At 42.5% G+C, this 70,317-nt stretch overlaps 2 protein-coding genes across 4 annotated transcripts; one reads left to right on the forward strand and one right to left on the reverse strand.

Moving 5' to 3' along the window:
- Positions 1-7,607: 7,607 nt before the first annotated feature.
- Positions 7,608-21,464, forward strand: myl6b (Myosin light polypeptide 6B). 3 transcript variants are annotated; one of them, NM_001141490.1, is given in 6 exon segments: positions 7,608-7,825; positions 11,497-11,524; positions 13,517-13,660; positions 15,238-15,411; positions 16,922-16,999; positions 20,709-21,454. In NM_001141490.1, coding segments are annotated over 6 exon segments (636 nt in total). In that variant the 5' UTR covers positions 7,608-7,642; the 3' UTR covers positions 20,738-21,454.
- A 5,444-nt stretch (positions 21,465-26,908) lies between these two features.
- Positions 26,909-56,725, reverse strand: LOC106572577 (complement C1q-like protein 4). The gene is made up of 2 exons (XM_045696337.2): positions 55,078-56,725; positions 26,909-29,514 (listed from the first exon to the last, which is right to left on the reverse strand). Exons 1-2 carry the CDS (start codon positions 55,636-55,638, stop codon positions 29,335-29,337), a joined length of 741 nt encoding a protein of 246 aa, XP_045552293.1. The 5' UTR covers positions 55,639-56,725; the 3' UTR covers positions 26,909-29,334.
- Between the last annotated feature and the right edge of the window lie 13,592 nt (positions 56,726-70,317).

Genomic DNA, 70,317 nt, shown 5'->3' on the forward strand with positions numbered 1-70,317 from the left:
AGGACTTTGTGAGGGACGAAGAGTTATCTATCCAAAATGGAGATGTATGGGTAAACCACTTCTCCAATGTTTTTGGGCCCTATAACAAAGAATTAACAACAAAACATATACATGATCAAAATCTTACAATCAATTATTAAAGACTATCAGAACCCACTGAATTTTCCAATTACATTGAATGAACTACAGGACAAAATACAAACCCTCCAACCCAAAAGGCCTGTGGTGTTGATGGCATCCTTAATGAAATGATAAAATATACAGACCACAAATTCAAATCGGCTATACTTAAACTCTTTAACATCATCCTTAGCTCTGGCATCTTCCCCAATGTTTGGAACCAAGGACTGATCACCCCAATTCACAAAAGTGGAGACAAATTTGACCCCAATAACTACCATGGGATATGCGTCAACAGCAACCTTGGGAAAATCCTCTATGTTGTCATTAACAGCAGACTCGTACATTTCCTCAGTGAAAACAATGTACTGAGAAAATGTCGAATTGCCATTTTACCAAATTCCCGTACAACAGACCACGTATTCACCCTGCAGACCCTAGTTGACAAACAAACCAAAACAAAGGCAAAGTCTTCTCATGCTGTGTTGATTTCAAAAAAAGCTTTGGACTCAATTTGGCATGAGGGTCTGCTATATAAATTGATGGAAAGTGGTGTTGGGGGAAAACATACAACATTATAAAATCCATGTACACAAACAACAAGTGTCCGGTTAAAATTGGAATAAAACACTAATATTTCTTCCCACAGGGCCGTGGGGTGAGACAGGGATGCAGCTTAAGCCCCATCCTCTTCAACATAATTAGCAACGAATTGACGAGGGCACCAGAACAGTCTGCAGCACCCGGCCTCACCTTACTAGAATCTGAAGTCAAATGTCTACTGTTTGCTGATGATCTGGTGCTCCTGTCACCAACCAAGGAGGGCCTACAGCAGTACCTAGATCTTCTGCGCAGATTCTGTCAGACCTGGGCCCTGACAGTAAATCTCAGCAAGACCAAAATAATGGTGTTCTAAAAAAGGTCCAGTTGCCAGGACCACAAACACAAATTCCATCTAGACACCATTACCCTAGAGCAGTGGTTCCCAAACTTTAACAGTCCCGTACCCCTTCAAACAATCAACCTCCAGCTGCGTAGCACCAGGGTCAGCGCACTCTCAAATGTTGTTTTTTGCCATCTTTGTAAGCCTGCCACACACACACTATACAATACATTTATTAAACATAAAAATTAGTTTTTGTCACAACCCGGCTCGTGGGAAGTGACAAAGAGCTCTTATAGGACCAGGGCACAAATAATAATATTATAATAATCAATCATTTTGCTCTTTATTTAGCCATCTTACATATAAACCTTATTTGTTCATCAAAAATGGTGAATAACTCAGCACAGGTTAATGAGAAGGGTGTGCTTGAAAGGATGCACATAACTCTGCAATGTTGAGTTGTATTGGAGAGAGTCTCAGTCTTAAATCATTTTCCACATACAGTCTGTGCCTGTATTCAGTTTTCATGCTATTGAGGGCTGAGAATCCACTCTTATATAGATACGTACTTGCAAAGGGCATCAGTGTCTTAACAGCGCAATTTGCCAAGGCAGGATACTCTGAGCACAGCCCTATCCAGAAATCTGGCAGTGGCTTCTGATTCAATTGAATCCCACACATGAATGGTCTCAGGATGCTTTACAGTTGGCATGACACAGGACTGATGGTAGCGCTCACCTTGTCTTCTCCGGATAAGCTTTTTTCCGGATGCCCCAAACAATCGGAAAGAGGATTCATCAGAGAAAATTACTTTACCCCAGTCCTCAGCAGTCCAATCCGTGTACCTTTTGCAGAATATCAGACTGTCCCTGATGTTTTTCCTGGAGAAAAGTGGCTTCTTTGCTGCCCTTCTTGACACCAATCCATCCTCCAAAAGTCTTCGCCTTACTGTGCGTGGAGATGCACTCACACCTGCCTGCTGCCATTCCTGAGCAAGCTCTGTACTGGTGGTGCCCCAATCCCACAGTTGAATCAACTTTAGGAGACGGTCCTGGCGCTTGCTGGACTTTCTTGGGCACCATGAAGCCTTCTTCACAACAATTGAACCGCTCTCCTTGAAGTTCTTGATGATCCGATAAATGGTTGATTTAGATTTAATCTTACTGGCAGCAATATCCTTGCCTGTGAAGCCCTTTTTGTGCAAAGCAATGATGACGGCAAGTGTTTCCTTGCAGGTAACCATGATTGACAGAGGAAGAACAATGATTCCAAGCACCACCCTCCTTTTGAAGCTTCCAGTCTGTTATTTGAACTGAATCAGCTTGACAGAGTGATCTCCAGCCTTGTCCTCATCAACACTCACACCTATGTTAACGAGAGAATCCCTGACATGATGTCAGCTGGTCCTTTTGTGGCAGGGCTGAAATGCAGTGGAAATGTTTTTGGGGGATTCAGTTCATTTGCATGGCAAAGAGGAACTTTGCAATTAATTGCAATTCATCTGATCACTCTTCATAACATTCTGGAGTATATGTAAATTGCCATCATACGAACTGAGGCAGCAGACTTTGTGAAAAGTAATATTTGTGTCATTCTCAAAACTTTGGGCTACGACTGTAGTCCCGGAGAGTCCCTGTAATCCTGGATTCAGATCATTCAGGCGAGAAAAAACATCACCCAGATACGCCAGCTGTGTGAGAAACTCATCATCATGCAAGCGGTCAGACAAGTGACTATTATGGTCATCAAAGAAAACTTTAAGCTTGTCTCTCAATTTTTTTTAAACGTGTCAATACTTTGCCCCTTGATAACCAGCGTATGTTGTAAAAGCATTACATGGTCACTGCCCATATCATTGCATAATGCAGAAATACACGAGAGTTCAGGGGCCTTGCTTTAACAAAGTAAAAAACATTCACTGTAGTGTCCAAAACATCTTTCAAGCTGTCAAGCATTTCCTTGACAGCAAGAGCCTCTCGGTAGATGCTGCAGTGTACCCAAGTGGCATCGGGAGCAACTACTTGCACGCCTGTTATGGCTTTTGCGCCATCAGTACAAATGCCAACCAAAGTTCATTTGATGTCATGATGTCACAAAGCTGTCCAGTACTTTAAAAATATCCTCCCCTGTTGTCCTGGTTTCCAGTGGTTTCCAGAAGAGAAGGTCTTCCTTAACTGAGCCCCCGTAAACGTAACGGTCATATACCAGGAGCTGTGCCAGGCCCGCCACGTCTGTTGACTCATCCAGCTGTAACGCATATAATTCACTGGCTTGTATGCTTAACAGTCATTGTTTCAAAACATATCCGGCCATGTCACTGATGCGTTGTGAAACAGTGTTGTTTGATGAAGACATTGTCTGTATAGTTTTTTGGGCCTTTTCCCCCAGCATTGTCCCTGCCATATCCGCGGCAGCAGGAAGAATTAAGTCCTCCACAATAGTATGGGGCTTGCCTGTCCTAGCCACTAGGTAGCTCACCATATAAGACACTTCTAGCCACTTCTTATTAATGTTATCTGTTGCTTTTATACATGTCTTACTACTCGAAGGTTGTCTTAATTCTCACTGAAATCATTTTTGGCAGTGAAACGAGGCTACTCAGGCTGGAAAAAAACATCACCCAAATGTATAGTTCCGTTGGAAAATCTAAATGGACTGTTTGAAAATGTGAATCACATTTTGATTTGGCATACCGCCGACGGCATTGCGCATACCCCAGTTAGGGAATAGCCACTTTAACTGATCATGCCATAGAGGAATTACAAATGAAATTACAGAGGGAAACAGTCAGAAGAAGTACTTAGCATTTTAACATGTTATTATTACAGGATGAAGAATTTGAGAGATCACTTGGAGAGGACTTTTTTTTTTAAATCTAAAGAGAATATGGTCTCTACTGAAACATTGGGTATGGTATGGGAAACCTCAAAAGCCTTTGTAAGGAGGAGGATGATCACCATTCCCTCTAAAGCAAAGAGGGAAAGTATGGGTAAAGCTGATACACTAGCTAGAGCACACAAAAAACGATACATACCTCGGCCTAAACATCAGCCCGACAGGTAACTTCCGCAAAGCTGTGAACGATCTGAGAGACAAGGCAAGAAGGGCCTGCTATGCCATTAAAACAGAACATAAAATTTGACATACCAATTAGGATCTGGCATGAAATACTTGAGTCAGTTATAAAACCCATTGCCCTTTATGGTTGTGAGGTCTAGGGTCCGCTCACCAACCAAGAATTTACAAAATGGGGCAAACACCAGATTGAGACTGCATGCAGAATTCTGCAAGAATATCCTCTGTGTACAACGTAAAACACCAAATAATGCATGTAGAGCAGAAATAAACCGATACCCGCTAATGATCAAAATCCAGAAAAGAGCCGTTAAATTCAACAACGACCTAAATGGAAGCGATTCCCAAACCTTCCATAGCAAAGCCATCACCTACAGAGAGATGAACCTAGAGTCCCCTAAGCAAGCTGGTCCTGGGGCTCTGTTCACAAACACAAACAGACCCCACAGAGCCCCAGTACACCAACACAATTAGACCCAACCAAATCATGAAAAAAGTAAAAGATAATTACTTGACACATTGGAAAGAATTTACCAAGCAAACTAGAATGCTATTTGGCCCTAAATAGAGAGTACACAGTGGCAGAATACCTGACCGCTGTGACTGACCCAAATTTAAGGAAAGCTTTGACTAAGTACAGACTCAGTGAGCATAGCCTTGCTATTGATCAAGGCCGCTGTAGGCAGACCTGTCTCTCAAGAGAAGACAGGTTATGTGCCCACTGCCCACAAAATGAGGTGACAATTGAGCTGCACTTTCCAACCTCCTGCCAAATGTATGACCATATTAGAGACACATATTTCCCTCAGATTACACAGGCCCACAAAGAATTTGAAAACAAATTTGGATAAACTCCCATATCTATTGGGTGAAATATCACAGTGTGCCATCACAGCAGCAAGATTTGTGACCTGTTGCCACAAGAAAAGGACAACCAGTGAAGAACAAACACCATTTAAAATACAACCCATATTTATGTTTATTTATTTTCCCTTTTGTACTTTAACTATTTGCACATAATGTGACATTTGAAATGTATTTATTCGTTTGGAACTTTTGTGAGTGTAATGTTTACTATACATTTTTATTGTTTATTTCACTTTTTATTATCTACTTCACCTGCTTTGACAATGTTAATATATGTTTCCCATGTCAATAAAGCCCTTAAACTGAAATTGAAATTGGTGGGAGTGATTGAGAGAGTGACGGAGGAGGAGAATAGGACAGGCAGGGGAGGGCAGAGGGAGGGATGGGGCACAGGAGCAACAGATGGGGTCTATTTTGGGAGTTCAGCTCAGGTTGTAAACTTCCTGTTGATAACATCTGTCCGTCTGTCCATCTGCCACTTTCACAACACTGTTTACATACAGGAGAACACTAGTTAGTTTAGCAGATCCTCGTCAATTAGAGCGGAAACCCCAATAGTGATAAATTTAGAACTACAGAAGAAGCCAATAGTGGACATTTTTAACAATGTTATATAAACTAGAGATCATATAATAACTGATTAAACTGTTGTGGAAGGTGCTTTGCTGTTCATATTATTTGAAAATGTCATTCATGTCGCATTTTGTGAGGATTTATGCTTATACATTTTATAACTGAATATAGCTAAATGATAAATAGTTTCCTTGAACCTCTCCCCGGTTACATTGACTCTGTACCGGTACACCCTGTATATAGCCTCGCTTGTTATTTTACTGCTGCTGTTCAATTATTTGTTACTTTTATTTTCTATTTTCTATTTTTTACTTATCTATGTTTTACTTAACACTTATTTTTGTTTTTTTTCTTAAAACTTCTTAAAGCATTGTTGGTTAAGGTCTTGTAAGTAAGCATTTCACTGTAAGGTCTACACCTGTTGTATTCAGTGCATGTGACAAATAAAATTTGATTTGATTTGATTTACAGTGGACTTGATCTGAGCTCTCAGCGATAAGCTCACATCAGTGCAACAGATCACAATGGTCATCATCGCACTTTAATTAATTACTGGATTGGTTTAATAACTGGAAGGTTTAAGCCTTCCAGTTAAGGTTACATTAGCCATAACTGTAAACTAATGATATATGATTTCTATGATCTATGCATTCATCTAAATACCTAACTCTTCTCTCCTATTTAACAGGGTCCATGAGTGCTGCCTGAGCAATACTGACATCTAGTAGTATGTGCAGGTAACTGCATTGTGTGCAATGGGTCAAATGAAGAAGCAGATAAAGAGCCATTACATATCCTCACAATCTACAGGATTGCAGTCGACTTCATCTGTCATAGAAGCTACTTCCACATGTCATATAAAATAAATGTTTTGTAAATTAACATATCAGAATCCTATAAATACTTTTTGTCAAATTACTTTAAATAAGAGTCACATCAAAAGTGAAATGTTCAATTTATATTACATTATTTAGTGGCCTGAACACCTTGCTGAAGCCAAAATGATTGATTAGTACCATATTCATGTTTGATAAATGATCTGCTTAACCTATGGAATAATACACAGGCAGTTTCAGGATGAATCATCGACACAGGGGTGAACTTCCACTTCCACTGAGCACAGGGTTTCTGAGAGTATCTCAATCTCACACAAATCTATGGTCGATTTCACACAATGCCCTTTCCATGGAATACTGTACTGTAGCTGGAGAGAGAGAAAGAGACACACACACACACACACACACACACACACACACACACACACACACACACACACACACACACACACACACACACACACACACACACAGAAACAGAGAAAGAGGAACACACAGGGAGACAGAGAGAGAAAGACCTCAGTGTATTCGCATGGCATCGGTGTCAAATTTTAGAATCACTACAGAAACGACAGGAAGGAAGCACGAGGGGCGAAAAAACCTGGCAACAACTAAATAGAACATATATTGTTCAAGATTACAAAATAGAACATTCTGTTATTAGCTTTCTGGCTGTATCAAGTCTTATTTTATACACAAAGAGACACACACAACAGATACAAATCCTTTAAAAATATAATTAGTGGCAGGTGTATTGGTGATAAAATACCTGCCACTTATGTGTATAGTAATGTGTATAGTAATACTTGAATATTAACCTCACTTATACAAACAAGCATACTCACTGACTCACCCACATATGCGCCTGGCTTTCTAACCCATATAAAAGCATGTGCTTGGAGTCATACAGCTTGGCTTTCTCTCTCTAGCTGCAACCCCTCCTCATTCTACTCTCCCTCTCATCTCCACTCCTACGCTTCAGCTTCAGCCTCACTCACATGTTCTTCTCTTCTATACAACCAGGATCTCTCCATATTTCTCTCTTTCCATCACTCTCTCTCACACTCTTGCTCTCTCTCTATAGCTCTCTTTCTCTCTCTGTCTCCATCTCTCTCGACTGTCTCCCTATCTCTATTGAACTCTCTCTCCCTCTCTCTCTTTCTCTCTCTCTCTCTCTCTCTCTCTCTCTCTCTGTGCATCCACTCTTCTCAGCATCCACATTAGTAACCACCAGAGTAAAAAATAGAGAGAGGAAGATAGATAAGAACTGTTCCGGACTCCAGCAATGGCCCCTAAAAGAGAACCGTCCATTAAGAAGTCTCCATCGCCTGTGGCCCAGCAGCCCAGACTGGGGCCTCCTTTCCCCTGCCTGCCCTCAGCTAACCCTGCCCAGCCAAGGTCAGCTCCAGAGCAGAGACCCAGGATGCTGCGACCCTCTGACTCTCCATTTGACCCCAGCACCATGGAGGTGAGTGGAGCTGCCACAGCACCCAGCTCTCTCTCTGTGTGTGTGTGTGTGTGTGTGTGTGTGTGTGTGTGTGTGTGTGTGTGTGTGTGTGTGTGTGTGTGTGTGTGTGTGTGTGTGTGTGTGTGTGTGTGTGTGTGTGTGTGTGTGTGTGTGTGTGTGTGTGTGTGTGTGCGTGTGTGTGCACAGCATTGTCAGGGCTAATGTGGGACGTAGGCTTAAAAATACAATGATGACTAATATCGCTATAATAGACTGAATAATTCCATTTTATAATAGACTGAAATATAGGCAGAGTGATAGTCTGTCTATATCTTGAGAAAATGTTGAATTTTTTTTATTTATTACTATTGTTTTGTCATAGGAAATGTTATAGCTACAAAGCATCGCAAATGATGTTTCTCAATATCATGATGTGCTTACAAAACAGATGACACAAATCCTCTTTCAAATCCTCTTCCAATTGTTTAATCAGAGACTAATAGGAACCAAACTACCAGTATCATTGTAGGATAAAGATGTGTTGAAAACTAGAGCAGTGCTATAGAAGCTGTCTTCTATTGGGAGGGAATGCGCTCATTTCTCTCCAGGAGAGATATAACCTTGAACCTTCCGCATTTTCATATGTACAGTACCAGTCAAGAGTTTGGACGCACCTACTCATTCAAGGGTTTTTCTTTATTTGTTACTATTTTTCTACATTGTAGAATATTTGAGAAGACATGAAAACTATGATATAACACATATGGAATCATCTAGTATGCAAAAAAGTGTTCAACAAATCAAAATGTATTTTAGATTTGAGATACTTCAAAGTAGCCACCCTTTGCCTTGATGACAGCTTTGCACACTCTTGGCATTCTGTCAAACAGTTTCATGAGGAATGCTATTCCAACAGCCTTGAAGGAGTTACCACATATGCTGAGCACTTGTTGGCTGCTTTTCCTTCACTCTGCAGTCCAACTCATCCAAAACCATCTCAATTGGGTTGAGGTCAGGTGATTGTGGAGGCCAGGTCATCTGATGCAGCACTCCATCACTCACCTTCTTGGTCAAATTGTCCTTACACACCCTGGAGGTGTTTTTTGGGTCATAGTCCCACTGAGCGCAAACCAGATGGGATGGTGTATTCGTGCAGAATGCTGTCGTAGCCATGCTGGTTAAGTGTGCCTTGAATTAAAAATAAATAATAGTCAGTGTCACCAGCAAAGCACCCCCACACATCACACCTCCTCCTCCATGCTTCACGGCGGGAACCATACATGTGGAGATCATCTGTTCACCTACTCTGCGTTTCACAAAGACACGGCGGTTGGAACCAAAAATCTCAAATTTGGACTCATCAGACCAAAGGACAGATTTCCACCGGTCTAATGTCCATTGCTCGTGTTTCTTGGCCCAAGCAAGTCTCTTCTTCTTATCGGTGTCCTTTAGTAGTGGTTTCTTTGCAGCAAAATTTTACCATGAAGGCCTGATTCATGAAGTCTCCTCTGAACAGTTGATGTTGAGATGTGTCTGTTCCTTGAACTCTGTGAAGCATTTATTTGGGCTGCAATCTGAGGTGCAGAGGTAACTCTCGGTCTTTCTTTCCTATGGCAGTCCTCATGAGAGTCAGTTTCATCATATCGCTTGATGGTTGTTGCAACTTCACTTGAAGAAACGTTCAAAGTTCTTTAAATGTTCCAGATTGACCGACCTTCATGTCTTAAAGTAATGATTGACTGTTGTTTCTCTTTGCTTATTTGAGCTATTCTTGCCATAATTTGGACTTGGTCTTTTACCAAATAGTGCTATCTTCTGTATACTATCCCTACCACGTCACAACACAACTGATTAGCTCAAATGCATAAAGAAGTATAGGAATTCCACAAATTAACTTTTAACAAGGCATATCTGTTAATTGAAATGAATTCCAGGTGACTACCTCATGAAGCTGGTTGAGAGAATGCCAAGAGTGTGCAAAACTGTCATCAAGGCAAAGGGTGGCTACTTTGAAGAATCTAAAATCTAAAATATATTTTGATTTGTTTAACACTTTTTTGGTTACTACATGATTCCATATGTGTTATTTCATAGTTTGATGTCTTCACTATTATTCTACACTGTAGAACATTTTTTAAATAAAGAAAAACTCTGGAATTAGTAGTTGTGTCCAAACTTTTGACTGGTACTGTACATCCTGAGATGAAGATTATAAAAAGGGTTGGTTAGAAATGTAAAATCACAGAGACAATCACAATTGGTAGGGCTATATTCAGTCACCCACAATAGCACTATCACTCTGTTGTGAAACGTGCATAGCTTCGCTCTCATCAATGCTACTTACTTTGCTATAGAATTAGTCAGTGCTTGACTTGGACTGATACAGGTGCCAGTACTCATTTTGGGTGCCGGTGCTGTTTATATTAAGGTGCAGGAGCTCCACTACTTTTGAGCCAATATTCAGTTATAGGAACAGAAGCTCAAGCAGCAGAAAATGTGAGGTTTTGGTTCTCAGCTCCGGTGAGATTCTGCCCAAGTCAATCACTGGAATTAGTGCTCTGCAGCATGTGTCTGTGTTGCAAGAGTTTATAAAGGGGTCAACAAACCCCTAGACTGTATACACCCCGTGGCACTTCATCCACACTGATCAGAGAATTAGACAGGTTGTGGCCCACATACCTGGCTGACTAGGTATGCAGCTCAATGAGCTAATTGATGGACCTAAGGAATCCAACACCATTTTTGTCACAGACCAAAATTTAACACAACAGTAGTCTAGCTAGGCCTATAACAGTTTCTAAAAGTGTTACCATGGACAGGCCACTCCAACGCTGCGCTGTCCATGGTTATGCGCACAGCACAGATGCGGCACAGAATTTTGAAGCGCAAATCAACTCTGCTGGGGCTGTGCTAGTGCTATGGTGCTTTCAAGACTGGGAACTCGGATAAATAAGAGGTAAAATCAATACGTCAGTGCTCTTCAGGACGGAAAGTGGGAGTGCTAGAAAGAGGGATTCCGAGTTGGTGTACCGTTCCAAAATATTTTTCCAAGTCGAAGATCGTTTGTTTCCGAGTTCCCAGTTGTCTTGAATACACTGATGTCGGAAGTCGGAGACCTTCGAGTTCCGAGTTCCCAGTGGTTTTGAACGCGGCATTAGTTGATCTTTCCCTCCGCTCCGACCTGTCACGGTCCTCCACCTCCCGACATCTTCGACACACTCGAACATCTACAGATATGGTTGGTTCTTCAATAACCTGGATTAAATAGTTAGCTATCTAGTTAGCTACTCGAAATGGTATTCTTATTTCGGAATTGTGTATCGAACTAGATAACAAGTTGCTAACTTTATTTGCTAGCTAGCCAGTTTGATTGAGCAGAGGTAGCAAGTTAGCGTTATCGTAGCTAGCCAAGGTTAGCTACTTAGCTACTTGCCATTACTGTATAGTAGTAACCCTAGCTCGTTGATATACATTGTCATACCAGTAACTGTAATTGACACTGTCTCCAAATGTCCCATAGATGTTAGTATTTTTCTTACTGACTAGTAGCTAGTTCCTAACTAGGTAAGGGTGTGATAGAAAGTTGTCTGTCAAGTTAGCTAACTTTAGTTAACTGGGCTAACTAGCCAACCACTGGTCCTTGCCCACAGGGTTGAGCAACATCATAGCTAACTTAATCTTTCTTTGAACAGTCCGACTTCTCAGAAGATCAAATCATGGGTGAGTTACAAACTAGTTCACTAGATTAGCTAGCAAATTTCCCAAAACTTTAACTATACCAACTCTTGCATGCTGCCATCCTCAACTCAGACAGATGCCACTTTAATTTTCTTCCTTGCTCGTCTGACTTTTTCATATGCTTTATGCCTCTGTCATTCCTCTATTGTAGCAAAGTTACCACTATTTCCTTTCTGTCCTCGGTGTTTTCTCAAACTCCATATGCAACTGATTGTTCTTTCCAGATTGAGTTTAACCTGGATCAAATACACGGTGAGTCATTGGTGAAGGACCCTAACATTTGGCCCTTAAGTCTGGGACCTTAATCTAACAGTGTTGAAAGGCATGTTGTTGGTCTGGTACAGTTTCTGAAGGTTGTGGTAGGCACACCATGGATGTTAGCCTACAAGTACAGTGTCACTGGTATATTTCAAGACACTCAGTGAGCTTAGCCTGTTGTGGCATGTCTATTTCCTGTTTTTTTTCCCCCTTGTCAATAGTTGGGAATAAACTAGCTATAAGCAGACTTTCTATCTATGTTAGTAAGCTCAGGTCTAGTATGTGAGGTAGTAATCGGCGCCTCGTGTGTGTTGGTGCTTATCTAGACAGAGAATCTACCTTTTGCATACCATAAACTAGTTAGTAGTGTGTTTGCATCAAACTGCATGCATTCCCAGTTGTACCATTCCCATGTACCACAAACATTTCCATGCTATCTAAACTAGCTTGTCATCTCCCCTGGAGTGTTACCTTTCCTTTTTTGAAGTTAGAAACAGACTAGTAGATTGGTCTTCTCTCTCCTCCCTGGCTTGTTTAATCATTGTTGGCATAATACAGCTCTCCCTTCCACTCTCCTCCACTACCTTTATATGGTGTTGGGAAATGGAACTCAGCGGGCCAGGAGTGAAGAGGCTGGCACATTCCTGAGAACAGGAAAAAGTTCCACAACATACCACTGTTGTCTGCCTCCTAGGGTTCTGAAGGGATATTCTATAGACCTACCCTGAAGGGATATTCCATAGACCTACCCTGAAGGGATATTCCATAGACCTACCCTGAAGGGATATTCCATAGACCTACCCTGAAGGGATATTCCATAGACCTACCCTGAAGGGATATTCCATAGACCTACCCTGAAGGGATATTCCATAGACCTACCCTGAAGGGATATCCCATAGACCTACCCTGAGGGGATATCCCATAGACCTACCCTGAGGGGATATCCCATAGACCTACCCTGAGGGGATATCCCATAGACCTACCCTGAAGGGATATCCCATAGACCTACCCTGAAGGGATATCCCATAGACCTACCCTGAGGGGATATCCCATAGACCTACCCTGAGGGGATATCCCATAGACCTACCCTGAAGGGATATCCCATAGACCTACCCTGAAGGGATATCCCAAAGACCTACCCTGAAGGGATATCCCATAGACCTACTCCGAAGGGTTGCGGTCAATTCCATTTAAATTCAGTTCATTTGGGAAGTAGGCTATATTGAAGTGTATAATTTTTTTTTTTAATGGAATGCCATTTGAGATGGTGCCCCCCCCCCCCTACCCATCTATGTCCCTGAACTCAATTAACCTTAACAATAGACCCAATTATCCTGGGTAGACACATTTACATTCATGTAAAGTGACATGCCTGGTGAACAAAGGTGTGTGTGTGCTAGCTAACCAGTTATTTTAGCTAAAACAATGTGAAGAGATACACATTATCAGTTGTTGGGCTATAGATTGAATGGTACAAAAGACAATCTCTCATACTTTAGCAGTTTCCAACGTGTTTGCTGTTTTCCCCCTCTTAGTCATTTTAACATCTTTTATACACTCACTCATTTCTTTTCCCCTCCAATCCTCACCTCTCTCTCATTAGAGAAGATGATCCAATGACCCTCCATTGGCCTTCCTCCAATGAGCTTTGAGGGGGAGGTGAGGCATTGAGGAAAAGGGATGGTCATACAGACAGACTTTCTGTCCCTCCTCCAGAGTTTAAGGAGGCCTTCCTCCTCTTCGATAGAACCGGTGATGGAAAGATCAGCTACAGTCAGTGTGGTGATGTCATGAGGGCGTTGGGACAGAATCCTGTCAACTCTGAGGTCCTCAAGGTCCTGGGCAACCCCAAGGCTGAAGGTGAGGGTGAGATACAATTAAGCTTGGGTGGTATACCGTGTACCGTTGAAACAATTTATTTGAAGTTTTTCAAAACATTTAACTATTTGTAGCTACTTTTTAAGTAAATACCTGTAGTTAGGAGATGAAGCAGACTGCGTTCTCCATTTCCCCCGTCACATTATTTTACATTATGAAGCTCACCGTAGTTCCCCAGAACAGTTGAGCCAGTCACGTGTTGGTAAATGGCACAACGGGAGAAAGCGGGTAGCAGGTGAGTCCAGTTGTGTATTGACAAGGGTCGCTTTTATATTGAAAGTCAAGTGTTTTTTTTTTGCTTCAATAGAGTGATCAGGGACGTATAACTATAGTTTTCCTTCACAGAAGATACATTAGTGCAACACATTTGGCAGAAAATAGCTTCATTGTCATCAGATTACAACAAAGTGTAGCGCTATTCGGCTAGCAGCCACACACGTAAATGAGCTTACAATGATAAAGCAAGGTATTTTTTTGGCAAAAACTATGCGTTGCCATCATATTTCTAATGTTAATCTTAAACTACAACTACATTTATTGTTTTTCCTTAAAGTTCATCTTGCATTTTACTGGAGAAAAGTCGACTGGCTACACAGAGAAAAGTAGACTGCCCTTTGGTAAATTCTCATCCGATTGAAGAAGTGCAACTGAAGCACAAAATTTGTCTGATGCCGAACAGAAATTGCAATAAGCATTTTTATATCTGCGTTTTAAAAACACAGCAAGATATTTCTTATGCGTCTTATCTTTTTTCTGTGTGAAAAACTACGAATTTTGCGTTAAACTTGCGTTAACTTGCTTGTTCAACCGGTTGTCAGGCCGGTTGAACGTACTGCCAAATTCTCTAAAATGACGTTGGAGGCGGCTTATGGTAGAGAAATTAACATTAAATTCTCTGGCAACAGATCTAGTGGACATTCTTGCAGTCAGCATGCCAATTGCACGCTCCCCCCTTTGAGACATCTGTAGTCTTTTATTGTCCCCAGCACAAGGTGCACATGTGTAATGATCATGCTGTTTAATCAGCTTCTTAATCCATTCACCTGACAAGTGTGGCATATCTTGGCAAAGGAGAAATGCTCACTAACAGGGATGTAAACCAATTTGAGCACAATAAGCTTTTTGTGCATATGAAACATTTCTGGCATTTTTATTTCAGCTCATGAAACATGGGACCAAGACTTTTTACATGTTGCGTTTTATATTTTTGTTAAGTATATTTTATTCTGTATCCTACTGATTGCACCGATGCATCCCTGAGAATCTCAAATCATATAATTTGCTTTTACAAGAATGAGAAACAGGAAGTGTTTTTAGGTTGTGCTTTCTAAGACGTCTACATGAGTTAGTTTATACAGCCATCCTTTACCGGCCCCTATATGTCTACCAGAACTTATTTGGGTTCTTCCAATTTTCACAAGCAAGGTCCTTATAAGGTGCCAAAATCCACTGACCACCTTTGTCCAGCGATGACTCATGGGTTAAAAGGGTTGTGAGGTGTATACCCGTGTTCATTCATGTCATCAATTCATCCATTTCCTCCATTTAAACTTTTCCAGAGATGAACCACAAGATGCTTGACTTTGAGCAGTTCCTGCCTATGCTGCAGGCCATCGCTAAGAATAAGGACCAGGGCTCCTTTGAGGATTTCGTTGAGGGACTGCGTGTCTTCGATAAGGAGGGCAACGGAACTGTAATGGGGGCAGAGTTACGGCACGTCCTCACCACACTAGGTTAGTTACATTCTTTTACTCTTTCAGATCTGAGGGAAAGATATTTTAAGAATGTGTGTTTTTATCCACAAGATTTAAATCACTGATCAAAATAATCTAATTTGGAAGTTGACTCTAAATATAAAAATGATTGCCAAAATATACTGCAAGGTATATATATTTTCAAACCGAAAACCACTAAACATGAGGCTCTTGAACAGTGTCTTCTGTGCCATGATAGTGGGTTTGATTCCCTGCACCACCCATACGTAAAAAATGTATGCGCTCATAACTGCAAGTCCTTTTGGATAAAATCGGCTGCTAAATGTCATATACACTATATATACAAAAGTATGGACACCCCTTCAAATTAGTAGATTTGGCTATTTCAGCCACACCTGTTGCTGACAGGTGTATAAAATTGAGCACACTGCCATGCAATCTCCATAGACAAACATTGGCAGTAGAATGGCCTGACTGTAGAGCTCAGTTGACATTCAACGTGGCACCGTTATAGGATGCCACCTTTCCAACAACTCACATTTCTGCCCTGCTAGAACTGCCACAGTCAACTGTAAGTGCTGTTATTTTGAAGTGAAAACGTCTAGGAGCAACAACGGCTCAGCCGCGAAGTGGTAGGTCACACAAGCTCACAGAATGGGACCGCTGAAGCACGTGGCGCGTAAAAAATCCTCTGTACTCGGTTACAACACTCACTACCCAGTTCCAAACTGCCTCTGGAAGCAACATCAGCACAATAACTGTTCGTCGGGAGCTTCATGAAATGGGTTTCCATGGCCAAGCAGCCACACACAAGCTTAAGATCACCATGCGCAATGCCAAGCGTCGACTGGAGTGGCGTAAAGCTTGTCGCCATTGGACTCTGGATCAGTGGAAACGGGTTCTCTGGAGTGATGAATCACTCTTCACCATCTGGCAGTCTGACAGACTAATTCTTGTTTGGCGGATGCCAGGAAACCGCTACCTGCCCAAATGCATGTTGCCAACTGTGAAGTTTGGTGGAGTAGGAATAATGGTCTGGGGCTGTTTTTCATGGTTCGGGCTAGGCCCCTTAGTTCCAGTGAAGGGAAATCTTAACGCTACAGCATACAATGACATTCTAGACAATTCTGTGCTTCCAACTTTGTGGGAACAATTTAGGAAAGGCCCTTTTCCTGTTTCAGCATGACAATGCCCCCATGCACAAAGCGTGATCCATACATAAATAGTTGACTGGCCAGCACAGAGCCCAGACCTCAACCTCATCGAACACCTTTGGGATGAATTGGAACGCTGACTGCGAGCCAGGCCTCATTGCCCAACGTCAGTGTCCGACCTCACTAATGCTCTTGTGACTGAATGGAAGCAAGTCCTCTCAGCAATGTTCCAACATCTAGTGGAAAGCCTTCCCAGAAGAGTGAAGGCAGCAAAGGGTTACCAACTCCATATTAATGCCTGTGATTTTGGAATGAGATGTTTGTCGAGCAGGTGTCCACATATTTTCCCTGCTTTTTATAACTCTGTCTTTCAGGAGAGAAGATGACGGAGGAGGAGGTAGAGACACTTCTTACTGGACACGAGGACGCTAATGGCTGTATCAACTATGAAGGTGAGAGGGAAAGAGTAAAAACAGAATGATGGATGGAGATGGGAGACAACAGGATGGTCTATAACTGGACTAGGTTCATGTGATGTAATGATCCCACCACCCTAAACCCTTACACCACCACCACTACTACACCTCTTCAGTAAGTAACACCTAAGTGCAACCCAGGGAGCTAGCACATCTGGTTATGCAACGCTGCCCTTGCATGACAGTGCATGTTTCCTTGCTGTGTGTGGATAGGTAATATAGAGTACTATAGAAGCTGTCAGGGGGAGCTTGCTGGGCTACAGTGTGTACCAGAATGAAGATGCCGACATAGCTGTTTTAGAGCCTGCTTAAATGCACAACTATGGAAATGTCTGCATTAACGGTTGAGTAGTCAAATACTGGTATTGTGTACTGATGAAACAGTCGGCTGAAGACCTGGACTGAGGTGGTGATAGTACTATAATACAACACAATGTCTTGTTGGTTGATCGGACCAGAATGTGAATACAAAGAGTTTGTAACATGCTGTGTAACTTTCTCCACAGCCTTTGTTCGTCACATCATATCAGGCTGAGAGCCGGTACGGGTCAGGCTGCAGAGGGTATACCAGTGCTCTACCCAGGCTGTCCTGCTTAGCCTGCTAAACTACCCGCTAGAACATAGAACACACTGCTAAACTACCCGCTAGAACATAGAACACACTGCTAAACTACCCGCTAGAACATAGAACACACTGCTAAACTACCCGCTAGAACATAGAACACACTGCTAAACAACCGGCTAGAACATAGAACACACTGCTAAACTACCCGCTAGAACACACTGCTAAACTACCCGCTAGAACACACTGCTAAACTACCCGCTAGAACACACTGCTAAACTACCCGCTAGAACACACTGCTAAACTACCCGCTAGAACACACTGCTAAACTACCCGCTAGAACACACTGCTAAACTACCCGCTAGAACATAGAACACACTGCTAAACTACCCGCTAGAACATAGAACACACTGCTAAACTACCCGCTAGAACATAGAACACACTGCTAAACAACCCGCTAGAACATAGAACACACTGCTAAACTACCCGCTAGAACACACTGCTAAACTACCCGCTAGAACATAGAACACACTGCTAAACTACCCGCTAGAACATAGAACACACTGCTAAACAACCCGCTAGAACATAGAACACACTGCTAAACTACCCGCTAGAACACACTGCTAAACTACCCGCTAGAACACACTGCTAAACTACCCGCTAGAACACACTGCTAAACTACCCGCTAGAACATAGAACACACTGCTAAACAACCCGCTAGAACATAGAACACACTGCTAAACAACCCGCTAGAACATAGAACACACTGCTAAACTACCCGCTAGAACACACTACTAAACTACCCGCTAGAACATAGAACACACTGCTAAACAACCCGCTAGAACATAGAACACACTGCTAAACTACCCGCTAGAACATAGAACACACTGCTAAACAACCCGCTAGAACATAGAACACACTGCTAAACTACCCGCTAGAACATAGAACGCACTAGCTCTTAGAAGACAGTAACCAAACGTCAGTTCTGGGTGTAAATTGTTACATGATGACCAGACCGGACACGTCGCGTGCGCGAGCATTGCAAAATAAATTTTGAAATCCATGTCATTCAATTATTGCACCCACACTGCTCGCGCACACGCCAACGAGTGTCTACGATGCCAAGAGTTAAAATAGAACTCCTTTCTATTTCTGACGCAGATCACACTGAAAGTCCTGCCTCTCCCATCTCCTCATTGGTTTATAGAAGCAGGTACCCACGTGCCATCTCCTCATTGGTTATACCCACGTGGGTGATTGAAAGACGAAATGTTTTGCCGGTAGTCATGGTAAAAGTGTAGATGCCAATCACCATATAAGTTGAAAGATGAAAAAGCCAGGAAGGAGGAGAGATGACTAGAAACGATTCGGCTGACCGTTTTATGTGTGGATTAATTGGTGGAGTAGAGGACCTTGTGCATTTCAGGTAAAATAACAACTCAATGTTTATATCCCAGGACAAATTAGCTAGCAACAGCAAGCTAGCTAAATAGGACAAATTAGCCAGCAAGTGCAAGCTAACTAGCTAAATTGCCATACATGTTTAATGCTTTTCGACCTGTCCCCAAATTAATGTCATTGGTTCAGAGTTTGTTTTGATATTTTAACCTGCGTGTTGTGATCGCGTTTGGTGTAGGGGGACAAAATAAATGTATGCACGATCGCGCACAATGCCGTATGCGCACAGCCGGTTTGGGTTCCGTGTTAGTGTCACAGATCGTCCTTGCATTACTGTACCAAAGTAAGAATTTCTCTCCTGATCTAGGGTCCCTTTTGGTAGTATCAAGCTATTCAAGTTTTTTAGCCAAATAAGGAAAGCTCTTGCAGTGGGAAAGCCTGGTGAGAGCGATGTTGTGTGGTCTGAACTGGAGGTTTTCACTCATGGTGGACTGAGACTCTCTGCCCCTGGCTGCTGAGGCATGCTCATCTCTGCATGTGTATGGGCAGCCCCTCTGTCTACAGAGCTAGGGGGTCTCAAGTGTGTGTCCTTGATTCCTCGCTTCCGCTCTCCTTGGACCTTCTCTTCCAATGTGTTTTGAGAATACGAGGAGAGCAGAATCAAGGAAATACAATTGAGATTCCCCCTTTTTAGAGGGATAGTTTATACAGTTGAAGTCGGAAGTTTACATACACCTTAGCCAAATACATTTCAACTCAGTTTTTCACAATTCCTGACATTTAATCCTAGTAAAAATTCCCTGTCTTAGGTCAGTTAGGATCACCACTTTATTTTAAGAATGTGAAATGTCAGAATAATAGTAGAGTGATTTTATTTCTGCTTTTATTTCTTTCATCACATTCCCATTGGGTCAGAAGTTTACATACACTCAATTAGTATTTGGTAGCATTGCCTTTAAATTGTTTAACTTGGGTCAAATGTTTCGGGTAGCCTTCCACAAGCTTCCCACAATATGTTGGGTGAATATTGGCCTATTCCTCCTGACAGAGCTGGTGTAACTGAGTCAGGTTTGTAGGCCTCCTTGCTCGCACACACTTTTTCAGTTCTGCCCACAAATTTTCTATGGGATTGAGGTCAGGGCTTTGAGATGGCCACTCCAATACCTTGACTTTGTTAATTTGTTTGTTAACAAGAAATTTGTGGAGTGGTTGAAAAACGAGTTTTAATGACTCCAACCTAAGTGTATGTAAACTTCCGACTTCAACTGTACATGCTGAGCAGGAGTGTTTGTTTTACTCGGTGTTCAGAGCTTGCTGGATAATGGTAATGTGATTTGACCAAAATAGGACTTGGTTTGCCGTGGAGTTTTTATGTGAAAGCCCCATTTCATACTTTACACATTATGTAGTTACACAATTTTTTTAAATAATTTTGATCATTTGGACCATGTTTCCCATAGTAGACCAGTCACTCCTGTTAACCACAGAATTACAGTGAAGCTGTAGCTAAGATCTCCCTGTACTTTAGCTCCCCCAATCAGTCTACCCCTGATCTGTGTCTTGCTTGACGACTCATCCATAATTTAATTCTGCTGCTCTATCAATCGCTCCACACATTGTCTGAAACTGTCATCCTAGAAGTTTTGTGCTGATGTCAAAATGAGGGCTGTCATATTTTTCCCTCTCTTGGGCTCTCCCTCTCATCTCTTTCCCTCTCTGCCACAGAACTCGTCCGGATGGTCATGAGCGGTTGAAGATCAAGAAGAAACATTCCTTCCTTTGTTAGTTTATTTCACCCTGTTTATTTCTGTTACATATTCAACTAGCTTCCATCCCTCTCCTCCTGCCTGCTCCCTTTGTTATCGTATTATGTCTTCACTTGTCCTTTACAGTCCCACGTTCAGACCATGATGACCCAAGCTATGTTAATGGCCTGGCTCTTTCAATTAAGAATAAGACCAACTTGCATGTAACTAGACGCTTGTGTGCTGCTGGCGTGACCTGCAATAACATTCCCAGATACAAACAATTCAATCTGGTTCCAGATCTGTTTGATGTCTTGGGACCAGGTTATTTAATACCTATCCTTGGACAATGATTATTGTAATGCAATACATGGCTTGGCTGAGTCAGTGGGAAGGGACTGTGTTGTGGTGGTGGGTGACCAATTACCTATTATTGTCTAAGACTTAGCCTGGGTCCCAGACCTGTATGTGCTGTCTTGCCAACTCTGTCATTGGCATGACATTGACAGCAATGTAGTTGGCAGGACAGCACAAAGTGATCTGAGACCAGGCTAGCGAAGACTTGCGTTGGCTGGGAATGTCTTCCTTCTATTGCTGTGCAGTTTGTTAGCCAATATGTATATGAAGCCATACATTATGCCTATGTACAAATGCAATGAACAGTTCAGTGGATTTTTGTTTTATTCTCCCTTTATTTGTTGCAGCATTCAAATAAAATATTTTTGGAAAACTGAAAGTAGTTTTTTCTAACAAACTTTAAACTTCTAAGAGAACATGATTTGACTGGGTGAACTTAATCAGCTATGGATATTTGTGGTCAAATAATTTTACTTCCACAAATATCTGTTTTAAAATACATTTGTCACTGAACTAGTGTTTTGTGCTCAGAAATGTGTTGCATTATATGAGGTGGACACAAGAGGGCAGTGATGTGTCTATTTTAGCAAAAAGCCACTTCATACTTGGCACACCCTGGCAACTTGTACTGTGTGTTTTAATGATGGGCGGTAACCATACCAAAACAACTCCTTTTATTGACCAGTTCTAAGTCTGCTTTTGATTGAATAGTGGCTTAATGACTGTTCATTGTAGATGTTGGCATACTCTAACTCAGTGGGACTAGTGTTCACTTCATGGAACACTTTTTTTCTATAGTTACACAGTTGTCTTATGACCAGTGTTAGAATAATTATATAACACTCTTTAAGAGATTTCATAATGTATTTTACAACCACTTCAACATTTCTTGACACTGATTCTTATATTGAACTTGTACAGTCCTTAATTGGCAGTCTGTGTATGATCCTGTATGACAGTGTTCTAGACTGGAACATGGAACTGTATGACAGTGTTCTAGACTGGAACATGGAACTGTATGACAGTGGTCTAGATTGGAACATGGAACTGTATGACCGTGTTCTAGATTGGAACATGGAACTGTATGACAGTGGTCTAGACTGGAACATGGAACTGTATGACAGTGGTCTAGATTGGAACATGGAACTGTATGACAGTGTTCTAGACTGGAACATGGAACTGTATGACAGTGGTCTAGATTGGAACATGGAACTGTATGACAGTGGTCTAGACTGGAACATGGAACTGTATGACAGTGTTCTAGACTGGAACATGGAACTGTATGACAGTGTTCTAGATTGGAACATGGAACTGTATGAAAGGGGTCTAGATTGGAACATGGAACTGTATGAAAGGGGTCTAGATTGGAACATGGAACTGTATGAAAGGGGTCTAGATTGGAACATGGAACTGTATGAAAGGGGTCTAGATTGGAACATGGAACTGTATGACCGTGTTCTAGATTGGAACATGGAACTGTATGACCGTGTTCTAGATTGGAACATGGAACTGTATGACAGTGGTCTAGATTGGAACATGGAACTGTATGAAAGGGGTCTAGACTGGAACATGGAACTGTATGACAGTGGTCTAGATTGGAACATGGAACTGTATGACCGTGTTCTAGATTGGAACATGGAACTGTATGAAAGGGGTCTAGATTGGAACATGGAACTGTATGACAGTGTTCTAGACTGGAACATGGAACTGTATGACCGTGTTCTAGACTGGAACATGGAACTGTATGACAGTGGTCTAGACTGGAACATGGAACTGTATGACAGTGGTCTAGATTGGAACATGGAACTGTATGACAGTGGTCTAGACTGGAACATGGAACTGTATGACAGTGGTCTAGACTGGAACATGGAACTGTATGACAGTGGTCTAGATTGGAACATGGAACTGTATGACAGTGTTCTAGATTGGAACATGGAACTGTATGACCGTGTTCTAGATTGGAACATGGAACTGTATGACAGTGGTCTAGACTGGAACATGGAACTGTATGACAGTGGTCTAGATTGGAACATGGAACTGTATGAAAGGGGTCTAGATTGGAACATGGAACTGTATGAAAGGGGTCTAGACTGGAACATGGAACTGTATGAAAGGGGTCTAGATTGGAACATGGAACTGTATGACCGTGTTCTAGATTGGAACATGGAACTGTATGACCGTGGTCTAGACTGGAACATGGAACTGTATGACAGTGGTCTAGATTGGAACATGGAACTGTATGAAAGGGGTCTAGACTGGAACATGGAACTGTATGACAGTGGTCTAGATTGGAACATGGAACTGTATGAAAGGGGTCTAGATTGGAACATGGAACTGTATGACCGTGTTCTAGATTGGAACATGGAACTGTATGAAAGGGGTCTAGATTGGAACATGGAACTGTATGAAAGGGGTCTAGATTGGAACATGGAACTGTATGAAAGGGGTCTAGATTGGAACATGGAACTGTATGACCGTGTTCTAGATTGGAACATGGAACTGTATGACAGTGGTCTAGACTGGAACATGGAACTGTATGACAGTGGTCTAGATTGGAACATGGAACTGTATGACAGTGTTCTAGATTGGAACATGGAACTGTATGACCGTGTTCTAGATTGGAACATGGAACTGTATGACAGTGGTCTAGACTGGAACATGGAACTGTATGACAGTGGTCTAGATTGGAACATGGAACTGTATGAAAGGGGTCTAGATTGGAACATGGAACTGTATGACAGTGGTCTAGATTGGAACATGGGACTGCCAAGTAGAATCCTGTATGTTATGTTGCTCAGTGTGCCGAGACAGATTCCACTCCACGCTTCCTGACCTTTTCCTAATTCCCCTCACAACCAGTCACTTCTTACTCTCATTAGGTACCACCAGAGCTATCGGAGTGTGTGTGAAATGTAAGGTATCATAGCCAAGTGGTGAATAGGTTGTCCTCTAATTACTGAGTGTGTGTTTACGTGCACGCGTGTGTGTGTTGGATGGAAGTGAAGTGTATTGATTATTTGAATCCTGCTATTTGTGGGTGTGTGTGTGATCCTCTGCATTCGACAGGGGAATCTCTAATGGCCTCAGTGCAACCTGCCTCATACCCTCCTCCACCAATTAACTTTACACTGGAATCTATCTGCCAGGACTACTGAAGAGACTAAGCAAGGGGGCTGGGCACACACACACACGTGATCTTGGATACACACACGTTCAGATTTTTTGACATTGTGAAGCTACAAATTCAAGATTTCAATTAAATTAAACAACATTTAGACACTAACAATTAAAGTTTGTAAATCCTCCATACATATAATTCATGTAAATGGTCATTCCCCTTCATTATGAGGCTTAGGTATTGATTTAAAGTGACAAAATGATGCATGGGGCTGACTATTGATACAATTCCAGTTCAATAAACTGCTTATAATGGTGTACATTTCAACTCTTAACTAGTCACGTTTTTGACATTCACTTGTTATTCAAACCGAAATAAAGATCACTTCTGAGATAATGTATTGGCATGCTGTTTGTTTTGATGAACCATGTTTCCAAAGGGTCTCCGTCCAACAATGTCAACAAGTGAATAGTAACCACCATTAGGGTACACTTTATGGCTATTCAGTACAGTCAGGAAAGATATTGCCACATTTTGAAATGTACATATCTTTTATTTTTTTTTGAGCTAGGTGTATGATCTATGACACAGATCAATATATTCTTACCTTGTAAGGCAGTGTCTTAACTAGACATATTGGAAATCCATGGAGAAACAGTCGGTCTGAAGCAGGGGCCAACCGATATGGGTTAGGTTTAAACCCTCAGCCTCTAGGTCCACACTCACAGGCCATGCTGAATCCCAAATTACACCCTATTCCCTATATAGTGCACTACTTTTGACCAGAGCCAAAACTAGTGCACTATATAGGGCCATTTGGGGCACAAATCATATTCTCAATTTGACACAAATAGCCAAGACTAAGAGACAAATGGCTAGTCACGCCAATTGAATGTCAAATGAATTGAACAAGGAGTGTTCTCTCAGTGGTGGGTGTGTGCACACATACTGTGTATATACACTGAGTTTGCTCTCTTAGTTTTTTTAATTAGGAAGGTGTTTCTAATGTTTTGTACGCTCAATGTATGTTATTTATCCTGTTAAAACAGTAGAAGGCAGAGCATCCGATCCTTTAGCTAGAGAATGTCACCCCAATGATGTACAAAAAAGTAAAGTGAAAAAAACTTGTCTTAGCTCCAAAAGCTAATTCCACAGGCTTTAGCTCAGTTGGCTAACATGATCTTGCATCACACAATAACAACTTTGTGACTCTCAGAATGTTGAATGGGTAGGAATGAGGATTGTGGTTGTACTGTAGGTACAGTTCACAATGTAAGTAGAAGAGACTTGGGATATGTGGTATGTTTCAATGTACCAGAGTTAAAGTTTTACTGCACCTATAATGTACATGTTCTGATATCCTTTCTTGCACACACTCTGACATGTCAACACACACGAGGGGTTAAGAAATGCACTTGGTCATGACTGGCTCAGTAACACTCAACTCTCCACACACACATCTATAGAAACTCAGTCCACGTCCTTTCACTTTGTTGCCCTTTCAGTGTGTGTACTGTATGTTTGTGTGCGTGTGTGTCTGTTTTTGTGTGTGTTGTATTCCCCTCTGCCCCGTGGTGTGATGGTGTTCTCCCTCAGCCCCATGGTGTGATGGTGTCCTCCCTCAGCCTCGTGGTGTGATGGTGTCCTCCCTCAGCCCCGTGGTGTGATGGTGTACTCCCTCAGCCCCGTGGTGTGATGGTGTCCTCCCTCAGCCTCATGGTGTGATGGTGTCCTCCCTCAGCCTCATGGTGTGATGGTGTTCTCCCTCAGCCTCATGGTGTGATGGTGTCCTCCCTCAGCCTCATGGTGTGATGGTGTCCTTCCTCAGCCTCATGGTGTGATGGTGTCCTCCCTCAGCCTCATGGTGTGATGGTGTCCTCCCTCAGCCTCATGGTGTGATGGTGTCCTCCCTCAGCCTCATGGTGTGATGGTGTCCTCCCTCAGCCTCATGGTGTGATGGTGTCCTCCCTCAGCCTCATGGTGTGATGGTGTCCTCCCTCAGCCTCATGGTGTGATGGTGTCCTCCCTCAGCCTCATGGTGTGATGGTGTCCTCCCTCAGCCTCATGGTGTGATGGTGTCCTCCCTCAGCCTCATGGTGTGATGGTGTCCTCCCTCAGCCTCATGGTGTGATGGTGTCCTCCCTCAGCCTCATGGTGTGATGGTGTCCTCCCTCAGCCTCATGGTGTGATGGTGTCCTTCCTCAGCCTCATGGTGTGATGGTGTCCTCCCTCAGCCTCATGGTGTGATGGTGTCCTTCCTCAGCCTCATGGTGTGATGGTGTACTCCCTCAGCCTCATGGTGTCTTCCCTCAGCCTCATGGTGTGATGGTGTCCTCCCTCAGCCTCATGGTGTGATGGTGTCCTCCCTCAGCCTCATGGTGTGATGGTGTCCTCCCTCAGCCTCATGGTGTGATGGTGTCCTCCCTCAGCCTCATGGTGTGATGGTGTCCTCCCTCAGCCTCATGGTGTGATGGTTAAAGAAGGTCAACCATCTGTGACCAGATGTGATTTACTTTGAATACTGTCTTCATTTTATTTAGTTATCTGTGTTTGAATTTTTTTTTTATGTCCTTGTTTTTTTTATAGCTGAAAATCAAGAAACAATTGATCATAAAATACAAAACTGTCTCCATGTAGTAGAGTAAGACTGTTCTGGCCTAGATTATGAACAACAGGGATATTTTATTTTGAAAAAGCAGGGGACTTTTATTTTGAAACAGTTGGATGATGTTATTGGGACATATCACAGTGACTTAACAGTGTGAACTACTGAACTGTCGACTGGGTCAGAGGGGGGCGAAGTGTAGCGGAAATTGAACTCTGGAAATTTGTGTTGGCTCCCAGAGCTAATGCCTTGGCTTTAACTCAGTAGGCTAACCCAGTCTTGATTCACACATTCACAACCTTTGGTCACACTCAGAATGCTCAATGGGTAGGACTGATTCTCTTAGTTAAACTGTATGTACAACAATGTACATTTACATTTTAGTCATTTAGCAGACGCTCTTATCCAGAGCGACTTACAGTAGTGAACATTTCATTAAAAAAAAATCCGTACTGGTCCCCTGTGGGAATTGAACCCACAACCCTGGCGTTGCAAACACTATGCTCTACCAACTGAGCCACACGGGACCAAGTAAGTAGACGTGACATTGAATATGCTGTATATTTTAATGCAACCTTTTGCACACCTATTCTGTACATGTTCTGAGGTCCATATTTCAACACACATGAGGGGTCAGTAAATGCACTTGGTCATAATTGTCTCAATAACACTCAACACACAAATGAAACACTTCTTCATTTGAAAAACTCCACTCAGTCAGTCCATGTCCTTTCAGTGTGCTGTCATTTCGTGTGTGTGTGTGTGTGTGTGTGTGTGTGTGTGTGTGTGTGTGTGTGTGTGTGAAAGAGAGAAGTTGTACGAGAGAGTGTGTTAAGTATGCGTATGCATGTACTGCATGAATGTATCTACATACAGTACCAATCAAAAGTTTGGACACACCTACACATTCAATTTTTCTTTATTTTCTATATTGTAGAATAATAGTGAAGACATAACTATCAAACAACACATATGGAATCATGTAGTAACCAAAAAAAGTGTTAAATCAAAATATATTTTATATTTGAGATTCTTCAAAGTAGCCACCCTTTGCCTTGATGACAGCTTTGCACACTCTTGGCATTCTCTCAACCAGCTTCATTAGGTAGTCACCTGGTAGGCATTTCAATTAACAGGTGTCCATCATTACAACAGTCCATCATTACTTTAAGACATGAAGGTCAGTCAATCCGGAACATTTAAAAAACTTTGAAAGTTTCTTCAATTGCAGTCACAAAAACCATCAAGCACTATGATGAAACTGTCTCTCATGAGAACCGCCATAGGAAAGGAAGACCGAGTTTCCTCTGCTGCAGAGGTTAAGTGCATTAGAGTTTTCAGCCTCAGAAATTGCAGCCCAAATAAATGCTTCACATAGTTCAAATAACAGACACATCTCAACATCAACTGTTCAGAGGAGACTGTGTGAATCAGGCCTTCATGGTCGAATTTCTGCAAAGAAACTACTACTAAAGGACACCAATAAGAAGAAGAGACTTGCTTGGGCTAAGAAACACGAGCAATGGACATTAGAACAGTGGAAATCTGTCCTTTGGTCTAATGAGTCCAAATTTGCGATTTTTGGTTCCAAACGCCGTGTCTTTGTGAGATGCAGAGTAGGTGAACGGATGATCTCTGCAAGTGTGGTTCCCACCGTGAAGCATGGAGGAGGAGGTGTGATGGTGTGGGGGTGCTTTGCTGGTGACACTGATTGTGATTTATTTAGAATTCAAGGCACACTTAACCAGCATAGCTACCACAGTATTCTGCAGCGATACGCCATCCCATCTGGTTTGCATTTAGTGGGACTATCATTTGTTTTTCAACAGGACAATGACCCAACACACCTCTAGGCTGTGTAAAGGCTATTTGTCCAAGAAGGAGAGTAATGGAGTGCTGCATCAGATGACCTGGCCTCCACAATCACCTGACCTCAACCGAATTGAGATGGTTTTGGATGAGTTGGACCGCAGAGTGACGGAAAAGCAGCCAACAAGTGCTCAGCATATGTGGGAGCTCCTTCAAGACTGTTAGAAAAGCATTCCAGGTGAAGCTGGTTGAGAGAATTCCAAGAGTGTGCAAAGCTGTCATCAAGGGAAAAGGTGGCTACTTTGAAGAATTTCAAATATAAAATATATTTGCATTTGTTTAACACCTTTTTGGTTACTACATGATTCCATATGTGTTATGTCAGTTTTGATGTCTCACTATTATTCTACAATGTAGAAAATAGTAAAAATAAAGAATAACCCTTGAATGAGTAGGTGTGTCCAAACTTTTGACTGGTACTGTATGTATGCACGTTTTTTATGTATGTTTGTGTGTACTGTTTGTGTGTGTATGTGTGTGTGTGTGTATATGAGAGTATGTGTGTTTGTGTGTATGTGTGTGTGTTTGTTTGTATGTGTGTGTGTGTATGTGTGTTTGCCTTCAGCTCCTCCAGTCTGCCCACAGCCTCCCTTGTCTTTTTAAAGTTGTGAAGGTCAGTCAGGTTGGTCAATTCAGTCACTCAGTCAGGTCAGTCAATCAGTCAGGGTAGATGAGGAACCCAGAGAAGGTGCTGTATTTGTTGGTGTTTCCTCCATGGACCTTCCCCCCGTCCAGCTGTACACACACCTCGTCCCCCACGTCTAGATGCAGGATCACACTGTTAGACGCATAGTCGTAGTTCTGGTCCGCATCCTGGGCGATGGCACTGGCCCTCACCTGTCACACACACACACCACACACACACACACACACACACACACACACACACACACACACACACACACACACACACACACACACACACACACACACACACACACACACACACACACACACACACACACACAGCGACAGACAGACAGACAGACAGACAGACAGACAGACAGACAGACAGACAGACGCACAGAGCAAATGTCATGTGTTGAAACCATCAATGTTACAGCTTTACAATAGGCAAACACCCCCCCCCCCCCGCGCTTTGTAATAGTAACTTAATTAATGCATTTGTGTCTCCATGTCCACACGAGTAAACCCAATTAAATGTGTTAAGAAACAAGTAAAGATCCACTGCCTGCGGGTCAATACAGACTGAGCTCCCCACCAGCATGCAAATGGAAGGAGGCTCAGACTGGGCCGGACACAGTGGATGCATCCCAAATATCTCCCTATTAGTGCACTATAGGTCCTGGTCAAAATAAAGGAAATAGGGTGCCATTTGGGACGCAGAGAGACACTCAATACCATGCATATTGAGCTCTGCTATTAGCGCTAGGGCGTTTACATCATAAGCAGCAGGTCAATAGCTGCTGGGGGAAGATACTGTTGCTGTTTCTGGACCTGACTGCCTGACTTCCTGACTTCCATCCCTGTAGACCAGTGGTCACCAACCGGTCGATCGCGATCGACTGGTTGATCTTCAAGGCATTCCAGATCGATCGCCAAACATTTCATTAGTTTGATACTAGCCTACGTGAGATTTAATAACTTGTAAAATCATGACCTGAGAGAGACTGTTTTGAGTGAGTTCATGTCTAAGTTTTTATTCAGCACTGTCAAAACGGTTTTTATTCAACAGTATTACAAAATATAAAACGCGCTTCTCCCTACTTCCACTCGCGCTGCAGCTACAATGAATGAGTAGCCAGGTGTAGGCTATTAATAGCCCTGCGTTTTTATTATTATTAGCATTTCGTCATGTACAGTTGAAATCGGAAGTTTACATACACCTTAGCCAAATATACTGCTCAAAAAAATAAATGGAACACTTAAACAACACATCCTAGATCTGAATGAAAGAAATAATCTTATTAAATACTTTTTTCTTTACATAGTTGAATGTGCTGACAACAAAATCACACAAAAATAATCAATGGAAATCCAATTTATCAACCCGTGGAGGTCTGGATTTGGAGTCACACTCAAAATTAAAGTGGAAAACCACACTACAGGCTGATCCAACTTTGATGTAATGTCATTAAAACAAGTCAAAATGAGGCTCAGTAGTGTGTGTAGCCTCCACGTGCCTGTATGACCTCCCTACAACGCCTGGGCATGCTCCTGATGAGGTGGCGGATGGTCTCCAGAGGGATCTCCTCCCAGACCTGGACTAAAGCATCCGCCAACTCCTGGACAGTCTGTGGCGCAACGTGGCGTTGGTGGATGGAGCGAGACATGATGTCCCAGATGTGCTCAATTGGATTCAGGTCTGGGGAACGGGCGGGCCAGTCCATAGCATCAATGCCTTCCTCTTGCAGGAACTGCTGACACACTCCAGCCACATGAGGTCTAGCATTGTCTTGCATTAGGAGGAACCCAGGGCCAACCGCACCAGCATATGGTCTCACAAGGGGTCTGAGGATCTCATCTCGGTACCTAATGGCAGTCAGGCTACCTCTGGCAAGCACATGGAGGGCTGTGCGGCCCCCCAAAGAAATGCCACCCCACACCATGACTGACCCACCGCCAAACCGGTCATGCTGGAGGATGTTGCAGGCAGCAGAACGTTCTCCACAGTGTCTCCAGACTCTGTCACGTCTGTCACGTGCTCAGTGTGAACCTGCTTTCATCTGTGAAGAGCACAGGGCGCCAGTGGCGAATTTGCCAATCTTGGTGTTCTCTGGCAAATGCCAAACGTCCTGCACGGTGTTGGGCTGTAAGCACAACCCCCACCTGTGGACGTCGGGCCCTCATACCACCCTCATGGAGTCTGTTTCTGACCGTTTGAGCAGACACATGCACATTTGTGGCCTGCTGGAGGTCATTTTGCAGGGCTCTGGCAGTGCTTCTCCTGCTCCTTCTTGCACAAAGGCGGAGGTAGCGGTCCTGCCGCTGGGTTGCTGCCCTCCTACGGCCTCTTCCACGTCTCCTGATGTACTGGCCTGTCTCCTGGTAGCGCCTCCATGCTCTGGACACTACGCTGACAGACACAGCAAACCTTCTTGCCACAGCTCGCATTGATGTGCCATCCTGGATGAGCTGCACTACCTGAGCCACTTGTGTGGGTTGTAGACTCTGTCTCATGCTACCACTAGAGTGAAAGCACCTCCAGCATTCAAAAGTGACCAAAACATCAGCCAGAAGGATAGGAACTGAGAAGTGGTCTGTGGTCCCTACCTGCAGAACCAGTCCTTTATTGGGGGTGTCTTGCTAATTGCCTATAATTTCCACCTGTTGTCTATTCCATTTGCACAACAGCATGTGAAATTTATTGTCAATCAGTGTTGCTTCCTAAGTGGACAGTTTGATTTCACAAAAGTGTGATTGACTTGGAGTTACATTGTGTTGTTTAAGTGTTCCCTTTATTTTTTTGAGCAGTGTACATTTAAACTCAGTTTTTCACAATTTCTGACATTTAACCCAAGTAAAAATTCCCTGTCTTACGTCAGTTAGGATCACCACTTTATTTTAAGAATGTGAAATGTCAGAATAATAGTAGAGAGAATGATTTATTTCAGCTTTTATTTCTTTCATCACATTCCCAGTGGGTCAGAAGTTAACATACACTCAAGTAGTATTTGGTAGCATTGCCTTTAAATTGTTTAACTTGGATCAAACGTTTCAGGTAGCCTTCCACAAGCTTCCCACAATAAGTTGGGTGAATTTTGACCCATTCCTCCTGACAGAGCTGGTGTAACTGAGTCAGGTTTGTAGGCCTCCTTGCTTGCACATGCTTTTTCAGTTCTGCCCACAAATTTTCTATGGGATTGAGGTCAGGGCTTTGTGATGGCCACTCCAATACCCTGACTTTATTGTCCTTAAGCCATTTTGCCACAACTTTGGATGTATGCTTGGGGACATTGTCCATTTGGAAGACCCATTTGCGACTAAGCTTTAACTTCCTGACTGATGTCTTGAGATGTTGCTTCAATATATCCACATAATTTTCCTCCCTCATGATACCATCTATTTTGTGAAGTGCACCAGACCCTCCTGCAGCAAAGCACCCCCACAACATGATGCTGCCACCCCCGTGCTTCACGGTTGGGATGGTGTTCTTCGGCATGCAAGCCTCCCCCTTTTTCCTCCAAACATAACAATGGTCATTATTGCCAAACAGTTCTATTTATTTCATCAGACCAGAGGACATTTCTCCAAAAACTACGATCTTTGTCTCCATGTGCAGTTGCAAACTGTATTCTGGCTTTTTTATGGCGGTTTTGGAGCAGTGGCTTCTTCCTTGCTGAGCGGCCTTTCAGGTTATGTTGATATAGGACTCGTTTTACTGTGGATATAGATACTTTTGTATCTGTTTCCTCCAGCATCTTCACAAGGTCCTTGCTGTTGTTCTGGGATTGATTTGCACTTTTCGCACCAAAGTACGTTGATCTCTAGGAGACAGAACGCGTCTCCTTCCTGAGCAGTATGATGATTGCGTGATCCCATGGTGTTTATACTTGCGTACTATTGTTTGTACAGATGAACATGGTACCTTCAGGTGTTTGGAAATTGCTCCCAAGGATGAACCAGACTAGTGGAGGTCTACAATATTTTTTCTGAGGTCAGGCTGATTTCTTTTGATTTTCCCATGATGTCATGCAAAGAGGCACTGAGTTTGAAGGTAGGCCTTGAAATACATCCACAGGTACACCTCCAATTGACTCAAATGATGTCAGTTAGCCTATCAGATTCTAAAGCCATGACATCATTTTCTGGAATTTTCCAAGCTGTTTAAAGGCAGTCAACTTAGTGTATGTAAACTTCTGACCCACTGGATTTGTGATACAGTGAATTATAAGTGAAATAATCTGTCTGTAAACAATTGTTGGAAAAATTACTTGTGTCATGCACAAAGTAGATGTCCTAACCGACTTGCCAAAACTATAGTTTGTTAACAAGAAATTTGTGGAGTGTTTGATAAACGAGTATTATTAATGACTCCAACCAAAGTGTATGTAAACTTCTGACTTCAACTGTATATTTTAATATTGAGGAATATTTCACTTTCTCTGGTCATAGGAACAACATGAATTTGTGTATGAGGATGATGCCGTGCGACTTGAGTTTTGCCATCAGGTGGAAGGGTGTCCCCTCTCTCTGGCCAGTCTCACCGGAGGAAAGGAAGGAGATAGCAGGGACCGTGAGAGGTGAACCCTCTGCTGCTCTCTCTCTACCTATGCTCAAAACATGTTCAAAACAACTTTGAACTCAATAATCTCCGACTTCAGTGCGTTCAAGACAACTGGGAACAAGATCCGGCTTGTTCAAATCTTTTTAAAGGTCATCCAACTTGGAATACCAAGTTGGAAACTCTGGCATCTTTCTAGAGCTCTGACTTTCTGACCTGAAGATCACTGACGTCCCAATTTGACCTAGTTTATTTTCTTCAAGTTCCCAGTTGTCTTGAAAGCACCATGACCATCCGATGCAGGTAGCATCAGTCCAGTAAAATAAGAATGCAAATTATTTAGATTTATGCTCAGCTGTGCCTCACAAGTGCTACACCAAATGATCTATTTTGGTATCAAAGCTCGAGTTTTTTAATCTAATATGGTCTGAGAAGAACAATATTGGCAGGCCATGCATATAGCCAATATGCTGTGATAATGTATTAGGTCTACTCCACAAACTTCCTACAGAACCGTTTTTATTAGGTTAATGTTACATTTTAAGTAATGTTTAAATTCTAAGCGGTAGATCTCAGCTTGCTTTTTGACTGCGAAAGTGATCTTCACTCAGAAAAGGATGGTGACCACTGCTGTAGACTACCCATTGTCCCATGTGAACACCTCTTTCTTATCTATTCTACACTAGCCAATCAGCCTTCTGCTTCATTACACAGGTCCGAAAGCCCCATCCACAGATACAGCAGCTCTCTGATGACCAATAACAGGGTGTGTGATCAGCTCTGCGTCCTCTGATGACCAATAACAGAGTGTGTGATCAGCTCTGCATCCTCTGATGACCAATAACAGAGTGTGTGATCAGCTCTGCGTCCTCTGATGACCAATAACAGAGTGTGTGATCAGCTCTGCGTCCTCTGATGACCAATAACAGAGTGTGTGATCAGCTCTGCGTCCTCTGATGACCAATAACAGAGTGTGTGATCAGCTCTGCGTCCTCTGATGACCAATAACAGAGTGTGTGATCAGCTCCGCGTCCTCTGATGACCAATAACAGAGTGTGTGATCAGCTCTGTGTCCTCTGCTGACCAATAACAGACAATATGGTTGTGATCGAGGAAGAGGTCAGAGGTTAGAGCCCAATCCGTCTGTTTATCCAGTGCAGTCTGTAGAAGGACCTGTCAGATAGTCGGCCAGCACGAACCAACCAGGTGATGTCATACTCTGACGGAAAGCTACACAATTACAGTCTTAAAAAAGAGGAGTGAGTATGTAAGATTTATATATCAACTCCATAGACATACTGTCTGTCTGGCGTCAGTGGCCTAACTGACCTTGTATCTATCTATCAGGCTTCATGTCTAGGCAGCAACGGTGTGAGTGCTAAGCATAGACCACTCAATCTCTGTCAGCCCCCCAGACGACCGACGCATATCTCCAAGACACGGCACGACAGGCACAGAGTATGATCTGCAGCTCAACTAACGTCATGTCACTCAATCACGCTACTTTACTGTGCCATTGGTAACACTTTACATAAATCTAAGTATAATAATAATAATAATAATGCTTTATAAGCATGTATGAGCCCTTATGTCCTTCTCTCCAACAAGGTGCATTCTGATATATATATATATATATATTTGGTATGACTCAACACGGGATTGAACCCCCAACCTTCCAATTTCAAGGCGGGCACTCTAACAAAAGAACACTGATTCCTGAACACTGGTCCCACATTCTGTGTAAGTCACACTCAACAGACCATGTCATCGTATTAACAGGCTTGTTGAGAGGGGTTGTTGTGTAAGTTTGAAAGGGTTTTTGTCCACCCTTTATAACACTGTGTTGCTCTGTGGGCAGTCAGAGGGATAGATAGAGGGATATAATAAAGGAAAGATAGTCAGTCATACAGTGAGCCAGGGGAATGGAGGACCAGAGAAAAAGAAACATGACCGAGAGGCAAAACCTCAAAAAGCATGACGGTAAAAGGATGACAAAACAAGACAAGTTGGTCAACAGAGAGACAGAAAGGAAGAGGAACAGAGAAAGAGAGAGAGAGAGAGATCAGGGGACGAGAGGAGAGGAAGATAGATGTGTTAATGGAGGTTGGTAGACAGTGGGCTGAGGGACGAGGCAATAGGGAGGTGAGTGTTGTGAGGGCTAGACTGAGATAACACCACAAGACAGATATATAGACACCCACACACTGAACATGTCACGATGGCCAGACAAGTGCATAAGGCATTAGAGAGAGAAAAAGAGAATGGCTCTAAACATTGCCTAGACGTTGCATTTGTGTACTAATTATCGATGTCTGTTTGAATTAGGTGAAATCGGTATACTAATTAATGAATCCAAAGACTGGGATGTGATTCCTCCAGGGGATATTTGTGTCTGTTTTACTGGTAGGTTTCCTTATTGCTGTTAGGGGACATGACGTGTGGTTGAAGTTAGAGGTTATGGTGGTGACATGGTGCTGACAGGTTATGATATGGTTATGATGGTGACATGGTGCTGACAGGTTATGATATGGTTATGATGGTGACATGGTGCTGACAGGTTATGATATGGTTATGATGGTCACATGGTGCTGACAGGTTATGATATGGTTATGATGGTGACATGGTGCTGACAGGTTATGATATGGTTATGATGGTGACATGGTGCTAACAGGTTATGATATGGTTATGATGGTGACATGGTGCTGACAGGTTATGATATGGTTATGATGGTGACATGGTGCTGACAGGTTATGATATGGTTATGATGGTGACATGGTGCTGACAGGTTATGATATGGTTATGATGGTGACATGGTGCTGACAGGTTATGATATGGTTATGATGGTGACATGGTGCTGACAGGTTATGATATGGTTATGATGGTGACATGGTGCTGACAGGTTATGATATGGTTATGGTGGTGACATGGTGCTGACAGGTTATGATATGGTTATGGTGGTGACATGGTGCTGACAGGTTATGATATGGTTATGATGGTGACATGGTGCTGACAGGTTATGATATGGTTATGATGGTGACATGGTGCTGACAGGTTATGATATGGTTATGATGGTGACATGGTGCTGACAGGTTATGATATGGTTATGATGGTGACATGGTGCTGACAGGTTATGATATGGTTATGATGGTGACATGGTGCTGACAGGTTATGATATGGTTATGATGGTGACATGGTGCTGACAGGTTATGATATGGTTATGATGGTGACATGGTGCTGACAGGTTATGATATGGTTATGATGGTGACATGGTGCTGACAGGTTATGATATGGTTATGATGGTGACATGGTGCTGACAGGTTATGATATGGTTATGATGGTGACATGGTGCTGACAGGTTATGATATGGTTATGATGGTGACATGGTGCTGACAGGTTATGATATGGTTATGATGGTGAGATGGTGCTGACAGGTTATGATATGGTTATGATGGTGACATGGTGCTGACAGGTTATGATATGGTTATGATGGTGACATGGTGCTGACAAGTTATGATATGGTTATGATGGTGACATGGTGCTGACAGGTTATGATATGGTTATGATGGTGACATGGTGCTGACAGGTTATGATATGGTTATGATGGTGACATGGTGCTGACAGGTTATGATATGGTTATGATGGTAACATGGTGCTGACAGGTTATGATATGGTTATGATGGTGACATGGTGCTGACAGGTTATGATATGGTTATGATGGTGACATGGTGCTGACAGGTTATGATATGGTTATGATGGTGACATGGTGCTGACAGGTTATGATATGGTTATGATGGTGACATGGTGCTGACAGGTTATGATATGGTTATGATGGTGACATGGTGCTGACAGGTTATGATATGGTTATGATGGTGACATGGTGCTGACAGGTTATGATATGGTTATGATGGTAACATGGTGCTGACAGGTTATGATATGGTTATGATGGTGACATGGTGCTGACAGGTTATGATATGGTTATGATGGTGACATGGTGCTGACAGGTTATGATATGGTTATGATGGTGACAGCAGTGTTTTCTCTGCTATTGCCATTTAAAGAAATAAAGATTTGTTATTTACCATTCTACCACATTTGCAATTGCCTTATCTATGCTAATGCAGCTCTGTTTTATAATATATCATGGAGCGGTAATATGTCATGCTATACTTCTTAAACGCAACATCTCCCCTAACCCCTCATTAACCGTGTGATGGTGCTATCATTAATCTATTCATTTACAGTCCCTCACAGAGACTGACTGAACATAGAGCAATTTTAGCAAATGCCAGATGGGCTGGTCTGGGCCTGTCTAAATTGGAGTTTAAGTGCAGAAATGTCATTATTTGTCTAAGGCAATAGAATGGGCCAGTATAGCGGCCTTGAAGGGTAAAAAATGGTTTGGTTGGTTACAAATGGCCGAGCTGTTTTCTGGTCCGAGTCCATCCCTGCTCAGCTAGCACATAACGATCTGAGAACCATGTATCTGAGATCTTGGTGAGAGCGTGGTTGTCCTATGATTATTTTGCATACAACCGTCCCACAACTTTCTGGGAACGGTGCAGGATATCCAGCTAGCGCTTAACAAACATCTGTGGAAATACTTCAGCATAACGTTTTCTGCAGGTTTCCTCATACTTGTATTTAAAGTCATGTTCTTGGAACATTAAGAAAACGTTCCATAAAAACCATGAGAAAACCTTAGTAACATTCAAAGAACATTCTAAGAATGTTATTTTTAAAAACATATACACTGACTGTACAAAACATTAGGGACACCTGCTCTTTCCATGGCATAGACTGATCAGGTGAATTCAGGTGAAAGCTATGATCCCTTTTTTGATGTCACTTGTTAAATCCAATTCAATCAGTGTAGATGAAGGAGAGGAGACGTTAAATAAGTATTTTTAAGCCTTGAGACAATTGAGAGATGGATTATGTATGTGTGCCATTCAGAGGGTGAATGGGAAAGACAAAAATAATTAAGTGGCTTTGAACGGGGTATGGTAGAAGGTGCCAGGCACACTGGTTTGTGTGAAGAATTGCAATGCTGCTGGATTTTTCAAGCTTAACAGTTTCCTGTGTGTATCAAGAATGGTCCACCACCCAAAGGACATCCAGCCAACTTGACACAACTGTGGGAAGCATTGTACTCAACATGGGCCAGCATCCCTGTGGAACGCTTTCAACACCTTGTAGAAATCTTTGGACCAGCCCATCCATGCCGTGGCAAATTGAGACTGTTCTGAGGGCAAAGGTGGGTGCAACTCAATATTAGGAAGGTGTTCCTAATGTTTTGTACATTCTGTTCTCAGTGTCAACAAAACAAGATAGAGGATAGAGAGAGTTAAGTGTGTTCACACCTGATCCTAATGAGTGCTTGTTTCTTTGAAATGGGGTGTTTAAATAGACTAAAATACACAGCTTTGTATGAGTAAAAACAAACATAGCATGCTAACTCCATTCTGGTAGTGCAGTGGACTAATTCCATGGATAGCGAACAGAAGGTCATATATTCAAATCTCACTGATGCCATGCAAAATTGAAATAAATGTGTTTACATGATTAATGCCTAAGCAAATTAGTGTCCTATCTCTGCTTGTAGTACAAAACAGTTAATCCAAACTAAGCTAGCAGTGTTATTAAAAGTCTTATTGAAACGTGTTCTCAGAACGTTATTTAATTATCTCCAAATACCCTATAATTTCTGTTGTCAAAACCTTAATAAAACCCCCCAGGAAAACTTTCAGGCAACCAGAGTAAAACGTTCCCAGAACCTCCCTGCAACCTAAAAATAAACGTTCCCATAACAGGCGAAATATTAACTTCTGTTTAAAAAACGTTCAGTTTTACCGGTCAGGAAAACGTATGGCTTTGTACCCAGACGCAATGGGAAACCAAAAAGGTACACTCGGACAACTTCCAAGGAACCAAATGTGCCAGCTGGGTGGTTCCTTGAGTATTGTCATAAACAAGGAATACCAATGATATCTATGTTATATCACTGTCTTGACACAACTGGTATGTAAGTGATACCCGCTGACGCCCTGTACATTATCTGGAAGTAATGGACGACGTGGTATGGACGATGTGCATATTATATAAAATGTTCAAAGTGGACAAATGGAGATTATACTGCCTTCATTGCCTCAGATTTAATCTTTCCCTGGGTCTTTTTAACCAGTAATTTATACTCTTTTAATAGATCACCTGAAAGTGGTTTCACACGGCCACTCTGTAATGACCAGAATCTGTATTAACTCCAGGTAGAAGTGACATGGTGTGCTTCCCAAATAGCACCCTATTCCCTACATAGTGCACTACTTTTGACCACAGCCGTATGGGCCCTGGCTTAAAGTAGTGCGCTATAAAGGGAATAGGGTGTTATTTGGGGTCCAGACATGGACATGGTAGAGCTGCTGAAATATATTATAATTAGCCTTCAGGGTATTGTAGCTAAGGAAGCTCTGACTCTGGCTGTACACTGTGCTTCTCTCCGTATAATGGATTTCAATACGTGAGCTCAAATCGCTGGGTTTTCTGTAGAAATTGATATAATCTGTGATATAACCTGTATTTCATACTTCGAGACAACCAACAAAAGAGTTAATGATTATGTAATATAAATCTCTCAAAATAGAGGTCTTTTGATATTTCTTTCCATAGTAATTACATACATACCAAACATTAGGTGCTTCTACACCTGCATTGCTTGCTGTTTGGGGTTGCTGTTTGGGGTTTTAGGCTGGGTTTCTGTACAGCACTTTGAGATATCAGCTGATGTAAGAAGGGCTATATAAATACATTTGAAATTTGATTTGATTAGGAACACCTTCCGAATATTGAGTTTCACCTCAAGCTTTTGCCCTCAGAACAGCCTCAATTCATCTCTACAAGGTATCGAAAGCGTTTCACAGGGATGCTGGCCCATGTTGATTCCAATGCTTCTCACAGTTGTGTCAAGTTGGCTGGATGTCCTTTGGGTGGTTGATCATTCTTGATACACACAGGAAACTGTTGAGTGTGAAAAACTCAAAAGTGTTGCAGTTCTTGACACAAACCTGCGCACAAAGGCACTTTTTACACTCTGAATGGCACACATACAAAATCAATGTCTCAGTTGTCTCAAAGTTAAAAAATCCTTCCTTAGCCTGTTTCCTCCCCGTTATCTACACTGATATAAGTGTATTTAACAAGTGACATCATTAAGCTTGTGACCCTGGGTCTCGATCCCGCCCTGTGCAACTGGGTCCGGACTTTCTGACGGGCAGCCCCCAGCTGGTGAAGGTAGGAAACAACATCTCCACCCCGTTGATCCTCAACACTGGGGCCCCACAAGGGTGTGTTCTCAGCCCTCTCCTGTACTCCCTGTTCACCCATGACTGCGTGGCCATGTACACCTCCAACTCAATCATGAAGTTTGCAGACGACACTACAGTGGTAGGCTTGATTACCAACAACAATGAGGCAGCTTACAGGGAGGAGGTGTGGGCCCTCGGAATTTGGTGTCAGGAAAATAACATCTCACTCAACGTCAACAAAACAAAGGAGATGATTGTGGACTTCAGGAAACAGCAGAGGAAGCAACCCCCTATCCACATCGACGGGACAGTAGTGGAGAAGGTGGAAAGTTTTAAGTTCCTCGGCGTATACATCACGGACAAACTGAAATGGTCCACCCACACAGACAGCGTGGTGAAGAAGGCGCAACAGCGCTTCTTCAACCTCAGGAGCCTGAAGAAATTTTGCGTGTCACCTAAAACCCTCATAAACTTCTACATGCACAATCGAGAGCATCCTGTCAGGCTGTATCACTGCCTAGTATGGCAACTGTACCACCCTCAACCACAAGGCTCTCCAGAGGGTAGTGCGGGCCAATTTTTTTATCAAGGTCAACAACAACCCGAGCCACTGCCTGTTCACCCCGCTATCATCTCCCTCCTCCCCCCCACGCTCCCACCTGTCTTGCCTTGCCATGTGCGGCAGAAAGAGAGAGAGTTTAAGAGCTACTTTTCTATTGTCTTCCCTCTAAGAGGTCAGTATATCACAGCCAATGAATCCTGTCAGTTTTATTACCAGTGAACCAAGGCACCACAGATAAAACGATGACTTTGTATACCCTCACATCTCCCTGCCAGTCTCACAGAATAGCCGTGCTTGATCAGTTTAGTACCCTAGCCCCACCTCCCGAATGGCTCCTGAGTTGCTCCCGAGTGGCGCAGTGGTCTAATGCACTGCATCTCAGAGCAAGAGGCTGTGTACAATTGGCCCAGCATCGTCCGGGTTTGGCCGGGGTAGGCTGTCATTGTAAATAAGAATTTGCTCTTAACTGACTTGCCAAGTTAAATAAAAGTTCAATTAAAAAAATATATGTTTTTCCCTCTGCCCCTTCTTTTTTCAGATTCTCATTTCATCTATCCTTGTCTGTCTCTTTCGACACATATGTTCACACATCTTGGGTTGTATATAAAATGACAGTGCAGCTGCTACCCCCTCCCAACCTCCCCCCTCCCTCCCTCCCTCCCTCCCAGGCCGTTTACCAGAAGCCCTGTAATGAAAGGACCAGGGCTAGCCAGAAACAACACAGACAGCCCCAGGCTCTATGCTGGCCCCCAGGGGCCCATTTCTCCACACAGCCCCAGGATCAGCTCAGTGTGGCGGCCACACATGGAGGAGCTCATTCCCCCTCCCCTGGCCATCTCCATCCCCCTGTTGCTCTCTCTTTTTCTTGTCTCTCTCTCTCTCTCTCTCTCTCTCACTCTCTCTCTCTCTCTCTCTCTCTCTCTCTCTCTCTCTCTCTCTCTTTCTCTCTCTTTCTCTGTCCCTCTCTCTCTCTCGGTCCTTCTCAATTCAATTCAAAGAGGCTTTATTGGCATGGGAAACGTGTTTACATTTCCAAAGCAAGTGAAATAAACAATGAACAAAAGTGAGGAGACACAAAACAACAGCAACCGAAAACTAGTCAAAATTAAAAGTAAACATTGCACTCAAAAAGTTTTCAAAAAGATAAAGACATTTCAAGTATTACATTATGAGCTATGTACAGTACTTTAGTAATGTGCAAATAGTTGTAGTACGAATAAACAGAGAAATATAGGTGGTATTTAAATGTTGTTTGTGCTCCACTGGTTGTCCTTTTCTCATGGCAACTAGCCACACATCTTGCTGCAGTGTTTGCATACAGTGGTATTTCGCCTAACAGATATGGGAGTTTAGCAATGTTTGATTTGTTTTCAAATTCTTTGTGGGTCTCTGCGATCTGTGGGAAATATGTATCTCTAATATGGTCAAACATTTGGCAGGAGGTTAGGAAGAGCAGCTCAGTTTCATTTCATTTTGTGGGCAGTGTGCACATAACCAGGTCTGCCTATGGCAAGGCAAAACAATGCTTACTGAGTCTGTACATAGTCAAGAGTTTTCTTAATTTTGAGTCAGTCACTCAGTACTCTCTGTTTAGGGCCAAATAGCATTATAGTTTGCTCTGTTTTTTGTTTGATTCTTTCCAGTGTGTCAAATAATTATATTTTTGCTTTCTCATAATTTGGTTGGGTCTAATTGTGTTGCTGTCCTGGGGCTCTGTGGGGTCTGTTTGTGTTTGTGTTTGTGTTTGTGAACTGAGCCCCAGAACCAGCTGGCTGAGGGGACTTTTCTCTAGGTTTGTCTCTCTGTAGGTGAGGGCTCTGAGGGGACTTTTCTCTAGGTTTGTCTCTCTGTAGGTGAGGGCTCTGAGGGGACTTTTCTCTAGGTTTGTCTCTCTGTAGGTGAGGGCTTTGTGGTGGAATGTGTGGGCATGGCTTCCTTTTAGGTGGTTGTAGAATTGAACAGCTCTTTTATTGATGTTGATAACTATCTGGTATTGTCCTAATTCTGCTCTGAATGCATTGTTAGGGATTTTGCGTTTTACACTAAGTATATATTTTTTTAATTCTGCATGCAGTTTCAATTGGGTGTTTGTCCCATTTTGTGAATTCTTGATTGGTGAGTTGACTCCAGACCTCATAACAATAGAGGGCAATGGGTTTTCTAACTTATTTTTTACACAGATCCTAATTGAGATGTGAGTTTTATGTTCCTTTTGATGTCTTAGAAGGCCCTACTTGCCTTGTCTGTTAGATCGTTCACAGACTTGTGGAAGTTACCTGTGGTGTTGATGTTAAGGCCGAGGTAAGCATAGTTCTTTGTGTGCTATAGGGCAACGGTGTCTAGATTGAATTTGTATTTGTTGTACTGGATATTGGAACTTTTTTGGAACACCATTATTTTTGTCTTACTGAGATTCACCATCAGGGCCCAAGTCTGACAGTAGGCCTATAGGCCCTCCTTGGCTGGGGACAGAAGCACCAAACAGTAGACATTTGATTTTTTAGTCCAGTAGGGTGGGGCCGGGAGCTGCAGACTTTTCTTGTGCATTGGGGAAAGTGGAAAAAGCTTTTTCAATCACTCCCTTGAGTGCTGCGGCCACACTTTCTTGCTGTGCTCTCAGGTCATTTGTGCCTGTGTGAACTATTACGTGGCTGGGTGACCCTAGTTGGCCATCAGATAGCAGGTGAGGGTGCGCTGAGTATTTGGGCACCAGAGTTTAGCCGCTGTGTGTTTGGGGAAAAGTACATTTTCTTGTATGTATTTCCCATTTGAGTCCATAAGGAGTACAATCTGTGGCTTTTGTGTGTCTTCAGTGGGTGTCGAGGGGTTTTCATGGGGGCTGCTAGGAGGGAGTCATTTGTCTGTTCTGCTGTGGTGTTGAGGCTGTGGTCAGGATCTGTTGTGGGCTGTTCGACTGGTTTCTCTGGAGGAGTGGCCAGCTCTTTCATGGTTTGTTGTTCTGCTGGCTTCTCTGGGGGAGTGGCCAGCTCTTTCATGGTTTGTTGTTCTGCTGGCTTCTCTGGGGGAGTGGCCAGCTCTTTCATGGTTTGTTGTTCTGCTGGCTTCTCTGGGGGAGTGGCCAGCTCTTTCATGGTTTGTTCTGCTGGCTTCTCTGGGGGAGTGGCCAGCTCTTTCGTGGGCTGTTCTGCTGGCTTCTCTGGGGGAGTGGCCAGCTCTTTCATGGTTTGTTGTTCTGCTGGCTTCTCTGGGGGAGTGGCCAGCTCTTTCATGGTTTGTTGTTCTGCTGGCTTCTCTGGGGGAATGGCCAGCTCTTTCATGGGTTGTTCTGCTGGTTTCTCTGGGGGAGTGGCCAGCTCTTTCATGGTTTGTTGTTCTGCTGGTTTCTCTGGGGGAGTGGCCAGCTCTTTCATGGTTTGTTGTTCTGCTGGCTTCTCTGGGGGAGTGGCCAGCTCTTTCATGGGTTGTTCTGCTGGCTTCTCTGGGGGAGTGGCCAGCTCTTTCATGGGTTGTTCTGCTGGCTTCTCTGGGGGAGTGGCCAGCTCTTTCATGGGTTGTTCTGCTGGCTTCTCTGGGGGAGTGGCCAGCTCTTTCATGGGTTGTTCTGCTGGTTTCTCTGGGGGAGTGGCCAGCTCTTTCATGGGTTGTTCTGCTGGCTTCTCTGGGGGAGTGGCCAGCTCTTTCATGGGTTGTTCTGCTGGCTTCTCTGGGGGAGTGGCCAGCTCTTTCATGGGTTGTTCTGCTGGCTTCTCTGGGGGAGTGGCCAGCTCTTTCATGGTTTGTTCTGCTGGCTTCTCTGGGGGAGTGGCCAGCTCTTTCATGGGTTGTTCTGCTGGCTTCTCTGGGGGAGTGGCCAGCTCTTTCATGGGTTGTTCTCTCTCTTTCTCTTGCTCCAGCTCAGTCCCTACATTCACATTTATCTCCTTCATAATCCTACCATGCCTCCCTCACATATCTCTCTCTCTCTGTTTCACCAATACCAGCAAAAATAGCAGACTTACATTAATAATCCTTCAACATATTGGAGCGATATTGCTACAATAAAAGCCCCTGCACCCAACAATCATACTTTATATAATACATAATGTTAAATACCTTACAAAATAATATAGTAGTGTTGGATACTCCTTCTTTGTGTTTAAGGGGAAATCAAAAGTGGCCAAGTGCCAACGTTTCTAACTGCAGCCTCCCTCCGACTATGCCTGAGGGGAAAAGCACCCTGCCCAAAATAATGAGGTGGATGACATATGCTGTCTGTCAATGGGAAGTTACAGCAACACGAGATGCTAATGTGATATTGGCTTGTCACTACAGGATGTCTAGCAGAATGAAAAGCTAACCTTTAGAGATGACAATCAATTATTGTTATTGTTGTTGCTTATACAGTATATATATATATATATATATATATATATATATATATATATATATATATATATATATATATATACTGTATAAGAAAACACATTTTAAAGAGTATATATATATATTGCCTTTATTACTTTTGTCTATATTATTACCTTGGTCAAACCTGATATGCTATGGTAACACAAGATAATACCACATAAGGAGCAGGGGAGTAGATGAACTCAATCAGTTAATCAGATCATGTTTTAAACTGTTAACCACCACATAGAGTATGCAGTAAATACAACACTACTATAACAGCAACATAAAACTGAATGTACAAAACATTAGGAACACCTGCTCTTTCTGTGACTGACCAGGTGAATCCAGGTGAAAGCTATGATCCCTTATTGATGTCACTTGTTAAATGCACTTCAACCAGTGTAGCTGAAGGGGAGGAGACAGGTAAAATAAGGATTTTTAAGCCTTGAGACAATTGAAACATGGATTGTGTATGTGTGCCATTCAAAGGGTAAATGGGTAAGACAAAATATTTAAGAGCCTTTGAACAGGGTATGGTAGAAGATGCCAGGCAGATCCGTTTGTATCAAGAACTGCAACGCTGCTGGGTTTTTCACGCTCAGCAGTTTCCTTTGTGTATTAAGAATGGTCCACCACCCAAAGGAGATCCAGCCAACTTGACACAACTGTGGGAAGCATTAAAGTCAACATGGGCCAGCATCCCCATGGAACGCTTTCGGCACATGGGTTAGAAGGATTACTTTATCCTATCCCAGGTATTCCTTAAAGAGGTGGGGTTTCAGGTGTCTCCGGAAGGTGGTGATTGACTCCGCTGTCCTGGCGTCGTGAGGGAGCTTGTTCCACCATTGGGGTGCCAGAGCAGCGAACAGTTTTGACTGGGCTGAGCGGGAACTGTGCTTCCTCAGAGGTAGGGAGGCAAGCAGGCCAGAGGTGGATGAACGCAGTGCCCTTGTTTGGGTGTAGGGCCTGATCAGAGCCTGAAGGTACGGAGGTGCCGTTCCCCTCACAGCTCCGTAGGCAAGCACCATGGTCTTGTAGCGGATGCGAGCTTCAACTGGAAGCCAGTGGAGAGAGCGGAGGAGCGGGGTGACGTAAGAGAACTTGGGAAGGTTGAACACCAGACGGGCTGCGGCGTTCTGGATGAGTTGTAGGGGTTTAATGGCACAGGCAGGGAGCCCAGCCAACAGCGAGTTGCAGTAATCCAGACAGGAGATGACAAGTGCCTGGATTAGGACCTGCGCCGCTTCCACTATAATCTCCACCCGACTAGCTTGGAAAGACAGTACCATGCATTTTCGAAGAGCCCTCATTGCTGCTCGATCATCCTATTTTTCCAACCTAATTGAGGAAATTAATAACAATCCGAAATGTATTTTTGATACTGTCGCAAAGCTACCTAAAAAGCAGCATTCCCCAAGAGAGGATGGCTTTCACTTCAGCAGTAATAAATTCATGAACTTCTTTGAGGAAAAGATCATGATCATTAGAAAGCAAATTATAAACTCCTCTTTAAATCTGCATATTCCTACAAAGCTCAGTTGAGTCTGAGTCTGCACAACTCTGCCAGGACCTAGGATCAAGGGAGACACTCAAGTGTTTTAGTACTATATCTTTTGACACAATGATGAAAATAATCATGGCCTCTAAACCTTCAAGCTGCATACTGGACCCTATTCCAACTAAACTACTGAAAGAGCTGCTTCCTGTGCTTGGCCCTCCTATGTTGAACATACAGTAATAAATGGCTCTTTATCTACCGGATGTGTACCAAACTCACTAAAAGTGGCAGTAATAAAGCCTCTCTTGAAAAAGCCAAACCTTGACCCAGAAAATATAAAAAACTATCGGCCTATATCGAATCTCCCATTCCTCTCAAACATTTTTGAAAAAGCCGTTGCGCAGCAACTCACTGCCTTCCTGAAGACAAACAATGTATACGAAATGCTTCAGTCTGGTTTTAGACCCCATCATAGAACTGAGACTGCACTTGTGAAGGTGGTAAATGACCTTTTAATGGCGTCAGACCGAGGCTCTGCATCTGTCCTCTGCTCCTAGACCTTAGTGCTGCTTTTGATACCATCGATCACCACATTCTTTTGGAGAGATTAGAAACCCAAATTGGTCTACACGGACAAGCTCTGGCCTGGTTTAGATCTTATCTGTCGGAAAGATATCAGTTTTTCTCTGTGAATGGTTTGTCCTCTGACAAATCAACTGTAAATTTCGGTGTTCCTCAAGGTTCCGTTTTAGGACCACTATTGTTTTCACTATATATTTTACCTCTTGGGGATGTCATTCGAAAACATAACGTTAACTTTCACTGCTATTCAGATGACACACAGCTGTACATTTCAATGAAACATGGTGAAGCCCCAAAATTGCCCTCGCTGGAAGCCTGTGTTCCAGACATAAGGAAGTGGATGGCTGCAAACTTTCTACTTTTAAACTCGGACAAAACAGAGATGCTTGTTCAAGGTCCCAAGAAACAAAGAGATCTTCTGTTGAATCTGACAATTAATCTGGATGGTTGTACAGTCGTCTCAAATAAAACTGTGAAGGACCTAGGCGTTACTCTGGACCCTGATCTCTCTTTTGACGAACATATCAAAATTGTTTCAAGGACAGCTTTTTCACATCTGCGTAACATTGCAAAGATCAGAAATGTTCTGTCCAAAATTGATGCAGAAAAATGTATCCATGCTTATGTTACTTCTAGGTTAGACTACTGCAATGCTCTACTTTCCGGCTACCCGGATAAAGCACTAAATAAACTTCAGTTAGTGCTAAATACGGCTGCTAGAATCCTGACTAGAACCAAAAAATTTGATCATATTACTCCAGTGCTAGCCTCCCTTCACTGGCTTCCTGTTAAGGCAAGCGCTGATTTCAAGGTTTTACTGCTAACCTACATAGCATTACATGGGCTTGCTCCTACCTATCTATCCGATTTGGTCCTGCCGTACATACCTACACGTACGTTACGGTCACAAGACGCAGGCCTCCTAATTGTCCCTAGAATTTCTAAGCAAACACCTGGAGGCAGGGCTTTCTCCTATAGAGCTCCATTTTTATGGAAGGGTCTGCCTACCCATGTGAGAGATGCAGACTCGGTCTCAACCTTTAAGTCTTTATTGAAGACTCATCTCTTCAGTAGGTCCTATGATTGAGTGTAGTCTGGCCCAGGAGTGTGAAGGTGAACGGAAAGGCACTGGAGGAACGAAACGCCCTTGCTGTCTCTGCCTAGCCGGTTCCCCTCTCTTCACTGAGATTCTCTGCCTGTAACCCTATTACAGGGGCCGAGTCACTGGCTTACTGGTGCTCTTCCATGCCGTCCCTAGGAGGGGTGCGTCACTTGAGTGGGTTGAGTCACTGACGTGGTCTTCCTGTCCGGGTTGGCGCTCCCCCTTGGGTTGTGCCGTGGCGGAGATCTTTGTGGGCTAGACTCGGCCTTGTCTCAGGATGGTAAGTTGGTGGTTGAAGATATCCCTCTAGTGGTGTGGGGGCTGTGCTTTGGCAAAGTGGGTTGGGTTATATCCTGCCTGTTTGGCCCTGTCCGGGGGTGTCATCGGATGGGGCCACAGTGTCTCCTAACCCCTCCTGTCTCAGCCTCCAGTATTTATGTTGCAGTAGTTTATATGTAGGGGGGCTAGGGTCAGTCTGTTATATCTGGAGTATTTCTCCAGTGTCCTGTGTGAATTTAAGTATGCTCTCTCTAATTCTCTCTTTCTCTCTCTCGGGGGACCTGAGCCCTAGGACCATGCCTCAGGACTACCTGGCATGATGACTCCTTGCTGTCCCCAGTCCACCTGGCCGTGCTGCTGCTCCAGTTTCAACTGTTCTGCCTGCGGCTATGGAACCCTGACCTGTTCACTGGACGTGCTACCTGTCCCAGACCTGCTGTTTTCAACTCTCTAGAGACAGCAGGGGCGGTAGAGATACTCTCAATGATCGGCTATGAAAAGCCAACTGACATTTACTCCTGAGGTGCTGACTTGTTGCACCCTCGACAACTACTGTGATTATTACTATTATTTGACCATGCTGATCATTTATGAACATTTGAACATCTTGGCCATGTTCTGTTATAATCTCCACCCGGCACAGCCAGAAGAGAACTGGCCACCCCTCATAGCCTGGTTCCTCTCTAGGTTTCTTCCTAGGTTTTGGCCTTTCTAGGGAGTTTTTCCTAGCCACCGTGCTTCTACACCTGCATTGCTTGCTGTTTGGGGTTTTAGGCTGGGTTTCTGTACAGCACTTTGAGATATCAGCTGATGTAAGAAGGGCTTTATAAATACATTTGATTTGATTTGAGAAGCAGAGGTGTCATGCCCATAGGAGGCACAGGGGCACCAGACCACTCAGATTTGTCTTGTTGTTTAAATTTTGTTTATTACAATTTTATTGTTGTTGTTGTTTCTCTGTAATACTACTAGCCACCTAGATATTTTATGAAGTTGGCTATAGCTAATCCAGATAGGTTCCCAATCTCCGAACCTCATAACTAGCCACTGTACCAAGAAGCCATTTCAGGCTATCAATTTAGTCAGAGTAGCTAGCTTGTCCAACTATCTTAGCTTGTCACGCCCTTATCTGTTTCACCTGTCCTTGTGATTGTCTCCCTCCAGGTGTCACTGATTTCCCCCAGTGTATTTATATTTTTGTTTCCTGTCTCTCTGTGCCAGTTCATCTTGTATGTTTTTCCAAGTCAACCAACGTTTTTCCCGTTCTCCTGCTTTTTGCTATTCTCCTTTTTCTAGTCCTCCCGGTTTTGACCCGTGCCTGTTTCTGGACTCTGTACCCGCCTGCCTGACCATTCTGGCTGCCTTGACCACGAGCCTGTCTGCCACTCTGTACCTCCTGGACTCTGATCTGGTTTTGACCTTTTGCCTGTCCACAACCATTCTCTTGCCTACTCCTTTTGGATTAATAAACATTGTAAGACTCCAACCATCTGCATCTGGGTCTCGTCTTGTGTCAATATATAGCTGGCATGCCTGCTGGCAAAGTCAGTAGACATTAGAAAAGCAAGCAATAACTAAATGTTCTGAATATGACTTCCATTCCTTTTAATCTTTTACCTACATTTTAAAAGAGATGGAAAGAAGCATACGCGACCGTCCGGCTCAAACCTAATCGAGCATCTGACATTAACAGACACCACACTTCTATACAGACACCACTAGTTTCTGATAGTTAAGTAAGCGAAATACAAATCTAAAACAACTGTCTTGGAGAATCGACTAGGCTGCAGTCAACTGGAAAAATAATCTCAGGTGGAATTTTGAGTGGAACACTTGCTGTCGTAACGTTACTGAATATATTATAGCATCGGCGCTACTTGAGTGTGTGGGTTTGCCTTTTCTTTTTAATGTATTTTGCGTGGAACATAGACAATGATATGGTGCTGGAGACAGATTTGGAATATGAGGGCAAAAAGTGGTGAAGAGTCCCTTTCAGCCAATTTCAGAATATAAGATCTGTCTTTCTAGAAACTGTTAAATGAAATGGGACCACCTGATGTGTGAGATTGACCTGGGTCTCTCTGTGAGGTTAAATCATTTAATTGAGTGAAACTCTAATTAATGGACAATCAATGGACAAGAAGGAGAGGAGGTAGAGGGGAGTATGAGTGGAGGAGAAGGGGGGTAAAGTGGGGCATTTGGGATTAGAGGGTGGTGGAGGAATGAGAGGGAGGTAGAGGGGGAAGTGGGGATATGGGGGAGAGTTATTTCAGGGGATCTAATCTAAGAGTTATGAATGATTTAATGGAATGATGAGATGACTGGAATGACAATATAGGATGACTCAAAGCAGAAGCCAGGTAGGTATCTTAAATATTGTGTGTTAGCTCTTTCTGAGTTTGCTAAACACAAATACAGGCTTTGGACACATTTAAAGATGAATAAGATTTAGATCACCTTATTAATCAATTGTACACAAGGTCCAACTGAAGTTTGACATCCGCTTTATCCCAGCGCCCGAAAAAGACACACAGAGGACTGAATGGTAACGTGTCAGTGTGGTGACTGATGAATTCAGATGAAAATATAGTTGTGTTAGAGTCCTCAAATTAAAGTGATTTATCCTAAGCCTCTTCTTTTCCTCTTCCCCCAATCAGCCCCTCTGTCTTTAATTAGTACCAGGGGAAAGAGAGAACGAGGGACCGATGGATGAGTGGCCTGTCAGTTTCTCTTTCATTATTTATCTACAGTATCTATCTGAGGTGACAAGCTGTGTCCCAAATGGCACCCTATTCCCTTTATAGTGCACTACTTTAGGGCTCATAGAGCTCTGGTCAAAAGTAGTGCACTATGTAGGGAATAGGGTGCCATTTGGGATACAACCCTGATGTATAATATCTACTAATTAGACTTTCCTTTGGCGACAACCGACGGCAACATACTGCCACTCGTCATTTGGCTATGACTGGTGGAAATGCAAATATTAGTAGCTGTGGTTTTAAAGTGTGAAGCATCACTTCTCTTTAATGATGGATAATATTTTCTTAGATCTATATTTTGCTACCGTGTTGCTATGGCCCACAGATGCAGAGGAATGTGATGTGAATTAAAAGTGACAAATGTTGTATAGCGAAGGTGAAAGTGAGAATCAGAGGCAGTGGTGTAGTGGTGCCTGGAGAAGTGGGTATACTCACAATGTTTTTTACATTTTCCCAAATGGCTCGAAGGAAAGGCTCCCTGTGTAAAACATTCTATGAGAAACAGTGACATACACTGTTGTACTAGAATGGTAAACCATGTATTGGTCTTTTACAGTCATGCCAACCCAAGCTGTACTGTGCAAGTGGGCTAACAGTAGGTCTACTATTGAAACAGATAAATTAGTTACACATTTTTTTTTGTAGAAAAACAACAAAACTGAATATTCGAAGTCCAACACAATATGGTTAAACCTTTATTTAACCAGGTAAGCTAGTTGAGAACAAGTTCTCATTTACAACTGCGACTTGGCCAAGATAAAGCAAAGCAGTGAAACACAAAACAACAACACAGAGTTACACATGGAATAACAAACACAGTCAATAATACAATAGAAAAAGTCTATATACAGTGTGTGCAAATGAGGTAGGATAAGGGAGGTAAGGCAATGAATAGGCCATAGTGGCGAAATAATTACAATTTAGCAATTAAACACTGGAGTGATAGATGTGCAGAAGATGAACGTGCAAGTAGAGATATTGGGGTGCAAAGGAGCAATAAATAAATAAATAACAGTATGGGGATGAGGTAGTTGGATGGGCTATTTACAGATGGGCTATGTACAGGTGCAGTGATCTGTGAGCTGCTCTGACAGCTAGTGCTTAAAGTTAGTGAGGGAGATATGAGTCTCCAGCTTCAGTGATTTTTGCAGTTTGTTCCAGTCATTGGCAGAAGAAAACTGGAAGGAAAGGCGGCCAAAGGAGGAATTGGCTTTGGGGGTAACCAGTGAAATATACCTGCTGGAGCGTGTGCTACAGGTGGGTGCTGCTATGGTGACCAGTGAGCTGAGATAAGGCGGGGCTTTACCTAGCAAAGACTTATAGATGACCTGGAGCCAGTGGGTTTGGCGATGAATATGAAGCAAGCGCCAGCCAACAAGAGCATACAGGTCGCAGTGGTGGGTAGTATATGGGGCTTTGGTGACAAAACGCATGGCACTGTGATAGAATGCATCCAATTTGCTGAGTAGAGTGTTGGAGGCAATTTTGTAAATGACATCGCCGAAGTCAAGGATTGGTAGGATAGTCAGTTTTACGAGGGTATGTTTGGCAGCATGAGTGAAGGATGCTTTGTTGCAAAATAGGAAGCCGATTCTAGATTTCATTTTGGATTGGAGATGCTTAATGTGAGTCTGGAAGGAGCGTTTACAGTCTAACCAGACACCTAGGTATTTGTAGTTGTCCACATATTCTAAGTCAGAACCGTCCAGAGTAGTGATGCTGGCGGGCCGGTGAAGGCAGCGATCAGTTGAAGAGCATGCATTTAGTTTTATTTAATTGCATTTTTTTATTTGCATTTAAGAGCAGTTGGAGAACACGGAAGGAGAGTTGTATGGCATTGAATCTCGTCTGGAGGTTAGTTAACACAGTGTCCAAAGAAGGGCCAGAAGTATACAGAATGGTGTCGTCTGTGTAGAGGTGGATCAGAGAATCACCAGCAGAATCACCAACATTTCGAACGGATATTTCCATCTCTGTCCATGAAGCCGCTTGCATGTGCAGTAGAACACTGTTTTCCCACAAATTGCATTTGGGAACATTTGTGTGCACATTGCTGCACGGAAAATGTGAAGAAATAATAGTTGATTAGCCTCATTAGTTAATATAGTGTATACCTCCACTACATAACTTTGATATGCATTGTGGGGAGTATATGTAATGCCCACTGAAAAATAAGCGGGTACATGGCGTATACCTGCGTACAGGGTTGGGGAGTAATTGATTACATGTAATCAGTTAAATGTAATCTGATTAAAAAAATTACGTTAACTGTAATCAGTTACGTTACCAGCAAAATCTTGTAATCAGATTACAAATTCTTCTGAAAAACTAGATGATTACTTACTACTTAAAAATTTGGAAAAAAATATATATTATGACACCTTTCTGCTTTCTCAATGAAAAAAGTTTAAGTTTGTTCCACCTGAGCGAGTCACAAGACAGAGACCACTATGATGACACACCAAATGCATTTCATGGATCTCTTTTGTCTTCTTCTAATGCCTCTTAAGGGGGAAAGTAATCAGATTACGTTACTGAGTTTGGGTAATCCAAACATTACGTTACTGATTACAATTTTGGACAGGTAACTAGTAACTGTAACGGATTGCATTTAGAAAGTAACTTACCCAACTCTGGCTGTGTGTACCCTCCACTACACCACTGCTCAGAGGTGATGGTCAATGAAGATATTGTTTGAACAAACATATGCACACACACACACACACACACACACACACACACACACACACACACACACACACACACACACACTCTCTCTCTCTCCTACCTGTCCGTTCTTCTTGAGGTCAGCCCACATGCTGGTCCCATCTCCGCCCCTCATCAGAACATGGTAGGTGAAGAAGAAGATACCAGGTAGAGGACAGGTGAACTTCCCAGTACTAGGCTCATAGTAGTTCCCTACATTGGTTACCACATCATCAAACTTCAACACCTCGCTGCCCTCGTGCTGTTTCCTTAGCCCTGCATAAAAGGCGATCTTGGGGCTGTAGGAGGGGAAGTAACCATTAGGTCCAGGGCCGGGAGGCCCCTGTGGCCCTGGCTTGCCTGAATCCCCAGGGGGTCCTCGGGCGCCTGGAGGACCAGGGATCCCAGGGACCCCGCGGTACCCTGTTTTCTTCCGCCCAGGGTAGTCCGGTTGAGGGGACATGGCTGTCAGCTCCTGGCCTGGTTGGGCAGTACTATATGTGTCACAGACCATTCTGCAGCTCCCCAGCATCTCATAATGGGTCCCCCCGCCACCACTTCCTTGGCTAGCTCCTCCCCCTTTCATGGTGTGAACCAATAGGGGGATGGCTATCAGGAGGAGTAGAACCATGGCCACGCCCATGGCGGCTCCGATGGCACGCTTCCGACGGCTGAACCGAGAAGCGGCCAGGGTCAGAAAGTCCTCCTCCCCCTTAGACGGAATAGTGCCCGGTGCCAGGGTGCACTATAGATAGACAGAATATGAAAGACTGGAAGGAAGGTATGGAGAGGTTAGGTTGCTGTATGCTTGTGGTGCTCTCAGACTAGGCCAACAGGTGTCAGCAGCCAAGAGAGAAGAGTCCGTTGAGACAACATGAGTAGAATGTGGGAGAGAAAAGGAAGATGGCAGACGGAGAGAAGGGAAGAGAGGAACAACAGGAGAGAGGGGGATGATGAAGGGAAAGGGATGGGGAGGGAGCAGGATTTCACTCTTTAAAACCTGCAGTCAGTGTTCAGACAACTCTATGTTGTAGTTTAAGACCTGCAGTCAGTGTTCAGACAACTCAATGTTGTAGTTTAAAACCTGCAGTCAGTGTTCAGACAACTCTATGTTGTAGTTTAAAACCTGCAGTCAGTGTTCAGACAACTCTATGTTGTAGTTGACATAGTTCATTTCATTTAGCCTCTTTCACCTTTTGTCCCGCTCTTGTCTTCCAGAGTTCTTCTTGTCTTCGCTTTGATAAAATTCCTCCTATTTTCTGCGCATCAAACATCAACCAAACCCAGGCCAAGAGAACGTACAATAGTGAACTTACGTTATCAGAATTTACCAAGAGATCACTGATTCGACTTCAACTGCCAATTCAGCTAATTATGTAAAGCAGACGACAGAAAAAAATGTCAGTCTCTTCAACAAACCACTTGTGCTTTTCTAACGGCTCCCCTTCTGACTGACAGAAACTCAGCTAACAGAGGTGTCTCTCCACTGAATACGGCATGACTGAGAGAACAAATAACAGAAGGAAGAGAAGGGAAAAGAAAGTCGATATGTTCAGAGTTGCCTTCCTGTCAGAATCATTTTAGTCCTGTGTGTTTATAGGGTGGTAGTAGAATTACAGGGTGGTAGTAGTATTATAGAGCATCCAGATCTAGATGGAGGATGCTGGGGCGAGTAACCAATAAAATCTTTATTTTGTGATCTAAGGTGTATTCCTCTCTTCGTGGGCTCACAAAGTCTGTGGAAAGATGAAGAATTAAACAAATACATTCATATACTGTATCTCTTGATTGGGCTTTTTTATTATCCTGTCCCATGAATATAATTAAAAACTAAAAACTGTTTTAAGTGTGAAGCAAGGATTGGTCTGAAGCCGAAAAAGAAAGGAAATTCACATGAGCACCACAATGCCTAATCATGCTCTACCTAGTTACAAATCAAATGCTCATTGACGCTTGAAACTGACAACTCTAATTTAAAACAACTGGCAATTTCTACATAGAGGACATGGTTTATTTTTTATGTCCTCTTTTCAGATTTTATAAGATAAATTCACAAATTAGGCAATTATTTAAAATGTTTATCAGGTCTTACTGGGTCAAAATCCAATAATCTGACAAATGTAGTTTTATATTGTAGTTGTATATTCATCCAAGGAATCCCTGAATATTTAATTAAGTGCAATTTTCTATTGGAATTTAATTCATTTCCAATTGTCAAGTAATAGTATTTATTAAATACGTATTTATCTAATTATTATTAGCTTATAGGTAGCCTACAGTATTTATATTCGTTTTATTATCACTGTTAAAACATTTCTCTCTCCAAAATAAATCTGTGAAATCGAAACACAAAAACGAAAAGCATGCATTGCAGTCATTTTACTCACTCTGTCTTCCTATTATAGTGAAACTAAAGTCAAGTAGATTTCTCCATCGCGCGTCTTAGACTCGAGTTTAACCAGGTACGAATCCTCCAACAGACACTACGAGGAACTTCGCGTGCCAAATGAATAGCCGAGAGACGCGCGCACTTTTTAAGCAGGAGATGTCCTGGAAGCGAGGAGACAGAATAAGTAATCACTTTTTCTCACCACCACCTGTACGGTAATATCCCATTTGAACGGTTTCCACTAGCTTCTATAGCCACAAAGTCAGATTCCACAGCCACAAAGTCAGATTCCACAGCCACAAAGTCAAACTTGGTCTTTATTTAAGGTTAGAGTTAGGCATACGTTTAGCAGTGTGGTTAAGTTTAGGGTTAGGTTTAAAATCGTATTTTAAGAAGATCAATTGTAGAAATGGGCGGCTTTTATGACTTTGTGGCTATAGAAGCTAGTGATGACCTGTTTCGACTGAGGTCAATCCAGCTAAGCAACTATAAAATCCAACATGGATTTCAAGAAATTAGGGAAATAACCAACCCGAACTTGCCCTTGTTAGCTTGTTGTAGTCCAAGTATCTGTTGAGCAGCCTCGGGTTTGTAAAAACGTAATTACTTTAAGGAACTGATTTTTTCAGTCTTCAAAAATCTCCCACTCCCTCTGCATGTAGGCTACAACACCTGTAAGATCTCTCCACCTCTCCCCCTCTCTCTCTGTCCTTGGGTTTTTGGTAGCAGGCTCTCTCTCTCACCTCTATCATAACATTTTTGATAGCAGTCATTTTGTTACAAAATATAGTTCTTAGTCTAATTGGGTTCAGGGGGAAAATAAAAATAATAATATATTTTCAAAAGTACACAAAAGAGATGGTATGAATGACAATGGTTATATTTTCACCTATTTTCAATAATTCTGACTCATCTTTAGAGAAACTGCTTTGAGCGCACATAATTTTTTTTTTTTTTTTATTCTAATAATTGAACCAACTTCGGTCAATTAGTTGTTAAATAAAAACCGAAAAAATACACTAATGGGTCAAAACAGACAGGGTTAACTTAGACTGTTGACAAGATGCAAACTATATTTTGCCGCAAAATGTTTATTGAAAACATAAATACTCCACTGGGCACACACGGGTTGAATCCACATCAGTTCAATGAAATAACGTTGAACCAACATGGAATAGACGTTGAATTGACATTTGTGCCCAGTGGGACATTTGCACAATGAGCGCTTGTTGTCTCTCAAATACATTGTTACAGTTGTTGGTTAGCAAGCTTGCGAATTTGAGCCATATTAGCATAGACATGACATCAGTCAAACACCTCAAAACAAGACATGGTATAATGACAGGATACAACGAGTTGAAACGAGTCACCTAGGATTCCCCACAAGGCAGCTTCTTGTCATTGTTGCTATCTGACTGTTCAGAATCATAACAACGAACATCTTCCGGCCACATCGATGTGCACACATTATTTTCGTGACGTTGCCAGGCAACCCATCTAAAGAGGTGGAAGGAGGAGAAATAAGGCGAGGGTGACTAAGAACAATTGTTGTAGTACGTATGGGTTAGGAATGGAGAGAAGACACAAAATGTTCCCTAAACTATTGTCTGCATGACACACACACACACACACACACACACACACACACACACACACACACACACACACACACAAAGTTCCCTATTTCTGTGCTCCCTCCTTTTTATAAACATATATTATTATAGTAATATAATAATAGATAGTAAAATAAATAACTTAAAATAATTGAAATTATAGTAATTTACAGTAAATGCATCTTACGGTAGGGGCATATTATTATATATTTTTTACTTGTATGCATTATCTTTGAGGTTTTAGTATATATAATGGCCGTCAATGATTCTAATATGGTGTTTAAAATGCAGGTTTTAGCTCCGTATCCTCTGAGAGTTGAGTCATCTCTCTCCATGACAGGCTTAATCACACATCTGCATGTTTAAAGTTTAATGGCTGAGGTGGGAGCTGATGGGAGACTTTAGGGGTTTACATATTGATGATGACTTTGTCATCAATCGCCTCTCCTATCTCTCCCTTTCTCTCTTTCTCCCTCTCTCCTTAGATATGACCACTGTCAAGGGAGCGGGGAGATAGTCCACCAGAGAGAAAAAAAACCTAAGATGATGCCTAACAAGGGTTGAGCTTTTGCACATTTAGCCTAGTGAATATATCAAAGTCTATGAAGTATGACAACGTGAGACTAGGTTTATGGGGAACGTGAAGAGAAGGAAAAGGTTGGGTTTGGGGATGAGCTGGAGTAGGCTACTAGAGCCCAATGGGGTTCTCTTTCAGGACTTTACAAGTGCAGTCCTATCCTGTCCATGTGTTGTCTTAAATGGTGTGTCAGTCTCACTTTTTGGCTTGGTCAGTCTGTCAGTATCATTAAAACTATTAGAACACTAGAACATTAGAACATTAGAACATAACAGAACACTCATCAGAGCTCTAGAAGCAGCCTCACCCTCGACCGGATGACAGATCATCAGGGCCAGCAGTCAGAGGAAATATAGTCAGAATTAGATTTTTAGTGGCTGTTAGAATATTACTGAGCTGATTAATATTAAAATATGTGCATGTCTCTGAGCTGTCTGTCTCTCTCTCACTCCCTCCCGCCTATCTCCCTCTCTTTTGATTATTTTTCTCTCTCTCTCTGTCTCTCTCTCCCTCCCTCCCTCTCTCTCTTTCCTGTACTTGTTAGCTGATGTTCGTTATTCCTATTGGGCAAAGGGTTCCTTTTATTTGTGTTATTGAGCAGCGTCCGTCCATGCTCCCATTGCCTCTTCAGATATCAGAGGTGTGAGCAGAACATTCAATTTACTGTAGCTAGGGCTGGAGACTTATTTTGAATTGTTTGTTTAAGGTGCCTCATATATCGTGGTGCAACAAGGATAAATCTCTCTCTGTGTCTTTCTCTCTTTCTCTTGCCGTTAATTCAGACTCAGTCGTTTTTCTCCTCTCTGTGTAAAGAGAAAGAACAGGTACTTATTTATGGTCATGTAACTCATGGAATATTTATTGCATTTGTCTGTGTGTGCTTTGTGTATTGCATTTGTCACATTGCGCTTTGTGTTCAGCCATTGTCAGAATTCAAGGCTCATTTAAGATTTAATTGAAGATGATTTAAGAACCTCAAAGAATCAGGACAAAGAATACAGTAGTCTTTAATACCTGTGTGTTCTTCCATTAGACAAATAAACATAGACTTTGATGATACAGTATGAAGTAGATTTTAGTGAGAACATTGATATATAAAGACGTAAGATAGGCATCACTGTGAGCTCCAGCCAGAGGGATGTACAGATAGTGTTGGAGAGATGCTGAAGGATGGAGGGATAACATTGGTAGGATGGTTGTTGAATCCCCTAGAGGCAGGTTCACAGTCTGATGATGTCTGATGGCCACCACTGCTCCCAGTGGTCCCACTCCTCAGCTACCCACAGCTAGACCCACACCACAACAGATCCTACTATCAAATCCCTATCCACTGTCAGGGGGGATATATATCCATGTGTAAATCAAGGTAAATCAATGTAGAGGTCATTAGGATTTCGAAGATACACAGGCTTCAACAGGGTTGTTTAGGGGCAGGCCAGAACGACACACACACACACACACACTGTACACCAAATGACAGACAGGAGAGAGTTATTACTCAATATAACGATTGTGGGAGCGGGGATGAGAGATAAACAGTGAACGAGGGACATCTATTTGACAAATGGTTAGTGACAAAAAAAAGAGAAAGAAAGAAAGAAAGAAAGAAAGAAAGAAAGAGAAGAGAACAAATTCGTAAGACAAGAAAAGGGAATTGAGGGCGTTTATTTTTAAATGCAGCCCATCTCCATTTGTGTGAAGGTATACACTTGAGTGCACAGTGTGTGTGTGTATACAACATGGTGATGCTGTGCAGTTCCATTAGACTCTGATTAGGAGGCCTGATCCAGAGTGACAGTGTACAGATTGAGTTGCACAGCAACTCTCATTCTCCCTATTAATAATAAAAGATACACACTGCTCTCTCTCTCTGTTTCGGTCTCTCCCTCTTCTTTCTTCCCTCTCTCCCTCGTGGTTTGTCCAGTTCTCTTGCTTCCCCCCCTCTTACTCCACTCCAAGCTCGGAGATATGGTCAGGCATACTGAGAGAAGTTCCACTTTCTCTCTGCAATTCTCTCTTTAAGTCCACTTCATTTTCTGATTTAACAAAACACAAGCTTTCATTTCCTATTCCAATTGCTTAAGCAATAGTAGCTGACACTCTCCCTGAATGTGATATTTGTTGTTGGTGGTCATATCGAGGCACATTTTGTCTCTTAAAAAGGTTGGAAAGAACCTTGAGTTAACACTTTACTTACTAAAGCCTGCAGGTAAAATCATTTTTAACATGCTCACGACAATTCCGTAGCATCATACGGAATTATACCTGCAGGCCAGGCTTTAAGTTGGCTGGTATGTTCAGTATATTGTGCCTTAGTTGAAATCATAGATTTGCTTTACACCCACGTTGTCTTTACAAAGAAGTATAATCAATACTTATATTTCTGAACGCTTTGTATTTTGCGTAATTGTCGAGCAAATATTCCCATCAGTTGATCAGATTTCTGTTTGATGTACAGTTGAAGTCGGAAGTTTATATACACCTTAGCCAAATACATTTAAACTAAGTTTTTCACAATTTCTGACATTTAATCCAAGTAAAAATTCCCTGTCTTACGTCAGTTAGGATCACCACTTTATTTTAACCTGTTTGGGATAGGGGGCAGTATTTTCATGGCCGGATGAAAAAAAACATACCCGATTTAAACTGGTTACTACTCTTGCCCAGAAATGATAATATGCATATTATTAGCAGATTTGGATAGAAAACACTCTAAAGTTTCTAAAACTGTTTGAATGGTGTCTGTGAGTATAACAGAACTCATATGGCAGGCAAAAACCTGAGAAGATTGCAAGCAGGATGTGGCTTGTCTGCGAATTTGTAGTCCTTCTTTTGCTTCTCTATCGAAACTACAGTATCTGAGCTGTTACGTGACACTTTCTAAGGCTTCCATTGGCTCTCTAAAGCCTTCAGAAACCAGATTGAGGCGTCTCCTGTCTCTGGGCAGATAATAGCAGCTCAGTTTGTCAGTGGACTGCCTGGTGACAAAGAGATTGGAGATGCGCATTCACGAGATCACGCCATTTTTTATTTTCCTCTTTGAATGAATACAGCATTGTCTGGTTGGAATATTATCGCTATTTTACGAGAAAAATTGCATAAATATGAACTTGATTGAACAAAACATGCATGTATTGTATAACATAATGTCCTAGGAGTGTCATCTGATGAAGATCAAAGGTTAGTGCTGCATTTAGCTGTGTTTTGGGTTTTTGTGACATATATGCTTGCTTTGAAAATGGCTGTGTGATTATTTTTGGCTGTGTACTCTCCTAACATAATCTAATGTTTTGCTTTCACTGTAAAGCCTTTTTGAAATCGGACAATGTGGTTGGATTAACGAGAGTCTTATCTTTCAAATGGTGTAAAATAGTCGTATGGTTGAAAAATTGAAATTATTGCATTTGAGGTATTTGTATTTCGCGCCTCATTCTTCCATTGGATATTTGGCGAGGCGTTCCGCTAGCGGAACGTCTAGATGCAAGAGGTTTTAACATACACTAAGTTGACTGTGCCTTTAAACAGCTTGGAAAATTCCAGAAAATGATGTCATGGCTTTAGAAGCTTCTGATAGGCTAATTGACATCATTTGAGTCAATTGGAGGTGTACCTGTGGATGTATTTCAAGGCCTACCTTCAAACTCAGTGCCTCTTTGCTTGACATCATGGGAAAATCAAAAGAAATCAGCCAAGGCCTCAGAAAAAAAATGGTAGACCTCCACAAGTCTGGTTCATCCTTGGGAGCAATTTTCAAATGCCTGAAGGTACCACGTTCATCTGTACAAACAATAGTATGCAAGTATAAACACCATGGGATCACGCAACCATCATACTGCTCAGGAAGGAGACGCGTTCTGTCTCCTAGAGATGAGCGTACTGGAGGAAACAGGTACAAAAGTATCTATATCCACAGTAAAACGAGTCCTATATCGACATAACCTGAAAGGCCGCTCAGCAAGGAAGAAACCACTGCTCCAAAACCACCATAAAAAAGCCAGACTGCACATGAGGACAAAGTTCGTAGTTTTTGTAGAAATGTCCTCTGGTCTGATGAAACAAAAGTAGAACTGTTTGGCCATAATGACCATCGTTATGTTTGGAGGAAAAAGGGGGAGGCTTGCAAGCCGAAGAACACCATCCCAACCGTGAAGCACGGTGGTGGCAGCATCATGTTGTGGGGGTGCTTTGCTGCAGGAGGGACTGGTGCACTTCACAAAATAGATGGCATCATGACAAGGGAATTTTCTGTGGATATATTGAAGCAACATCTCAAGACATCAGTCAGGAAGTTAAAGCTTGGTCGCAAATGAGTCTTCCAAATGGACAATGACCACAAGCATACTTCCAAAGTTGTGGCAAACTGGCTTAAGGACAACAAAGTCAAGGTATTGGAGTGGCCATCACAAAGCCCTGACCTCAATCCTATAGAAATTTGTGGGCAGAACTGAAAAAGCATGTGCGATCAAAGAGGCCTACAAACCAAACTCAATTACACCAGCTCTGTCAGGAGGAATGGGCCAAAATTTACCCAACTTATTGTGGGAAGCTTGTGGAAGGCTACCCAAAACATTTGACCCAAGTTAAACCATTTAAAGGCAATGCTACCAAATACTAATTGAGTGTATGTAAAAGTCTGACCCACTGGGAATGTGATGAAAGAAATAAAAGCTGAAATAAATCATTCTCTCTACTATTATTCTGACATTTCACATTCTTAGCTTCTGACCCACTAGAATTGTGATACAGTGAAATATAAGTGAAATAATTTGTCAGTAAACAACCGACTTGCCAAAACTATAGTTTGTTAACAAGAAATTTGTGGAGTGGTTGACAAACCAGTTTTAATGACTCCAACCTAAATGTATGTACATTTCCAACTTCAACTGTATAACTGTGGAACTCGAGTCATGCTAAGCTATTTCAATCATGAAGGAGAATTTATAGCCATCCTAAACATTAGCTACCAACTGTTGAAAACTCATTAAGCTCAAATTAGTCAAATAAGTCCAACGTTAGGGTTTGAACATTGAGTACATGTCACATCTTGACCAGTAATAGGGGTTATTTGTTATTGTAGTTTGGTCAGGACGTGGCAGGGGGTATTTGTTTTATGTGGTTCGGGGTGGTTGGTTGTGTAGAAGGGTGTTTGATTTATTTATTCCGGGTTTTGGGCAATGTTCTTGTTTATGTATTTCTAGGTTTAGTCTAGTCGTTTGTGTTTCTATGTTTAGTTAATTGGGGGGTTGAACCCTCAATTGGAGGCAGGTGTTTTCTCGTTGCCTCTGATTGAGGGTTCCATAAATAGGTATGTGTTTGTTTTGGTAATTTGTGGGAGATTGTGCTAGGTATAGCCTTAATGCCTTACCGGCCTGTTATTCGTCATTGTGTTTTGTGTGCGTGTTTATTTTGGTTTTTCCTTCTTTGCCAATTCAATAAAAGAAGATGAGTACACATAACCCGTTTTGGCGTTTTGGTCCGACAATGATTTCTCTTTATCATCTGACGAAGAAGATTGTGACAGTACACACACTAATAAGGGTTTGAACATTGAGTGCACTCTTAGAAAAAAAGGTTCCAAAAGGCTAGGATAACCCTTTTAGGTTCCAGTTAGAACCCTTTTTGGCTCCAGGTACAACCCTCTGTGTGGAAAGGGTTCTACATGGAACCCAAAATGTTTTTACCTGGAACCAAAAAGGGTTCTTCAAAGGGTTATCCAATGGGAACAGCCGAAGAACCTTTTTAGATTCTATATAGCACCTTTTTTTCTAACAGTGTAGGCACACTTGAAGTATTTGGACAAGAAGTAGGCACTCTAATAAGTATGGTGTCCAATCAAAAACACATGTTTTGACCAATGTGTGAAACAAGTTAATTGTGTAGATACTCCTCTAAGAAAACCAATGGTCCAAACTTCATGTCTTTATGATGATCCTTTCCAATGTTATTGGAGTTCTTACCCTTGTAGGGGTGCCGAGGGTGACTAATCAATGTAGGCCAGAGTGTTACATGCGTTGATGAAAGGGGACCAAGGCGCAGCTTGTAGAGTGCTCATCTTCTTTTATTAACGTAATAAAGTGAACACTTAAACAAAAATAACAAACCGACAATCAACAGTTCCGTAAGGCTCACGGCTATACAGAAAACAACCACCCACAAACCCAAAGGACAAAAGGGCTGCCTAAGTATGGCTTCCAATCAGAGACAACGAAAGACACCTGCCTCTGATTGGAAACCATACTCGGCCACACATAGAAAATGAACATAGAAAATGAAAACTAGAACAAATCCCCTCTAAATAAACCAACCCCAAAACACACAAAAACAACACCCCCTGCCACGCCCTGACCATACTACAATGCCAAATGACCCCTTTACTGGTCAGGATGTGACACAGAGAGAATGTTTTATTTAAAAATCTTTGAAAATAGCATTGCTTCAGCTAGGCTGGATGCTATGCGAGAATTAAAAGGTAGGTAGCGTAAATGTCACCACATGTTTTTTAAGTTTCATTAGTATCCGCATCGAAAATCCCAATGCAAAGTTATACCTCACTTCTCTATTTTTCAAGTTATAACATAAAACCGATCAGAATTCCAAAGAATGCCGAAGTCGGAAAATGTTTTTCCCGGGGTGTGATGTAAAATGGAGAACCCGGCAAGTCAGCCTATTCCCTATAAATTAAACTCGAACAGAAATAACTTCAAATGTATAACTTCAAATTAAACCAAATTTTGCACTGATTACTACTGGTTTACATTTAATTTTCAGACAACTTAGAAGCAAATACTTTATGAATGTATTGTTACAAATCAACTTCAAGGTTGTTTGCCAACTAGCATGCTAATGTTATCCCGACTAGTCTGCTAACATTAGCTCTACCAGCCTGCTAATGTTACACTCTATCAACACCTAGCTTACAGCTACATTAAAGTAAACCAAAGTTTTGGACATACACAACACCATCTAACTAGTTATCAAAGAATGTTAGCTATATGCAGTTATATTCGCCAAAAAGCTAGCCAGTCAGCTAACGTTAGCTATTTGAGCCAACTAGCTATTAGCATAGCCAGCCTAGCCAACCACCATAGTTATGCTCGGCAAGCTAGAGCCCAACTACTGGAGACCAGCTAGAACACAACTAACACAACACAACTAAAACATAACCGCAGATTAAAAGTAAAGAGAGAGAGCAGATTTACTGATTGATATCTGGGGCCCTCGCGAGGCCGAGGGAGTCAGGGAAATCGGAAATAGATAGATTCCAGATGTCCATCAGCTAGCTCGCTAGCACTAAGCCAAGGTGGAAAAAGTTACAAAACTCCAATAGCCTACTTGTAACGGCTGTCGTTGAAATGAGACCAAGGTGTAGCGGAGGATGTGTTCATCTTGAAGGGTTTTAATGACCGAATGAACACTATACAAAAAAAGAAACCAAACGAACGACCAGCAACAGTTCTGTCAGGAAACAAACTCTAAACAGAAAACAATCCCCCACAAATCCCAAAGGAAAAACAGGCTGCCTATGTATGACTCTCAATCAGCAACAACGATCTACACCTGTTCCTGATTGAGAGCCATACATGGCCGAAACAAAGAAAACCACCAACATAGAAAAAGAAACCTAGAACGCCCACCCATGTCACACCCTGGCCTAACCAAAAATAGAGAACAAAAAACCCTCTCTATGGCCAGGGCGTTACACTACTTCACAGAAAACATGCTGAAAAGTTGACAAAACAAAAAGGACAACAGACGAGGTACTACGCAAGCAGAGCCTGCTGTGCTAATGGGTTCCCACTAAATAACATAACCACAAAGTCTGTGAAAAGCGTGCTGCATGGCCGCACGTGCACCATATTCTCCTTGTTTACATCACACTTGAGCTAACATACAAACTCGGTAGCACAGACTAGATCCTCCATATGATGTTGATAAATAGTGCATTGTGGGTACTTTAGAAGATAGCCAGACATAAGTTAATAAATATGTAATAACCCAAAAACATAACTACTTTTGTACTTATAGGTAACCTGATCTTGACTAAAACTAAGTTACTAATCCTTTGATTCCCTTTAAGGCAAACTAACTGTTGAACTCGCCATCTACTCAAATCCGATAAAACAATATAGAGGTAAGATAGATATCAATTTTGAGACATGACATGTTGTATTTCATATTTTAGTATACGGTTTTCATATTAATGCAGAATTCCTGTTCTTTTTCTAAGATTTCTCAGAAAAACAAGCATATCTCTGTGAAATGTCAACAGAGCACTGAGAATACCACAAGCTTTTTAATGTCAAAGCCTTTTACATTCATTTCAGGTCGTGTCATGTTAATTGTGATTTTTGTGACCAACGGAAACAATTTTGCAGAAGACCACCACAACATCCAAACTCCTCAAAAGTCTCTGCAAGAAGCACCCCTTCAATTGAGTGGATTTGGCTAATTCAGCCACAGCCATGCAATCTCCATAGACAAACATTGGCAGAAGAATGGCCTTACTGAAGAGCTCAGTTTAAAAAAAAATAATATTTCACCTTTATTTAACCAGGTAGGCTAGTTGAGAACAAGTTCTCATTTGCAACTGCGACCTGGCCAAGATTAAGCATAGCAATTCGACACGTAAAACAACACAGAGTTACACATGGAATAAACAAAACTTACAGTCAATAATACAGTAGAACAAAAGAAAACAAAAGTCTATATACAGTGAGTGCAAATGAGGTAAGTTAAGGCAATAAATAGGCCATGGTGGCGAAGTAATTACAATATAGCAATTAAAAACTGGAATGGCAGATGTGCAGAAGATGAATGTGCAAGTAGAGATACTGGGGTGCAAAGGAGCAAGATAAATAAATAAATACAGTATGGGGATGAGGTAGGTAGATAGGTGGGCGGTTTACAGATGGGCTATGATCTGTGAGCTGCTCTGACAGCTGGTGCTTAAAGCTAGTGAGGGAGATTTTTGCAGTTCGTTCCAGTCATTGGCAGCAGAGAACTGTAAGGAAAGACGACCAAAGGAGGAATTGGCTTTGGGTGTGACCAGTGAGATATACCTGCTGGAGCGCGTGCTACGAGTGGGTGCTGCTATGGTGACCAGTGAGCTGAGATAAGGCGGGGCTTTACCTAGCAGAGACTTGTAGATAACCTGTAGCCAGTGGGTTTGGCGATGAGTATGAAGCGAGGGCCAACCAGCGAGAGCGTACAGGTCGCAATGGTTGGTAGTGTATGGGGCTTTGGTGACAAAAACGGATGGCACTGTGATAGACTGCATCCAGTTTGTTGAGTAGAGTGTTGGAGGCTATTTTATAGATGTAACGCCTGTCGTTAGAATTAGACCAAGGTGCAGCGGAGGATGTGTATTCATTATTCAAGATTTTAATGAACATAAACACTCTATACAAAACACGAAAAGAAACGACAGCAAACAGTCCTGTCTGGTTCCAAATGAACACAACAGAAAACAATCACCCACAAAACCCAAAGGAAAAATAGGCTACTTATGTGTGACTCCCAATCAGCAACAACGAACTTCAGCTGTGCCTGATTGGGAGCCACACACAGCCCAAAACAAAGAAATACAAAAACATAGAAAAATGAACATAGAACGCCCACCCAATGTAACACCCTGGCCTAACCAAAATAAAGAACAAAAACCCCTCTCTATGGCCAGGGCGTTACAATAGATTACATCACCGAAGTCGAGGATTGGTAGGATGGTCAGTTTTACGAGGGTATGTTTGGCAGCATGAGTGAAGGATGCTTTGTTGCGATATAGGAAGCCGATTCTAGATTTAAATTTGGATTGGGGATGCTTAATGTGAGTCTCGAAGGAGAGTTTACAGTCTAACCAGACACCCAGGTATTTGTAGTTGTCCACATATTCTAAGTCAGAGCCGTCCAGAGTAGTGATGCTGGATGGGCGAGCAGGTGCGGGCAGTGATCGATTGAATAGCATGCACTTAGTTTAACTTGCGTTTAAGAGCAGTTGGAGGCCACGGAAGGAGAGTTGTATGGCATTGAAGCTCGTCTGGAGGTTAGTTAACACAGTGTCCAAAGAGGGGCCAGAAGTATACAGAATGGTGTCGTCTGCGTAGAGGTGGATCAGAGAATCACCAGCAGCAAGAGCGACATCATTGATGTATACGGAGAAGAGAGTCGGCCCGAAAATTGAACCCTGTGGCACACCCATAGAGACTGCCACAGGTCTGGACAACAGGCCCTCCGATTTGACACACTGAACTCTATCAGAGAAGTAGTTGGTAAACCAGGCGAGGCAATCATTTGAGAAACCAAGGCTATCGAGTCTGCCAATAAGAATGTGGTGATTGACAGAGTCGATCGACTTTCAACGTGGTACCGTCAAAAGATGCCAGCTTTCCAGCAAGTCAGTTTGTTAAATTTCTGCCCCACTAGAGCTGCCCCGGTCAACTGTAAGTGCTGTTATTGTGAAGTGGAAACGTCTAGGAGCAACAACGGCTGAGCCGCAACATAAGCCCACAGAATGGGACAGTCGAGTGCTGAACTGCATAGAGCATAAAAATCATCTGTCCTCGGTTGCAACACTTACTACCAAGTTCCAAACTGCCTCTATAAGCAACGTCAGCACAATAACTGTTCGTCAGGAGTTTCATGATATGGGTTTCCATGGTTGACCTGCCGCACACAAGCCTAAGATCACCAAGCGCAATGCCAAACATTGGCTGGAGTGGTGTAAAGCTTGCCACCATTGGACTATGG

The sequence above is a fragment of the Salmo salar genome, chromosome 15 (assembly GCF_965601325.2).
Source record: "Salmo salar chromosome 15, fSalSal1, whole genome shotgun sequence".
Classification (NCBI taxonomy): domain Eukaryota; kingdom Metazoa; phylum Chordata; class Actinopteri; order Salmoniformes; family Salmonidae; genus Salmo; species Salmo salar.

Coding starts and splice junctions, on each gene's coding strand:
- myl6b (XM_082961449.1), top strand. Junction 11,525..13,516: donor CTCAGAAGATCAAATCATGG/GTGAGTTACAAA, acceptor TCCCTCCTCCAG/AGTTTAAGGAGGCCTTCCTC. Junction 15,412..16,921: donor GCACGTCCTCACCACACTAG/GTTAGTTACATT, acceptor TCTGTCTTTCAG/GAGAGAAGATGACGGAGGAG.
- LOC106572577 (XM_045696337.2), bottom strand. CDS start 55,638: ATGGGCGTGGCCATGGTTCTACTCCTCCTGATAGCCATCCCCCTATTG. Junction 29,515..55,077: donor ACCTCAAGAAGAACGGACAG/GTAGGAGAGAGA, acceptor TGTGTGTGACAG/GTGAGGGCCAGTGCCATCGC.